This window comes from Mytilus californianus, unplaced genomic scaffold (assembly GCF_021869535.1).
Source record: "Mytilus californianus isolate M0D057914Y unplaced genomic scaffold, xbMytCali1.0.p SCAF_11, whole genome shotgun sequence".
Lineage (NCBI taxonomy): Eukaryota > Metazoa > Mollusca > Bivalvia > Mytilida > Mytilidae > Mytilus > Mytilus californianus.
Window position 1 is genome coordinate 39,225,874 of NW_026262593.1, and position 72,089 is coordinate 39,297,962.

Sequence of the window (72,089 nt, forward strand, 5' to 3'; positions counted from 1 at the left end):
TAAGTCTGGAAGTGTCACTAGATCCATGTCTGTATGAGATGGAGATTTCCATAGAGTCTTTGCATGTCAAAAAGTCTCTTTTGAAATACAGATGGGGAGATGAAGGAACATTTTCTCTTCAAGGAGGATTGAAACTGAAGTAAGACATAGTAAAGTTTATGAAAGTAATATATGTTTCAAAAATGAATATCTAACAAAATATTCCATAAAAAAATTCTGAAATCCGGTAGAACTCAAGTTGCTTCCATATTTTGTGTTCATGAAACATCATTTTATTTTTGGAATTTTGATTTGTGATTCATCATATATGGCTTCCACGTTTATTTTGCAATTGACTATTTTCTATACAAATACTGGTCTAAAGATACACTAAAAGAGATATCCTTAAAGTATACACACATCTTTTCCAGGTATCCAAAACGGTGATTCTCTTTCAGAAATAGGTTGGATGTGACTTTCAAGATTATTGTTGTGAATTTAGTATATGCATCTATACTTTTTATATAAAGATGAAATGTGAGAAATACAGGTTCATTTGAAACTATGAAATGATAACAACCCTATCTGTCATCATTAAATGTAATGGAATGGAAGAGATATAGTGAAATAAATCAACTTGTGACCAATGTATGATGAGGGGAAAACATTTTATGATCACATGCTTTTGTATACTCTGTGAAATCATTTTAAATAAGCTTTGATGTTTACCTGCACACTTTATAACAAAAGTGGTGACACATGCAGCCTTTTGTAAGATTAGTTGTACTGTTATTTTGTAGGTATAAGATTTTTGACCTGGTAGATGAAAAAGTTTACATAATGGACTTGTCTTTTCAACTGTGTTTGGAATATTCAGATCCAAATAACTGTATTGTGAATATTGTCATCTTAAATAAACAGAAATTTCACAAGCCACTTTGTGGTTGGGATAAAGGATTTCACATTGCAGGTAAGAGTTTTATATTGCAATGCAGCTGTTTGGGAATATCTTTCAGTAAAAAAGACAACACTTCATTAGGTTTCTACATCAATAGCAATGAACATTTAAATGTACTCATGTTCACACATTTTCTGTGAGTTTTTTAATACCATGGAGTAATTACTAAAAACAAAGAAAAGTATTGTTTCTTAAATATATTATTGTTTTAAGTTTTTCATAAGTAATTATCCAATGGACTTATAAGTTAGAAAATTGCACCATTTTTACGAATTTCTTAATATTTAAGGCCATACCAAATCAGTATTTCGTTAGTCGGATTCCACACATGTTGTAAAAGGTCGACATGAATTGAAAGTTAAATCTGTTGCAGGGTTTTCTTTGAATAAATGGTTGAGTGATAACAGTTTTAATGACCAAAACACATTGAAAGACTTTGTGGTGATGCGATTGATGGAAGAATTGGGAGTAAGGACATACTTAAAAGATCCACAGTGTGATAGACATGCAGAGCCTTACATTGATATTGACAGTAATGGGTGGAATATTAGTCATGGTATGTCAAAAATATATGTATACCCAATGAAAATATCACATGAACAGTTAAACTGCTTTGAATCAAGAATACTTATTTTCAAGAAAATTTCTTTGAATCTAAATGAATTAAAATTTTAATAAGAAAAAGGTGCAAAATAGTGCTATAGTTTACTGAAATCAGCAAAAACAATTTGTAGATTTGTATAACCGTAAATTTGTGCAGTTATGGATATATTTGTCTTCAGTGTCTGAATTTTTTTTTTTTTTTAGCTGAGTTGTGACACAGTATGATGTCTGGAAGTCAATATTTTAGTTTTTGGGGAAGATCTTTTAAGCTATAAAAATATGTCTTTACCAAACTTGGCTAGGTAGTGCCCCATGGAGTTGGGAAGAATCCTGTTGATTTGAAGGTCTAAAGGTCAATGTCCAGTTGAAATATTTTGAAGCACATGTACAACTTTTTCCAAAGTGGGTTTGATATGAAACACTCAAATTGATTGTTGGAATAGGTCAAAAATCAAGGTTACAGCAGCTATTGATAGACTGAAATTTGGGCAAATTTTTTTTTCCTAACTACTTGTCCAAATTTTCCAACTTTTACCTTAGTGTGATAATGCCCCATGGGATGACGAAGTTTTGATTTTGAAGTCACTAGGTCACAGCTCAAGGTCACACATAGATGCCAACCATTAGAATTTTTCTGAAATTTGTGCCAAATTTACCATAAATCGTATGCTTGTTACTGATCTCCTACTACACTAGTCTTGAACGGCAGTTTTCCTGACAAACTTTTGAATTGAATCCAGGGACCCAAACTTAATTTTACTATAATTTTAATTAGATTCTATTAGCCTGTAGACCTGATTTTTACAGGCTCGACAACAATTTTACCAGCCTTGGCTAGTGGGCCTGTAGTTAAGCGTGAAGACTGTCAGAACAGTTACTATTTAAGATATTTTTGTGATCATTTTGATGCTTCTAGGAATAAGCGCTTGATTGATGCAGGTTACTAAATGCTTATAGGTTGCTTGGAACTATCTACAGTAGAAAATAATCTATCCAATTATTGTTCCATCAGGAATAGTTAATAAATGCTGCATTTTTATGCCCCACCTAGGGGCATTATGTTTTTCGGCTGTGCGTCTGTTCGTCCGTCCCTCCGTCTGTCCCGCTTCAGGTTAAAGTTTTTGGTCAAGGTAGTTTTTAAAGGCAGTGCTTTAATGCCTTTATGCATACCTGTTAACTGACCCAGATCCTGCGGGTGTGACCTGAGATTTTCACAATTCTGAGGGGTCACCCGGAACACCCGCCGGGTGACCAAATAACCCGGGAATTCGGAAAATAACCCGTTTTCACCGGATTCCTAAGCCTTCAGACTGATAAGATATAAACTGATTTCTTTAAAATACCGGCAAATTCGTAATTCTTCCTGGACAAGAAGTTCAACTAGCTGTGTAAACTCAGCTCAAATGACCCATTTCAGTGCATGGCTTCACTTGACAGCTTTGGTGTCAAACACACTGTTAATTAACACCAATTACCTTAGCTTAAGGTCGTAATTAATTTGTGTATTTCAAAGAAACAATTAGAGTTACTTCCCCTTTTTTGTCAATTCACAATATACTCCTTAAACTTATGTTTTTTATTGTGAAAAGATTAAGTCTAAAATGAATTGAATGCAAAAACATATCAGAATAATACTTTTTTTTATTGTTCTACCTTAGAACAATTAGAAAAAAAAAAATTTGGAAATTACTTCTTTCATCTATACCTCCTTTAATTGTTTAACTTTATTTTATTATACTCTAATATCAACCTCTAATATGTTTTACTGTTTAAAAGCTGCACAAATGTATGCACATAAAACACAATTTGACAGGAATAAAGGCATTGTAACACGAATCTATCAATGGCCTCCAAGTGCAATGAAATAATAAAATGTTCAATTTTAAATTACTTAACCATGTGGACATATTTTGGAAACTTTGATATAAATTATAAGAAAAATGTCCCCTAAATACTGAAATTCAGCTTGAAAAAGTTCGTACACGTTATGACCTGAGATTTCATTCTTCTATGCAGGTCATCACTTAAAAACATTTAAAATGAACAAAATAAAAAGATTCACTTCACACAATTAGAAGAAGCTTTAATATTATATTGTATCATACACGACTCTAGTGTCTAAATGACGGTGGTAACTCAAAACACTGCAATGGTTCAAACTGCGTCAAGTCTAAATATGTAAACATATCCACGTGATTTTATGTAGAAAGTAACGTATGCAATACATCTACCATTTTCTCCTTCTTTTTATTCGTCGTCTTACTAGACAATGTTCATCTTACACATCAACACAGGTTGTATGTACGTATCTTTTCTCGCGAAATGATATTCTCTTGCTCATAAAATTTATTAATGTGTAATTATTATGAAGGCAGCAATTCTATACTGTAGACTGTAGTGTAGTACAATTATAGTGTTACTAGAAAAGAGAAGATATATTATTACACAAGGCTCAATTAGTATTTTTTTATCCATCAAGACATGTAATTTGACCTAAATTGATACACACACACTCGTGAATGCAAATTATCCGAAATACATGCCAAGATCCAGTGTTTCTTAGTCCTATATGTTCTCCCATTTATTTGTATTGTGGTCCTGTCATGTGATGTTGTCGTTTTGGTATTGTGTTTGACGTTGCCATAAAAGTGGGAGGTTTGGCATGCCACAAAACCAGGTTCAACCCACCATTTGTTTCTTAAAATGTCCTGTACCAAGTCAGGAAAATGGCCATTGTTATATTATAGTTCGTTTCTGTGTGTGTTACATTTTAATGTTTTGTTTTTGTTGTGTCGTTGTTCTCCTCTTATATTTGATGCGTTTCCCTCAGTTTTAGTTTGTAACCCGGATTTGTTTTCATCTCTATCAATTTATGAGTTTCGAACAGCGGTATACTACTGTTGCCTTTATATAGCAACAACAATACCAATAAAGGACTAGTGACATTGCTAACTTCCTAATGAGAGTAAATTAAGTACAAGCGTACTATTGAAGTATTGATTAGTAGCAAGTGCTAACTTCCTGTCTTTCTAAAGTATACACACAACATATGATAGGACCAGGTATCCTCATAGGTGACAATACACCTTATCGCTATTTGGAAATCTGTCCCGCTTGGACTTTTGATGTCATACAACAATCACTTTTCCATTGTGGTGTCAAAATTTTACGGGAACTTTAGTAATGTCCAGTAATGGCAGACAATTAGCGATAAGGTGTATTGAAAATAACTAACACTAGTTATTGATCTATCTTGGAAAAAGTTTCTTGGATTTATACTTGGAATTACTTTATACTTGGAAATAATTTTGCTTGGAGTAATAGTTCTAGAAAAAGTATTGTCATGGAAAGAGTTGACATGTTGCAACGTACATTATGCTACACAATACAGTAGCTAAGCAATCATTATGAGCAGGGGCGTTTCTAGGATATTTGAAAAAGGGGGCGTAGAATCAAATCTTACGCCAAGCGGATCGAGGCGAAAATTTTTTTTTCGACCTTTTTTTGCTTAAAAACATAAAATAATGATAAATTGCCATATTCAATACAATATTAGCAGATTACGATAGTTTTTTTGTGTTTTTTTTTAAAAAGGGAGGGCGTACGCCCATTACGCCCTCACCTGGACCCGCCCCTGATGAACTACTTTTCCTAGGATGGAAGTCATTGACTATGCTTAAACATTCAATAATAAAGAATAGTCTATTTATATTAATAAGGAAAAGTTCTTCTATGTCTTAAAAGTGCGTACCATGGCGAGGTACAGAAAAATCATATATATACGGTGATAATAACCAAGGTTCAAATTTATTTTCTTAAGTATAGGAAGACAATGTGTACCCTATTGTTAGATTTACATTGCTTTTAAGATTAGAATAGATATCTTGAGATTGACTGTATGTTACCATAGTTTACAAAAAAAATTAATATAACATATCCATATAAAGTGTATTTTATAATAATGCCACAATATCTATTATCATCATCCATGTAAAATATATGCTTGGTATATCCAATATGTAACTCCACAGATACACACATATACTATGTGCGAGTTAATTATATCAAACAGTCATACAAATTGCTCATAAACATCAAAGTGCACTGAGATTTAATACCAACATTCTTGTAGGCATACTTTACCATGAGCTGTGTTGCATATACATGGCATATAAACATGTGTTCGCCATATTCTTAAAGCTGTGGAATCCAAGGATAGCAGTTACCATCATACATATATAAAATGATAGATAGACAAAGTCATCTGTGCACGATAAGTTCAACAGGATTATTCTACATAGTTCTATTGTACCGAATCAAAAGTTTATATAAAAGAAAGAAGTCAAAGGTTTCCCATCCTCATTTGCAAAGTTGAATAAAATACAGTTGATAACTGGTATTTATTACTAAAAAGAAAATGCCCAACTATATTAAACAGTATTTGACTATAAACATAGATAAACAAGGTACTAACTGGACATAATGCACTAGTTAATAAACAAGTGAGAACAATCACCTTCATATAATGCTCAGAATATGACATTCATAAAACTTGTTCAATATCATTAGAGAACTCTAAATCTTAAATACTGAAAGCCACCTCTGATAAGTACACTGTACTATGTAAGATAATGATATAACTGGACTAAAAATACACACAACCTGTAATTAACTGCCTTTACAGCGCTTTCACGCTTTGATTGATGAAGTTGAAGCCCAATCAACTTGAAACTTAGTACACATGTTGCCTATGATATGATCTTTCTAATTTTAATGCCAAATTAGAGTTTTGACCCCAATTTCACGGTCCACTGAACATAGAAAATGATAGTGCGAGTAGGGCATCCGTGTACTATGGACACATTCTTGTTTTTTTCTATTTCATGATGTCTGATGGAGCAAATGAAGCATGTACAGAAAGGAATAGAAAAATTGGACAAAGTTTAAGTCCCGATTATTGTATTGAGTTCCAATACCTACGAAACATGCTGTTATTTTTCAGAATTTCAGTATAGTAAGCTTAAAATTCCCCCTTTTTAACACACAAATATGAAAATTAAACAAATTGCTTAGATTTTGTTAATTTACAGGATGTGATGGAACAAGTATTAATTTACCAACATTACAGTCGGGTCTTTCTTGCCATATTACAAACAGTTGTACAGCTATAGATTGCTGCATGGATATACAGAAACTTAGACTTGCCTTGAATTTTTATGTAAATTTGGATGCTTGCAATAACAAATTTACAATTGGTGTAGAAAACCTAAACAGAACAATTTCAGTTTTGAATTTGGAGTTTGGAACCATGCAGACATTTTCCTTTCTTGGACTTTTAAAAATTGAGTGAGTAATTTATTTTATGTTTAAGATTTCAAAATTGCCATATTCTTAAATTAATTCAGTTTTTAACTTCTTATGTAGAATCTGTTAATATTTGAATATCTTTTTGCCTTCAGTCTGTTACTCCTGTTTTAAAATGGATTTGATTAAAATGTTTTGCAGGATAAACAAGTAAGCAGCATGTCATGTTCATTTTCTGACAGTAAATCTTATAAGAACATCTTGTTTTCAAAACTGTTCATGTTAGTAGGAGCTTATTGTGATCATTTCCATAACAGCTTTGTGGTCTGTGATGGGAGCATGCTTAATTCAAGTGCAACAGGTGCTCTGTACAATTGAATCCATGGCTTGATCAAACTAGATTTTAAAATTGATGTGTGCTACTATTGCAAAAGTTATGGCCTGTAAAATAATGATAGGGAATGAAAGTCAGCTTGGAGTTAGATTTATTTGTCTATGCGACATGTCTTCCAAGATTATATCCTGGACATTAAGCTTATATCCAATCATTTCCATTATTGGATTTTAAAAATAAACCACTTTTGTTGTTATAGCTACCAGATCTATGAATTCCTAAGTGAAAGAACTTTTGTTGCAAACATCAACATGAGCTTGTGTTTTGAATCAAGTGGTTGCTTTCTTCATGAAGTATTGTTCAAGGATACAAAGCTACCAAAACCTTTATGTGACTATGGTAATGGATTTCTTCTAAAAGGTGATTATTGTTATTAAAAAGTCTTAAAAAATAACCCACAGAAATATCTTGACAACATTTTTATATTTGATATTCAGACAGCTGTAAATTATAATGGATCAGGACCCATATTGATTAAACTACTGGAGGATAAGGGGATATTATCATATTTTTTAGTGTGGGGTTAACATTTCTAGTAGTATTTTTTATGCTTAAAGGAACAAGGACAAATGTGAAAACTGCTGAAGTATGAATTATAATGCATTCTTAGTATAATTGAAATACACTTCTTCAAACATTAAAACATTGTTTAAATGATTTTTTAAAGATTTTTCCCTTACAAACTGGCTAGAAAAGCAGGACATAACAATTGGGAAAGAATTACCACAGTTTGCAGTAGATCTTTTATATCATCAATTAGGAATATCAGGGTATCTACAAGATCCAGCATGTTCTCAGTTAATGTATAACAGCAACAGTCTAGGATGGAATACTTCAGGTTTGTATACTGAGTGCCAATTGTAAAGTAACACATTATATCCTTTTTCTTTCTAAATGAATGAACATACAAAATAATTTTGGCTAAACATTCCTTAAACAGTGTTCTTGCATCATCTTTTGGTCAGTCCAAATTTTTTTTAACTGTTCTGTACAAACTAGACATAACAATCTCTAATGAAAAACATCCTCATCCTTATCCATTTTTTCTTGAAATTGCTTTCTTCAATTGAAATTTAATCTGAAACTATTAAGAAAATTCTTATTTAATGAAATAAGAATTACCCGGGTTAACCAACTTAATTCTTTTGTCTTTACCTTAAACTTGCATCTGTACCTCGCTGAGCAATTTTGTTTTGATCAGCAATCTTTTTTATAAAGTCTCCTCATAAAATTTAAATTGCATTAATCTGTCCCCAAAAAATGTTTGACAGAATGATAAGTTGATGGACTTCAGCAAATTTTAGTGCATTGTCAGTTATAATAGTGAACCTTCAGAATAATCTCACAATTTCAAAACGACATTAACTGACCATAACAGAAAGCAGTTATAATATGAATAAAAGGAAATAGGGGGTATACCTCAACTAGACAAAATTCGTCTAGAAGACAACATATAGTCCTCTATGATAGACAAGTGTCTATACAATATGTATGGCTCTAATTTAGTCATGTTAATTTGCACATACTTGTACAATTCTTTGTCCCCAGGGCAACCTGGTCCAGGGGACATAGAAATACCAGGCATCAGTCTGGTCTTGTAAGCTTTCTCACATATACAATTCTTGGTAGGCTATCAAAGGTTTATAACATTAATGTCTTGGAGGAGTTTGAAATCAATGTGGATCAACTTTTTTTATGGGAATTATGTCCCTTTGAAATGTAATTTGCATTGAACATTGCAATGTAAGCACTGTTACACCTACATTTCTTTATTTTATGAAATTGATATCAAAAGTTTATATCAGCAAGGTCTGTGAAGGGTTAAAGAATGTGTGTTGATCACATTTTTACAGGAGTTGTGCCCCTTGGAAATAGAAATTATATGAAAAATAACATTGTTTGCAATCTCATGCCATTCCTTGTAGGATATTTAAGAAAATCTTTAAAAAGAGACCCCCAAAAAAATTAACTTTGGAATCATTGCCCTTAGAAAGATAAAATATGTGCAAAGGCGAGGGACATTGAAATACTGTTCTTTTATTACTATATAAGTATTGCAATAAATATATTATCCCATAAACAGAAATTGTGCAATTTTGCTTATAATGAGGATGTCTTTATTGGCCAAAATTCTACTTAGTTTCCACCTTAAGACAAAGGTATCAAGATATAATTGCTCTATTTCAGCTTGTTCAGCAGATGTGACAGTAGCAGCGTTACCAGTGTATGCACGTTGTCGTTTACCAAGTTACTGTACAGGCATACAATGTTGTGTTTATGTACCTCTTCTTCAAAGAACATTTGAAACACATGTATTATTGGATGCATGTGCCTACAAACTGAGTATTGGAATAGAGAAACTTGTCATCAATGAATCTTTGTTTGACTACACTTTCAATACATGGAAAACTGTATCACTTGGAAACATGGTTAGACTTGAGTAAGTATTCTTTTAGATTTGAAAATATGAGAAATCAATTTTATTTGATTACAAATTATATCGAGTTTGGAAAGACGGAAATGGGATGGATATACATGAGAGAAAAATTTCAAGGAAAACTAGAAATTAAAGGGAAACTTCACAAAAAAATAAAAAAATGATATTATTTCCATTATGTATAAAAAAGCACAAATTCATAAATATTAACGTTTTATTCCCCTAGATAAGAGATCAGCATCGATTTTAAATTGAGATTATCAATTCTCTACATGTCGCCATCTTGACGGCTTGCCGATTAAAAAACCATGTGATATCTATAAACCACAAAGTACCAAAACAAGCAGGGACTAACGTTGTCGTAATTCAGTGTCGAAATCACTTGTCAGACGTACAGTTGTTTTAACATGACAAGGTAATGACAAAAGCAATCCCAGTTTCCCTATAAAAAAAAAAGAATTATACCAAACATGTTGTACTACCTATCGGCAAACTTTTTAAACTAACTTGAAACGGAACAATCTTTAAAAAAAGGTTTAAGAGTTGGAAAAGTCGGCCGATTGGACATCTTTTTTTCTTCCTAAATAACTATGGTCTGTCGATTTTAAACTGTATTTTTTACTAAGGTTATGAAACAAGTAAATATATAGGGGAATTACTTTAGAGCAATTACTTAAAGGCTTTTATGGATTCTCTCAAATATTAAAGTCATAATTAACTAGCGGTGTTCCGTGTAAAATTGTTTTCAAAAATCTAATTTGTTCATAAGGCTTTTATGCAATACATTTATTCAAGTCTGTCCTTCTCTAATTTGATCATCAGCGTGGCTAAGGAAATTATTGCCAGAGGTATTGTTAGGTGACATGTCCAGGTATTCAAGCGATTTCCTATCGGGCTAAAAAACTCTTTATTGCACAATTACATAATGCAGGTTCATACATTGCTTCACTGCTGAGCGTATCAGTGTACACGGCCGGTAACTTGAAACTTTCCATTTAAAAACTATCAGATGTAATATACATCATGTGTACATTTTTTGTCTTGAGTCCGACAGTGATATACTAGTCATTGCTAAACTCATACGTGTATACAATTTCACTACCACTTGTTTATGAATGACATTTCTGGTGTAAAGAAAGATATTTATGAAAATCTAAATAATTCCAGCTAAAGATTTGAGGAAATAAAATCTATTTAGATACTTCCTAGGGTAAAATTTGGAAACATGTAAGTATATACTCATTGTCGATAATTATTTCATAAAAATGTATGCACTTGTAAATCATTGGTTTATACAGATAGAAAGTTACGGAACTATAGATAGTCACAATTTAAAATATATATTGAAAATAAGAGAGAAAAGAATCATATAAATTGCATACATTTAGCATATTTCTGTACATAATAGGAACGGGTATACGAATTTTCTCAAATGTTGTAGGGGAAAAATAAACACATTTGGTATATAAATGTAAAAAATACACACATCTGGTAGAAAATAAAGTCTCACCAACTATATCATTTCATATATAATTGTCATTCTTGGGAAATTTAAAAAAGGAATTTAAAAAAGCAACTCACTTAAATCGAAAGTTACAGATGAAAAACGTAAATTTACAAATAAAAATTAGTTCCTGGATGTAATTTAAAAACTAAATTTTATGTGAGTAAAAAAAATGTATAGTCAGAATTTAAACCATTTAACTCACCTAGGACACCTTTTAAAAGATGACTGGTGATGCTTTACAATCGTGATAATTTCTGTGACATGGTACATTCTATTTAGGTAGTGATTTACCTTGACATTTTCGGGTATTACAGCGGAACTTCATGTATATTACCTGTATATGCCAAGGTACCGTCCAGTGATGTCTCACGTATATACAGGTTTATATTTAATTTATATTGGCGTTCAATACCTATTTATAATAATAAGGTTTTATGACATTCACAATTCTGCATGTTCTGTATACCAAATTCATAATTTATTTTCAGACCGAATGAGGATATGTAATTTTTGAAGGAAACAAAATTTAAAAATACTGCTTGTCGACTAAGTACTGTAGCCAATATTAAGGAGTATTCTATGAATTTACAAAAAGAATTTTGTCCCTGGATGTAATTAAACAATTTTTTTTTTTAGTTTATTGATTTAAGTTGAGGGAAAAAAAATCTAGTCAGAATTTAACTCATTCCCCCACCCAGGACCCTCTTAAATCAATAATGGTCATGCTTCACAATCGTAAGAATTTCTTTGACATGGTACATTCTGTATAGGTAGTGATTTACCTTGACATTTCCGGGTATTACAGAGCTACATGTATATTATCTGTATATGGTAAGGTGCCGTCCCATCAGATCCACGTTTTTAATGGCGTTCAATACTTTTTTATACGACCGCAAAAAATTTGCGTTTGAAGAATGCTATCATGTCGTCGTCGTCCGAAGACACATTTGGTTTCCGGACGATAACTTTAGTTTAAGTGAATAGATCTTTATGAAATTTTACCAGAAGGTTCAATACCACAAAAGTAAGATTGGGATTGATTTTGGGGGTTATGGTACCAACAGTTTAGGAATTAGGGGCCAAAAACATGCATTTTTGTAGTTTCTGGACAATAACTTGTGTGTAAGTGTATGGGTCTCTTTGAAATTGTACCACAAGGTTCCATAACACAAAGGGAAGGCTGGGATTGAGTTTCGGGGTAATTGCCCCAAACGTTCAGGAAAAAGGGGCTAAAAACAAACATTTTTCTAGTTTCCAGACAATAACTTGTGTTTAAGTGTATGCATGTCTCTGAAATTGTACTACAAGGTTCCATACTACAAAGGGAAGGCTTGGATTGAGTTTGGGGGTAATTGCCCCAAACATTTAGAAATTAGAGCCAAAAAATGGGCCAAAAACAAGCATTTTTCTAGTTTCCAGGCAATAACTTATGTTAAAGTTTATGGAACTCTCTGAAATTGTAAAAATGGGGGGGGGGGATTTTTTTTTTCATAATTTTTTGTTTTTTTTATCCCAAAAATTTTACATTTTTACATTGATTATTTCTGATTTATATATAAAAGCAACAAATACTGATATGGCAGAAGATACACACCAAACAGGGTGTGTAAATTATTATATATAACAGATTAACTATTAGTATTGTGCAACAGCACAGTATTGCGCAATAGCAAGAAATCTTCAATTGAAAATAAATACAAATCTTTTAACCAATTTCAATGGGATTAATTTAAATTATTTCATATCGGTTAAGAATTAGCTTCTCTTATTGGATAACAAGGGGCCACATGACATTCTTTATTCTTTAGTAAAAAATTCCATTGGTCTTTAACAGAAAAAAAAAACGGACCAGAAAACCGGTTGTTAACGGATTTTTACATGATAATAACCAGTGGGGCGTGGTTTCTCTGTTTAGAGTGATGTCCCTTTCATAAAACGCAATCGCGATTCATGGAACATGGCTGAACTGAAAGGCAGGTCTGCTACAGACAACTCAAATGATTGTTTTGCAGTACTTTCCGATGCTGATAGAGACAAACTACTGAGCAGCAAGAATTATAAAATTATAGAAAACTTTATTTTGTATTCATATACTGAAAAATTGCACAAAAATGAATGGCAGTGACTTATAGTTATCACTATGACTGGTCTTCACTCTTTCCTATAGAAATCCTACAATAACTCGAGTTTGCTTTGAACAATTTGAATTTATGAGAATTTTAAAAACTTGGTTTCTCAATGAAATAAACATATTAGTTTTTGAAGAAATGGTCATTATCATGATACATGGACTGCCCGTATGACAGTGGTATTGACTGCGACAGCGATAATGACCTCGCTTACGGCTCAGTCATTATCGCTGTCTTAGTCAATACCACTGTCCTGTGGGCAGTCCATATATCACGATAATGACCAGTTCTTCAATAACTATTATATAAGTCTTTAATTTATGGGGGTTCTAACCTTGTATTACTATTTTGGATATTGGGCCCCATTTTTGAATTGGTCTACATTGAGGTCCAAAGGGTCCAAAATTAAACATCAAAAACTGAATTATTGCGGCTCTATGATATGCTGAATCTTATTGTGCATTTAGATTTTTTATTTTGGGCCCTGTTTTCAAATTAGTCCATCTTTAGTCCAGGTTTGAAGGGTCCAAAATTAAACTTTGTTTGATTTAACTAAAATTAAATTTTTTGTGTTTTTTTATATGCTGAAATAACCATGTTGTTAGATTTTGGATATCCTGAGATAACAAGATTTTATGACATTCACTCTTCTGAATGTTCTGTAAACCAAATTCATATTTTATTTTCAGACCGAATGAGAATATGTTTATTTTCAAGGAAACATATTGTCAGAGTATCAAATTAATTTTGGTGTTTTTTTTTTACTTGGTATTAAATAACAGAAATTTCAAAATACTATTGCATGTCCGCTATTAAGGAGTATTCATGTCTGTTTAGAGTGGGAATAATGTGTCCTACTGAAGAAATGAATGCCAAGTCTTGCAAAGGTACAAGATATAAAGCACAAAAAAAATCCGATTCCTCCAGTCTGTCTTAAATACAAATCACAAACGTTTACTTGCACTGAATAATATATTATTAACACGTTTCAGCCGAACGTAAACATTTCTAATTACACCCACATTTACAGTTTTATTTCCTATTTATAATCGAGACTTAGAATTGAATAAATATAAAAAATATAACCCTTTCGAATCATGAAAACTTCTGTTTTTATAACCAAAGTCAACTCCTCATTTTGAAGTTGATTGTTATAGTTACAGTGGTTTTTTTTCTTAAACATTGAATATCTAACAGTTTTGAATCATAAAAGATTTCTGAAATCAAAAACAGTTTGTTCTATTGGATAAAAAAAAAGGAAGATCATAAGCTGAAGTAGCCTGAAGAATGGACAGATACAGCCACGTTCCACCAAAAGAGCTCCCTTTAATTATCTATAATTCTTATATGATTTGCATATAAGAGAATATGTTGATATGATTGGTTGAGAGGACTTCCGGTAGTTGTTCTTGATGTTGTTTATTTTTCGATAGACGACGTTGACCGAACTTCTTTTCGTAACCAATGTTAACAAGATGGCGGCGATAATGACACAATCCGGATCGACGTTAACAAAATTTATTTTCAATTCGCGTTAATAGATCTTAATAGTTAAATTAAATAATAAACACAAAACATTCGTTTGAATGATAATAAGAGTTTGTGTAGTTTATTTTTTATCAGATTGCAAATTTCATGGAGTGCATATTTTTGCGTTAACCAACAAATATATTCATGTGCCAGGCCTATTCAATGACACAAATATACAATTTACCTGTGATAGAGGTTACGAGTGTGGAAAAATAAACTCTTTATCTCCAATTATAAAGAATTATAAGGATTAAATGCCTTTTTAAAGGAATTTATTGGTGTATAAACTGTACCAAGTCACTCACAAACATATCATAAAAGTCCTCTTCGGACTTTTATTTGTTTGTGAGTGAATTGGTGGAGTTTATACACCAATAAATTCCTTTAAAAAAGCGTTTAATCCTATAAAAACTTACTTAAGTGTTAAATGATTTTGTGTGAACGAGGTTTTATACATGTTTATATATGAATGTTTTATATATGTGAATATTTACATTGAAGCAAAAGTATTAAAAATTTTCCATGGCGAACTATGTATTTTTTTTGGTTCCATTCTACATAGGCAAAGGTGACTTTAGATGGTTTCCGATATTGCTTAAAAACCTTTTGGCCAGGTAACACATACCAAGATTTCAAATATTTAGATATGAGTGATTCATACATTTTTTAACCAATAAGGTAAATCAAACGAGCTTTAGATACACCAATTTTATAAAATTTTGTTTTTTCCGTTTTGATCAGTCAAATGATATACTCTTATATTCTAATTCGCCAGCTCAAACGAATATAAATTATTAAATAAATAAAACAACACATAAATAGGATAAGTGTGCCTACAGGTGTAGCAGCCTTTAATATTATTTACATTCACAATTCTTCAAACTAAAGTCCTTCACTATAATTCAGACAAGCACACTACCAATCCAATCATATAATAGAATATACAGTAACACAATCAAAAACTATCTACAAAAGAGGAAAAATTCATATTAATATAGTGTAATATATGTATATGCCCACGTTAACAATAACCAACTCATAAAAGGGGTGGGTGGGTGGGTAAACATATAACGAACTGCTGCTACGTTAACTATAGGCAAACTTCGAATAACTTTATTTTCTCAAACGAACCCCTTAAGTAATACTTAATCATGCTTTTCACGAATCTCATGAGCGCATATACCCGTAAAAACCGCATTGCGGGTATATGCCATCCAATCAAATAGAACATAAACACACACCATGTGCTTGATGTAAACACACACACGTGTTTATAGTAAACAATCACTTGACCGTAACTACGTCATGTGACCAATACCTTTAATAAATATATTTATATTCTAATTCGCCAGCTCAAACGAATATAAATTATTTAATAAATAAAACAACACATAAATAGGATAAGTGTGCCTACAGGTGTAGCAGCCTTTCGAAAGACAAAGAAAGCCAAGCAGATCTGAGCAAAGAATAATACACATATATAGTATATCTATAAAAATTAAATTCCCAAACTTTTAGACACTGTCAGTTTTTCTTTAACATTTTCTCTTACATAGCCATCTTTTGCTTTATCTGAAGCCCATCTACCGTGCTTCTTAAATAATCTATCATGAATGCCAGCTGATGCAGCTGCAGTAGCTCCACCTGATCTCAAGCTATGTAATCCAAATTTTGACTTATCTAAACCGATAGATTCCAGAGCTGATAATATAATTTCTCTAACTCTAGTATATGACAAAGGTTTAAAACCTCTCAGTCTATAAGATCTAGATTTTTTACATAAATACATGGATCTAAATATATAATCTGAAGATGATGCATCTATATTGGATAATAACAAATATTTCTCCAACATACTAACAGGGCATGTTTGTGTATCTGTTCTAGCAATTAAAACTTGTGTGCCTTCTCTATAACGATCAGTTTTGCTTTTCTGTATGAGCAAAGAGACATGTGTATCAGCAAATTTTAAATCAGATCTTTTTAAATTTACCATTTCAGAAAATCTTAAAAACCCTGCGTAACTAATAAGACACATACAACAAATTCTAATTTCTATAAGATTGTTACATTCTTTACCATATTTATTAACAATTTTCTTTAAAATATCTGGCGTAATTGGTTCTTTTTTATTTACAATAATATGTCCAATCTTTCTATGAGCTCCTTCTTTAACCGATATACACAACTGTGAATTACACGGATTAGAAAAGCCAGCTAGTTTGTGAGCCCAGCTTATTGAATAATATGCTTCTTCAACCTTAGCATACGAGTTAAATGTCTTTGATATGTGTATTAAGTACAATGAAACATAAAAATCTGAAGCTGGTAAAGGTTTAACATAAGAATAGTTATTACACCACTTACAGAAATTGTTAAATGCATAAGAGTATTTTCTTTTGGTATTCTCGGCTTTCGAATGGAGACAGAACTCAGGTAGGCAGTTAGATAAAGATGATAAATCTTGGTCAACTGGCTTAGGCAAGGATTTCCAGACTCCACATGAAAAAATATCTGAAAAACGTGCATATCAAATAGAAATATAATCTACTATACTACTACTAGCTTACAATATATTTAAATGACCTTGCCATATTTATTTTTCACACTGGCCATGTCAGGTGAGACCTTGCCTATTTAATTTGGCCTTGTCATCAGCATACGACCTTGCCATTAGATTGGCCTTGTCTTTACCATACGACCTTGCTCAACAGCCTTGTCGTAAATTCTTACATGAACTGAGCGTTCAATCTAATAGCTAAAACACTAGAAACGAATTCAGAAGATCCCAACAAGGACTTATTATTCATACCATGAATAAAAATGTTCTGATTTGGTTGAAATTCTAAAACATCAGTTACATAGGGTTGCAAATGCGAACCTTTTTTGAAAATCATTGTCCAATATGACGAGGAAGGCCACTTTGGAACTATCAAAGTGCCTCTAGCCTTACATAAAATCAAATGTTTGATTGCTCTACAGACAACGGAAATTGGAGGAACAATCCAATTTACTTCATTTTTCCAATTTTGCGTGAACGCATCAACTGCTTCAACACCTGGATTCCAGAATTTGGAATTAAATCTTGGTAATTTTTTATTCAAATTACTCGCAAACCTGTCCACAGTATGCGGACCCCACATATTATCTACTAATTTAAAAAATTCTTTATTTGTTCCCCAGTCTTCTATATCAATCATTTTAGAAATATAATCAGCTTTTGTATTCTTAGATCTCGGGATCCAAACAACATCTAAAGTTATATTCAATTCAGAACACAACTTAAAAATATTAATAGCTATCTCTTGTAAATGTACTTTTGCACTTCCTTTCTGAACAATGGAAACACAGTTATTATTATCTGTATGCCATTTAACACATTTATTTCTTAAACGGTTCTTAAACGACATCAAAGCCAACAAAATAGCTTGAAGTTCTCTCCATGTAGAACTCTTTAGGGACTCTTGTAAAGTCCACATCTGATGAAAAATATTAGAGTCAATATCTATCGAGTAAGCACCAGCAGCTACGTTACTGGCATCAGAATATACAAGCACGTGAGGAAAAGAATAACCTGCTAAATGTTTTCTGTTCAATCTTTTAATGTTATTCAGCCAAAATGTGAGCTCATTAAATACACAATCAGGACATTCCAATATTAACTTTAAATCCCACTTTACTCTGTATTCAATTGCCCAGTGTAAATAACGGGTCATTAAACTAGTTATGTTACCCATGACTGGACACATAGAAATTACCTTTCCCGTTACCTGAGCCAATTTACGTGCTGTGAAATTAGGAAAGTTATTCAAAATATCAACCAATGATGTAAGTGTATTATCAATCCGTCTATCTGATATACTAATTGAAAAATCAGACGAATCCCAAACTAAACCTAACCACTCTAAACATTGTACTGGCTCAAAAATAGATTTATCCATGTTAATTAAAAACCCTGCTTCTAACAAGGAGGTTTTCACGAAAGATGAACATTCGGAAGCTTCTTGTTTATTTTTACCCATTCCAAGTCCATCATCTAAGTAAAGTACAATATCTACGCCATTTTCTCGCCAATATTTTACGATTGGTCGTAGACATTTTGTGAATAGATATGGAGCAGATGATAGACCAAAGGCTAACACTGTAAAACAGTAAAATTTTTCGTTCCAGCAAAATCCTAAATATGTTTGTTGTTTAGTACATACGTCATAATGAAAATATCCAGACTTAAGATCAAATTTAAATTGATAGCAATCTTTTGTGAAATAATTTAAAGCCACTTTCCAGTCCTCAAATTTTATTCTTTCTTTTTTAATAAAAACATTCAGTTCACTTAAATCTAAAATCAGACGTTTTTTGCCCGAACTTTGAACTGCAACACTTAGCGGATTTACAACAAACGGTTGAAATGGCGTTTCAATAACACATCCGATATTCAGTAATTCTGAAATTGCTTCATTTACAAATTTAGAATGGACATTTGCAGATTTGTTATTCTTAAATGACATAGATGTAGGAGTCTGCAAAAATGGAATAACGTAACCATGTTGGATAGTATTGATAACAAATTCATTTGCACCTATATGTTTCCAGAATTGTATATGCTTGCGTAAACTATATTTTACCCCTTTTGCAACAGATGAAATATCAATATTATCAAAATATTTAGCATGTGACAGAAACAGTTCAAACTGTCCGTAAAGATTGCTTTCATCTAAAAAAGTAGTATCAAAATACTTATCATTAACTCTGTTGCCTTGATGTCCCTGGGACAGCTGGTTTTGTACTGAAAAGGGGGCACTGAGTTCGCCAGTGACCAATCTGGTTGCAGTTGTAACAGATGTCATGAGATGAGGGTTCCCTCCGTCTGCTGGTCCGAAAGGGCGGCTGTTGATAATTGTTTTGTCGAACGTTGTGTTGATTGGGCATTGGAGCAGGAGGAGCAGAAACAGTAGCTGTAACGGTTCTATAAGGATGAGGTCTTTTCTTTTCCTTGATACTCCTAATGGCACGGCTTTCTGCAGAACGAATGCGTTTCTCATCTTCTGAGTCGGAGGCAAGGTCGTCACTCTCATATTCGCGGACGGTTTTCCAGCCTGCGGGGGATTTGTCTGCAATGCGGATGAGTTTATTACGCTTCTTAACTTTGAGGATAGCACCAGATACCAATTTAAGACATGCTGCATCTTCATCAGGAATACGCTTCTGAAGCTTAACAAGGTCGGCCATAATTTCACAATTGAAATTGAACTGTATCTGATTACCCTCACCTTTAAGTTTAACTGACACTTCTTGCTTGAGTTTGGTAGCGAAGTTCTCATTGCCAACGGCCAAGTCTTTGTGAAGAGTAGCGATCTTCCCGTCAAGATAGGTTTTAAACAGCGAGAATGTATCCACCAAGTCGTTATTACCAGTATGATGTGCAGAACTACCATCAGGCAACGAATGTACACTAGGACCAGGCAAAGATTCATGGTCAGAATCTAGAAGTTTCTCGGAGTCAGACATACCACAATAACGAACTGCTGCTACGCTAACTATAGGCAAACTTCGAATAACTTTATTTTCTCAAACGAACCCCTTAAGTAATACTTAATCATGCTTTTCACGAATCTCATGAGCGCATATACCCGTAAAAACCGCATTGCGGGTATATGCCATCCAATCAAATAGAACATAAACACACACCATGTGCTTGATGTAAACACACACACGTGTTTATAGTAAACAATCACTTGACCGTAACTACGTCATGTGACCAATACCTTTAATAAATATATTTATTATAACACTTGATTATTAGTTTCCCCAAGATTGTTTCTTCGTTTTTAAACTGATCAAATAAAAAAATCATTTCGATTTTAATAACTTCTCCTTTAGATTTAATTTGAACATTATTTATCATTTTAATAACATCGGATTTATTCATCCTACATGATATGAAATACATGTTCAATATCATAATTTGGCTAACAACGGACCTAACCCTAAATATAATTTAATATACCACGGCGATCTATTTGTATTTGCCACCACCTTTAATATGTATTTTAACTTTGTGTATTAAACTCGACCTTCTGTCTTATAATCCATTCGAAAGGACATTCACACCTGGCACGGTGTGCCCTGGAGACACGGCTAAATACCGATCTGCACATTATCTTGATTTTATATCAAGCCTTCCATGGGTATTGCCAGGGAATAATACACATTGTATTAACATAGTCCTAGCGTAGAAATGTTTGCTTGAATTAAGGGTCAAAACATACCGTGACTTATTGTCCTTACAGTTAAAGTTATATTCTTAAATTTTTTTCACCATATTCGTTGGAAAAGAAAATTTAAAAGAAGATTTATTTTTTGCGCTGTCAACATGTCAAAAATCGAAATATATACGGTAAACATAGAAAATTTTATCTCATGAATGTAAAAAGTTGCATGTCTGTTCGTTTTATTTTCTTACTATCGGATGGTAATTAGCTATCAAAATTAGTCATCGGCGCGTTAATGATTACGTTAAAATATGATTAAAGACCAAGACTTTAAATGATAGTACTTTAAATCCCGGCATGCAATACCAGGAGTTAATGCCACGTACTACAGGAAGTAGTCAATAAAACAATTATTAATTATTGATTTTCTTCTTTATTACTGCACAGATAGCTATAAAACTTTGTGAATATGTATTTTATGTTATAATGAACATATTTAAACTAAAAAATCACAAATTTTCCCTTTAACAATAATTTAATTTTGGATGTAACGCGTCTTCCGATTGGCTGACGTTGTTTTGTTTATCAGCTCATAGACATAATTTTGTCATGTGACCTTGACGTCATCAACGTTTTTTCATGATTTACTCCGGTTTAAAATGGAATTAAGAATTAAATTATAAGAAATGACTGTAATATTTTTTCTGTCTATTCGAAATAACATAAAAAATGTGGTGCACACTTTAAAATAACCCGCTACGCGGGTTACTCAGTGTGCACCACATTTTTGATGTTATTTCTTCATAGACAGAAAAAATATTACAGTCATTTCTTAAATATATTCCCTGATTATAAAGGGATGCTTATCTTTTTTGAATTTAAAGAATAAAAACAATAGTTTCATTTTAATTATTTAAAGAAGGGCAGTCATGTACAAAATTTTGTGACTTAAGAAATTATTTCATCAATCTGATGTGAAGCTACAATCTATATCAATTATATGTCTGACATGCTTACTATTCTGTTACTTTGATGACAAATATTTTGATAACAATAAGTTTAGTCAGAACAAATTTCATTTGTCTGAAAAATTCAGATTCAGATTAGAAGAAATAACAGTTGAGAAGATTTTCCTGTTTGATGTTAAGATCAGTGTATGTTTTGAGACGTATGGAGACTGTAGATACAAATTTGACATTTTGGACAGTGTAAGGATACCAAAACTACTTTGTTCATGGTCGGATGACTTTGTCATTCCAGGTCAGTAAATACTTTGAAATATATTTTTATAGCTGTATTTGAGTTAATTTTCTCACAACTCTGTGATAGCCCTTTGTTTGCAGTAGCAAGTATTTTGAGGTTGCCATGTGATCTCAAAATGACACAAGATTCTAACATATAAAATATGTATAATGTATTATATTATATGTTTGTCCATCTTTAGGCACTTAATATTTCGATGGTCATATTATACTGTTTTGTGCATAGTGCTAATTTATATGATTTGGATGACTGCATTTATAACAAAAGCTGAATTTTATTGAAGAATTCACAAGGATGTATGAGTCAAAAGATTCTGTTTCTTATATGTCTTTTGTACTGTGAGTTGTTGTCTCATTAACATTTCCTTTATTCACATAGTAAGGATTAGAAATATTGCCCACCATCTTGAGTTTTAAACAGAAAATTTTTTAGATACATTTGTATTTCAGGATTCAAAATAAGTAATTGGATGAGTAATAAAGGACTACTTAGCTCCTTAACACAGTTACCCTCAGTCCTTGCATCACAGCTCATGGAAGATCTGAATTTAGCTGGTTATCTGTTGAATCCAGCATGTGACCAGTCGAGTAGTAAATACAAAACTGAAAGTGGCAATGGATGGAATTCAGGTAAAAAACAATAAACAAAAAGATTAGAATATGCAATATGTATAAATAGAGGAAGAAACCAATCAGAATATCCTGGTTGTGTCTGTTTTTAAGCAAAAGACAGTTGTCTCAGAAAACCATGGTCAGCTACAATCTGTAAAAAATAGATATAATATAACTTCTGTGTGCACACATTTGAAAGATAAGTATATATCAAAGAATGATGTGGCCTTATTATAGACTATCAATGTTTCTTCAAACAGGAGGGAGCTTCTTATCTACAATCTCATCAAGGGCGATAGCCCTGAAATAAGATGTAGCTAGAAACATCCTCTAGTTGGAAAGACCATTGATGATCTGTTTTTTCCCTATTTTCCCAGGCAACATAAATGACATAGGCTTATGTCGTCATACATTCTCTTTTGAATGGACTGAGAAAATCCAATTTTACTAGAGTAGTGTGATGTGGTATATTATCACAAAAAAAGATCAAGGGAAATTTTGAGAAAAAAGCGATAAATATCAGTATATGTCAATTTTGATATTGCCTTAATATAATGGTCCATCGATGTCAACAAAGGTAGATTTTTTAAAAATTTTATTTCATTATATATCTGCTTATGTTATAATTTGAATTTCTTAAAAACAAGTCGAAATACTTGCTATGATGTGTTATGAATTGTAAAGTAATGTCTTGAGCATTATTTCAACATTATTTTTTTTAGAATGCACATCAGAGGTGAACCTTCCTGACCTACCAGAATCCGTGACATGCTACTTAGATGACACTTGTACTGGGTTAAGCTGTTGTGCACACATTGGATTTATCAATAGAAATATCAATTTTTTTCTTACAATAGATCCTTGCAGTTATACATTTAACATTGGCATAGAAAAGTATCAATATGAATTTTTTCTAATGGATTTTGAATTTGGCATTCAAAAACATTTTCATATTGGACAAGTGATTGAAATAAGGTAAGTGAGCATATGTTATCAATAAATAAATGACAAGATTGTGAAAGATAATATTTTTGCCAAATTTCAGTTTTTTTAAATCTAACCAACCTGAATTGTTGGTAAAAACAATTATCCTACAGTTAAAATTTGACATCAGCAAGTCAGTTGTGTTTGTAGTGCATGTGCAAAAAGAAATGATCGTACCCGCTCTCTAAAACTCGGGTTTATATTACAATCCACTTGTCCTTCTGTCCATCTTTTCCACCATTCGTTCTTCCAAACATTTCTCCAAAATACTGAACAGAATGACCTCATATATGGACAGCAGCTCAAAAGTAATGAGCTCATTAGTTGTGATGTGTGAGCAAGGAGTAGGGGTATACTTAGCACGACAACAGACACATTCTTATACATGTACTGACATAAATGTCTTGTGTCTGAATTTATAGTACAGTATCAGTTGTTTTCAGATAAAGGTTGTGATACTGATTATTGAGTTGAAAATTATAATTAACACTTAGTGGTAACAAAAAATATGGTTGAAAAGTTAAGTTGTTAAACTATTCTTTTCTCAACAGAGAATATGAATAACAAGAATCTGTAGTGTGTAATTTTATGCAAACGATAAAATGCAAGTTTATTTTTAACTTTCATGATATGCTTTCTGAAATAAAATTAAAAAAAAACAGGCTTGACTGTTTAATTGTATTTTTCAGTTACAAAATTACAGACTTCAATGGTTTATCAGCATACTATATAGATCTGGATTTTAAAGTTTGCTTTAATGATGGAGGACCTTGTGCTTTTCAAACAACAATATTTTCCAAAACTGAATTACCAAAAGTACACTGTGGCCTGACAAAGGGGTTTAGGAATACAAGTAAGTGAATATATATTCAGAGGCCAGCAGTTCTATCAGGATAATGTTCTTTTGGTTGATTTTTTGGCTGAGCTTCCAGTTTCAAATGGTTAACAAATATTTAGAATAAAAAGTGATTGGCTCCTGTGTTTTTACAGTAAGTGTTTATGTTTTTACAATACCAGAAATTGTTAATTGACTCTTTAAAGGAGTTATTGCCCTTAAATGACAGTTTTTACTTTTTTTGTGTTTTTAACAAAAATTAAAGAAGATAGAAACTTTAAACAGAAAAAATTATCAGCAACAAAGAGATTTTTGTCATGAACTATATTTTAATCTACAATGTTCTAGAGTGTCCATTGTTGAAGGTGCACAAAGACATAGGTGAGAAACACATTCTCTTAAATTGCCAACCTGTTACTGTTGCATTTTTGACATTAATAAAAACTTCACAATAATTTCTGAAATTACAGTATTGTATCACTGAGCCAACTGCATATCCTTTTGTTTCCAGACTGGTCAATATCAGAATGGTACAGTCATATGCAGATAGACACATCAGAAAAATTGTCTACAAATGCAATATTGATGCTAATGGATACACTTGGTATAGCACCTTTTCTGAAGGAGAAACAATGCAGTCGACATGATCCTAGCTCTGTTTTTGCTGCCCAGTACCAGGGTTGGAGCACAGGTAATACTGAGTTTAATAATGACTTGAATTAATAGGGTGAAATATTTTTAGAAGTTCATTACAATCATTTTAACATTAATTCTATCATAAAACATGTCATAAATGAAATTATTGCTACATTATTTCATGTGTAACATTATTACATTTTTGGTTGTATTTCACAAATCACGTATCAACTTAGAGCATGTGAATGTGAAAAGAAAAGGATTCTTATTGCGAACCCAATGAAAGTTTTCCACAGTGCCATCTCTATCTTGACCAGGTATTTAAACTTTTGCAAGTTCACCTGTCCTATTGAAAAGATACAATAGCTATTGTTCTCTGTGTAGTTTATTCTCTGAGACCTTTAAATTTCTTCGAAGAGAAATCTATCATTCATTGATTAAATAACCTGAGTAAAAAAAATTTCTTATATATAGACAAAAATACTGTTTTTATACTCATTAACTGCATGTGATGATGTAGTTATTCAATATTAATAATGTATTTTCATTCAGTTTAATATAAACATTGATTCAATCATAAAAATTTGATTTCTGACAAAACTTTCAACATTGTTCTTTTTAAAAAAAAATTTGTTTGACATGAATAAGAACTTGAAAATAATGATGTTTCAAATTAAGATCTTCTTAAATGTATTCTATAACTAAACAAAAAAAAATCAAATTTCAATAGGAACATTGATAAAACTTTTGTTAGAAATCAACTTTTTATGATTGAATCAATGTTTATATTAAACTGAATGAAAATATATTATTAATATTGAATAAATACATCAGCACACGCAATTAATGAGTATAAAAAAAGTATTTTTGTCTATATATAAGAATTTTTTTTTACACAGGTAATTTAATCAATGAATGATAGATTTCTCTTAGAAGAAATTTAAAGGTCCCAGTGAATAAACTACACAGAGAAAAATAGCTATTGTATTCATTCAATAGGACAGGTGAACTTGCAAAATTTTAAATACCTGGTCAAGATAGAGATGGCACTGTGGAAAACTTTCATTGGGTTCGCAATAATGTTTAAATGTAGTGACATCTTGAGATTTTTCACTTAGATATTTTTTTTACAGATTGTAGATCAACATCCATTTCACTGCCTCATCTTGACACATCTGTTATAACATGTTACTTAGATGATAGTTGTAACAATGTCCAGTGCTGTCTTGATGTGGACTTAATTGACAGATCTTTATATTTCTTTGTAAACTTTGATCCCTGCAACTATGTTTTAAAGTTTGGGATTGAGAGATAAGAGATGGATATTTTGCTGAATAGTTATCACTGGGGTGAATGGGAAGAAATGGACCTGTATGGAGTACTGAAAATAAAGTAAAGTTCATTCAATAGGACAGGTGAACTTGCAAAATTTTAAATACCTGGTCAAGATAGAGATGGCACTGTGGAAAACTTTCATTGGGTTCGCAATAATGTTTAAATGTAGTGACATCTTGAGATTTTTCACTTAGATATTTTTTTTACAGATTGTAGATCAACATCCATTTCACTGCCTCATCTTGACACATCTGTTATAACATGTTACTTAGATGATAGTTGTAACAATGTCCAGTGCTGTCTTGATGTGGACTTAATTGACAGATCTTTATATTTCTTTGTAAACTTTGATCCCTGCAACTATGTTTTAAAGTTTGGGATTGAGAGATTAGAGATGGATATTTTGCTGAATAGTTATCACTGGGGTGAATGGGAAGAAATGGACCTGTATGGAGTACTGAAAATAAAGTAAAGTTTATTTTCTTTTAATAATTAACTTTTATCTTCTGAGGTCTTTAATTTAAATGAAATTTGTTGAGTTCAAAAACTAACTTTGGACTAGCTTTAGGCAGTCTCTCTTCTTCTATCAAAGGTTGTGACTTTGATCCATACCAAGGTCTTTCCAAAGCTATAGAATTGTTGTTTTTTTAATTCATCAGTAGCACAAAGCATTAAGAAAAAAGCTGAAGATTGGAGATAAAAAAAAATGTGTCTAGAAATGCATTTTGATCTGTTGAAATGTCTTTGTTTGAACTGTTACCTAATTTATGTAAAAGTCAAAGACTAACACACAAAGATATAAAATAAACAATTACTGACAAGGTTCCGAACTGGGTATATGCACATGAACATGAGTGGTGAACCCATTATTTTTCAATCTCATCCCTTCTCTTTTATTTTTATTATACTTATGATTACGTAGTACTTTTGTTCTGTTGCAAAAGACACTGAAACATTTGATAAACCAACAAGCTAGTCCTGTTGTGCTGAAGCATTTGTGGATATTATCCCTGCTCTAAATGTTATAGTTCTAAAATTGGTAGTTGTTCCTTCTCTGACAGCTAAGCAGGCAGCATGAAGGAGTAGAAGACAGGAGTCAGAATTATGTTCTTGATAAGAATGTCAAAATAATATAATAATAATAATAAATTCTTTATTTAAAGAGGGTAAACTCAGTTAGTTACAGTTAGTCATGATGTCCTGGTCATGAATATTTATCTTATATTTGCTCACTCTAACTTGTAACTTAATACACATATTCATTATGACATGAAATTTTAAATGATATGATGCAAAGTTATGTTTTTCAAACAGTCACTGAACATAAAATTTGATCGTGTGTAATATTAATGTTTCTGGTTAAGGTTATTCACGTGTACAGTATGATGATATATACCAAACTACGATTTTGACCATGAATTCACAATTTACTGGAAAAGGAAATTGATAGTGCGAGCAGGAACTGTTTCATTAGGACACATATTCTTGTTTATCTCATATTTAAATTGCAGTCTATATATATTCTAATTATACCCCACGCAACGAGTTGCGGAGGGTATAATGTTTTTGACCCGTTCGTCAGTCCGTCAGTCCATCAGTCCTGTTTCTTGTCATCGCAACTCCTCTCAAACCACACAACAGAATTTCACGAAATCTTTTTAGATAATAAGGACATACTATGTAGTTGTGCATATCGACAGGAAATTACGATTCAATTCTTTTTCTAGGAGTTGCGCCCCTTTGAACTTATTTACTTTAATGTACTACTGCAACAGTTTGTCATCGCAACTCCTCTCAAACCACACAACAGAATTTCATGAAACCTTTTCAGATAATAAGGACATACTACGTAGATGTGCATATCGACAGGAAATTACGATTCAATTTTTTTTCCAGGAGTTACACCCCTTTGAACTTATTTGCCCAATATACTACTGCAACCTTTTGTCATCGCAACTCCTCTCAAACCACACAACAGAATTTCATGAAACCTTTTCAGATAATAAGGACATACTACGTAGAAGTGCATATCGACAGGAAATTACGATTCAATTTTTTTTCCAGGAGTTACACCCCTTTGAACTTATTTGCCCAATATACTACTGCAACCTTTTGTCATCGCAACTCCTCTCAAATCACACAACAGAATTTCATGAAACTGTGTAGATAATAAGGACATACTATGTAGATGTGCATATTGACAGGAAATTATGATTCAATTTTTTTTTCTGATACAATTTTTTTTTCTTACACTTATTTTATTTCTCCAATGACAATGTGGGGACGTGGGGTATGTGAGCGCGCTCACTAAGGTTCTTTCATTTATTTTGTAGGTATTTGATAGATGACTTTTATGCGGAACAACAATATGCCATTTCTATGGTCATTGGGTTATGTTGGGAATATAATGGGCCTTGTCAAGAATTACAGATTCTTGATAGAAGTAGAGTGCCTAAAACATTGTGTAACTGGGATAAAGGATTTAAAATACCAGGTAAAAATCTTTGAAGAAATATAATACAAAAATATATATTTGTGAATGAATATAGAAAATCTTCTTGTTTGTTAATACCCATTTTAAAGCTTTGATTTTTTTTCTCTCAGGAGAATAAATCATAAAAATACAAGATAAAAAAGATAAACAAATTTACCATTTTGTGCCACACTGCAAATTATACCAGTATTTCAGCAAATAGTTACGAAAGTCAAGAACAAAACATTACAAAAGAATCAGAATACCGTCTAGTTAAAATGAAAGCCTCTTTTTAAAGAGTCAGATTTGCACATAGATGCAAGTTGAACAATACAGACTTTTCATGATGAAAATGTAGGCTTAAAAACATTGTGATTTTTATGTGCAACATAATGACTGTGTGCGGCATTTGACCAAACTATGAAGGCATGATGGGGAGTTCAGGCTCATTGGAGCATCAGGTTCCTTCATTCAAAAAGTAAAACAATAAAACTTGTTGTTTTGCTTAAACATTTTCTTTTAATTAGAGACAGCTTTTTTAAATGCTTTGTTGACAATAAGATTATAGTCATTTTTTTATGGGGATATACTGGTTTACCTATGTCTGTCCACCCATCCCATGAAGTTTTTGTCCCTTATTGTCTCGCCTTGACAGAGTCAAAAAGCGAGACATAGATATGCTGTTTTCGGCGGCGGTGTCAACAATGTATTAGTTTGTGATTAGGTCTAGTTCATGGTGAACCACTAGTGGTAGGTCAATAATATTTGGTATGCAGTTGTATAAGCATTGGCACATCTCATTACCATGGAGTTTATTTGCCCCCCACCCCCCCTCAGTCATGGTTTATTGACTTTGAAACTTTGCTTAGTTTACATGTAGTAGTTTGTGATTAGGTCAGTTTATGGGGAACCACTAGTGGTAGGTCAATGATATTTGGTATGCAATTGTATAAGCATTGGCATATCTCATTTCCATGGAAGTTATTTGGCCCCGCCCCTTCAGTCATGTTCTATTGACTTTAAAACTTTTGCTTACTTTTCATGTATTAGTTTGTGATTAGGTCAGTTTATGGGGAACCACTAGTGGTAGGTCAATGATATTTGGTATGCAATTGTATAAGCATTGGCATATCTCATTTCCATGGAGGTTATTTGGCCCCGCACCTTCAGTCATGTTCAATTGACTTTAAAACTTTTGCTTACTTTTCATGTATTAGTTTGTGATTAGGTCAGTTTATGGGGAACCACTAGCGGTAGGTCAATGATATTTGGTATGCAGTTGTATAAGTATTGGCATATCTTATTTCCATGGAGATTATTGGGCGCCGCCCCTTCTGTCATGGTCTTTGGACTTTGAAACTTTTGCTTAGTTTTCATGTATAAGTTTGTGATTAGGTAGTTCATGGAGAACCACTAGTGGTAGGTCAATGATATTTGGTATGCAGTTGTATAAGCATCGGCATATCTCATTTCCATGGAGATTATTTGGCCCCACCCTTCAGTCATGGTCTATTGACTTTGAAACTTTTGCTTAGTTTTCATGTATTAGTTTGAGATTAGGTCAGTTTATGGGGAACCACTAGTGGTAGGTCAATGATATTTGGTATGCAGTTGTATAAACATTGGCATATCTTATTTCCATTGAGAGTATTTGGCCCTGCCCCTTCAGTCATGGTCTATTGACTTTGAAACTTTTGCTTAGTTTACAAGTTAATGTTTGTGTTTAGGTTTCTTTAAAGGGAACGACTTATGAAAAGTCAATGGTATTTGGTATGCAGTTGTATTAGCATTGGCACATCTCATTTCCATGGAGATTGTTTAGCCCTGTACCTTTAGTCATGGTTCATTGACTTTGAATATTTGCATAGCTTACATGTTAAAGTATTGGTATTTTAATTTCAACATTTGCATTATCAAAATAACAAATAGGCGAGACATATCTCTGTGTTAACAGTTTATTTTATAGAGAACTACAAATCAGAGCTTCGTGAAATTTCGTATCAAGCTTCACAGGACGATGCTATACTGATTGATGCCTTTTCATCTTGATTACTTGTCAATTTCCTTTTTACTCAATACTTATATATTCTAACACATAATGGCCATGTATGAATTTTTGTCTAATTTTTCGCAGAAACAACAAATCAGAGATTTCTAAAATTTATTATCAAGCATAAGATATGTGATCATGCTTTACCATATGACAAGTTTTCACATCCATTGCTCATCAACTTCATGTTTGCTAAATACTTATAGTGGGAGTATCATAATTGCTCACAGTTTATTATGTTTACTTTTGTTTTCTGCTTAACTTGTTTACTTTAGGACTAAGAGAATGTTTTGTTGATAGTAGTTAATTTCTATTTTCATGATTTTCTCCAGATTTTTCCATTTCTGAATATATGTTGGAAAAAGGACTGACTCAGCTTAATCAGATGACAGCATCAGATGTAGTTGAAACTCTTGGAGTATCATCTTATTTAAAGTCTCCATCTTGTGACAGATCTGCAACACCTTTTACAGTTCACAATAATGGATGGTCAAATGGTAGTTTACTTTTTAATTGAAGATTTCATGAAAAAAATAGTGATCATGATTTAAAAGACTAATTTTTTTAATTTTTGATTTGTAATACTTCATGCAATATGTTCAGAATAAACTCATAATATATTTTTAAGGTACAAAATATTTCTTTTGAAAATTAATTCAATATTAGGTATTTTATGTTTTGTTTGATTGGCATTGATGGTGTAGGTTATTTGACCAAACAATGCACTTGATACAATCTTACTAGCATTGTATAAGATAATAGTGTATCATTGGTAGATCCATAAGCACAACCTTTTTGTAATGCTTGGAAAAAAGGTAAAACATTGAGATATCAGAAATATTTTATCATTTTAACTGGAGTGGTACATGTATAAAACCATTAAGGTACTGTTACAAACGGGACATTCAAAACTCACAAGCCGAAGAAAAAATAACAATGCCACTTTAAAAAACCTTAGGTTAGTATGTGGACTGTTTAATTTGTTATAATTTTAAGATCCATTCCGTCTTCATACTGTGGATTCATATATTTTTGTCAGCACCACATATCATTTTGTGAGGAAAAAGATGTGTTTACAAAATTACCAAAGATGTAAAGTAAATTCAAAAAGAGGGAAGTCCATAAAACTGGTAAAGAAAATTTGTTTTTTGATTGTTTACAAAAAAATAGTACCCAACATTTGATAAAGAATCCCCATGTACACATTAGCTTATGTATTATATTATTTATTTTTTTTTATGCATGTATTGAAAAGATACCAATGTATGAATTCTTCCAGATTGTTCATCAAAAGCAACTGTTGTGTTAGAAGAACCAATCTCTAACCATACATCCTGCTACATTCCTGACAAATGCACAGCTGTATATTGTTGTACAGATACCCCACTGCTAAACATCACAGTGAACACTGTTGTTGATCTAGATATTTGTAACTATAAACTCACTGTAACACTGGAGGAAGTGACACTGGAATATACCTTAGTTGATTATGAATATGGATCTAGGAAGAAATTTTCACTGTATGGATTTCTTGATTTGAGGTATATTATTTCTGTGATCAGACCTTGCTCTTCTTTTAAGGACTCTTGGGCATTTGGTCAGACAAATTTGACAGACCAAAATTCAGTGGGACCAAAATTTTATGTGTCCCAATGCGTACTAAAAAAATTGAAAATATTAGGTTCAATAGATAAATAAATGACCTAAGATTAATGTGACTATGAAGCATTGAACTATTAGTATTAAAATATATATAAAACCTTCCTCTGAATACACTTTAAGTTGTTTATTATCAATTTAATCCAAATTTGGCTTAGATTAGTCCTCTTCAGTTTCAAATTTGCTTATAATTATGATTCTACCCACAAAACCAAGATGAATGCTATTACTTTAAAGACAAAATTTTAAATGAATCATATTCTTTGCTGTGACTGTGTTCGTCTTCTCCAAATGTAAGTAATTTCGTCCTAGGTTATCTGCTTTGAAAAAAAAATCTTAATAATTGATACCAGGGTTGGCCACTGCTGTTGTGTTTAATTTATCGAAATTCTTAATTTATCATTTGGATTAATTTGTGATTTTGGAATTCATATGCTGATTTTGGAAAAAGATACTTTATTTTACCAAATTTTCAGCTTTGATGTGGCTTTTTCTTTCCGTTGATTGCCATCTCTTGGACCCTATGTTTATGGTTTTTAAGATGCATCATTACAGATTGAAGAATGAGCATAAGTAGACTTAAAAAATAAACAAGGAAAGTGCAGTTAAAACAGAAACATTTTGTTTTTCTATGAAAATTAGTAACTAACTTTTCTATACAAACAGATAATTGTGAATTTTGCATCCATATCAGTTTCTTGATATTAGCTTCTATATCTATGTATTTGTGGTTTTTTTTCAGTTTTATAATAGAGGATTTGACCAGTGATGGTGTAGTTGTATTCAGTGTAAATGTGTCTGTATGTTTAGAATCAGCTGCTACTTGTGAACTTGAACAAACATTAATGAAAGATGTTAGACTTCCTAAACCTGCCTGTAACTTGAATGCTGGATTTAAAATGCCAAGTGAGATTATGTTCCATAAGGGCTATTCCATTAAAATATATGTGGGAGGGTAGGAAGGGAAGTTTAATTATTGAATGTGGGTCATGGGTCTTTTTTCAGTATGCCTCTATTACCATTATGCAAAATTATCTAAAAAATGGTTCTTGGTTGTAGGGATATTTTGAAAGTCCCTTCCTACCCTCCCACATACATTTTAATGGAAAAGCCCTAAACAAATTATGTTATAATTTTTCACATTTTGTAACAATTTAACTTTTTTGCCTCATGTGTTTATACAAAAGTAATATCTCTTACAAAATTCAAGTTTTGCTAAATTAATCCATTACTGTTGATAACATTTGAGTTAACTGTAAGAAACGGCTTTGGTATTTAAGAGTGTCAATTTTCAAACAATTAAAGGTAATGTTTAAGAGTTATGCATCTTTGATTTTCTTTTCTATAGAACGTTATGTAATACTTCTTTTCTGTATTGTTATAGATTTCTCACTGACAGAGGTCCTATCAGAAAAGGGAGTAACTTTTAATGGCTTACAACTTTCTACATACATAACATCAGTGCTGCTTCATGACCTTGGTGTTGCCCCCTTCTTATTGGAAAGTCAGTGTGATGTCAGTAACTTACCTTATTTCCCAAGAAAGAATGGATGGAATATAGGTTAGTATATTGCTATAAATGAATTTTAATTTAAAATTACAAACCTTAAAATTTTTCTTCAACTATTCATTTAACTGGTTTTTTTTTATGCCCCTATCGTAGGCGACAGGGGCATTCAGTGTTACCCTTGACCTTCCATCTTTCCATCTGTCCTTTCCTCCCATTTTTTTTTCTTTGAAGCTTGAGCGGGGGCATTTGTGTCCTCAGACACATTCTTCTTTTAAAATCCTGATGCATTTCCATGCAATTAATATGCTGGCATTCACATCTGAATTTATTGTGTTTATCTGCAGAAGTCATTCAAGATTTACCTGGGAATAATGAATGCAACAAAACTTAATTTTAAAAAGTCTTTTTTTCTATTACTGTGACTTGACTGTAAGTGTTGCTCTCCACCTATTGCAGTTTATTCAAAATTCTGACCAAATTGCAATTTATTTTATCAAACCAAACTATTCAACTGCAGACCTGCCAACTATCCCAATTTTGGCGGTATCATCCCGATTTTCATGCCTCAACTCGAATCACAATATTGGGATCGTAAAACAAGTCAAAATCCCAATTTTCAGAAAATCTACACGAAAAAATTGTTGGTTACAGATTTTGAAGTTTTTCTGAGCATATTCTATAAATCTATAATTTTACCTGTCGACATATTTATGACAAGTTTATGACCCCAGCTAATCACTATAGGTAGTAATTTTTGAATTGCTAAAAAAAATGTCCAAATTTAAGTTTTTGAATTATTTCTAATAAAATGGTGTTTTTCTATGCATGCTACAAAGCTTTTTTTTGAATTAATTTTTAAAATACTTGGTGAAATATACTTGAAGCTTAAATATATTCTCAAGAAGTTTTAAAGGGAGATAAGATCAATATTTCAAAAGATCAATGCTTTTTAGATTATCTCCCTTGGAAACTTATTAACAACATATTGTAATTTCACATATATTTTACTGAATATAAGATGTTTTGATTCAAATGATGTCTGATTCTTATGAATATAGAAGACTTTCAGAAAGAAAAATAGTATAAAAGCTTAGTTTGGACATTTTTATAGCAATTCAAAAATTACTACCTATCACCTTTTGCATGACAATTACAATAAAATTTATATAGAAATTGTTAGACTGATTTTTCATAATATCAATGAAGTGGAATTAAAGTCTTATAGGAATGGAAGTATGCTATATTTATCACCTTGCACTTTTACCACTTGACTGTTTTTCTTCAGCAGTTTGATAAAATTTCTGACCAGTTGAACAGTTTGGTTTGATAAAATAAATTGCAATTTGGTCAGAATTTTATATAAACTGCAATAGGTGGACAGCAACACTTATGGTCAAGTCACAGTAGTTTTGAACATGACAAATGCACTGGCATTGTCCTGGAATTTTATTATAGTAATAATTTATAATGTTTTTGAAAAACTTTATGAGAATGATTCTTAAGGTTTTTTTTGTTTGAAGGCTGTCAGAAAGAAATAACAATGGTAGAGCTTGACGAGTCTACTGCATGTCACCTTTATGACTACTGTACTGGAATAACTTGCTGTACAACTGTAGAAATGATTGGCAGATCTATTAATACATATCTTACACTGGATCCCTGTAACAAAAGGATGAGTATAGGGATAGAAAAGTTCACTGTTAACATCAGTCTCTTTGATTATGACTATGGCAAACAGGAACATATCAAACTATTTGGACTTGTGGGACTAGTGTAAGTTTGCCTAACTAATAACTAGTTTAAAGTGAGTTTTTGCACTGTTTCTTTGCTTTTGGTTTTGGCAAGTTTATTCAGGGACTTTTGGTCATGAATTAATACACCATACATTTATTTTTACATTGTGGAAGTAATTTCTAATCTAAAATCCTTTCTTACCAAATTTGTTTAAATTGAAAAAGAATATGTGGGGTATGCATCATTGAGACAGCAACCTAAGGATACAATAACCCAAAGATTTCTGAAGGTCAACCTACTGTCATGCATTTAAATTATACTGATATTGATATAAAAGTAGGAAATTCAGATGCATCATAATGATTTGCGTTTGCAACTTTTAAAGATCGGGTGAACAAATAAAGCCTGTCAGTATTGGCATTCATGAAAACATGATATACAGTCAAACCTGTATTAAGCAGTCACTCATGGGAGGTATCAAAAGTGACCACTCAAGGGAGGTGACCTTTTAAATGAAGTTTCCTAAAAAATTCTGATTTCGACATCGCATGTGGCCTGGATTGGTGCAAACATTTTTAGTGTTTTCAATGGGTGGAGTTACCGTGTGTGAGCAGACAATTAAAAACTGGCGGATTTCTGCGCTCTAAATTTGAAGAAAACATTCTAAATTATAAATATTCATGGAGAAATAAGTTGATGATACAGTTTTAAATGGCAAATGAAAGGAGTGGGACACGAGAAATTCACAAATTCACTTATTGCACGATCTAAGTTGCAAACGGGCTCCAATACTCATTTTGACCTCGCAATACTGAACATATTTTTCGTCATGATTATGTTTTGGTTGTTAAAAACTTGAAAATGGCCGTTGTTAAAAGTTGAAGTGACAATTTCGTGCATGAGGGTCAGTTCATCACAAATTTATGAAAGGAAAAGGTGATCTATTTATTAATAGACCACTTATAAAGGGATTCCAGATAATCCAAAAAAAAAATTCAAGTCAGAAATGAGTTTTGTAAGCAATAATATGATTATCGTTAGCTTTAGGAACTGTATTATATATATCACTAGATATTTTTGTAATAAAGGATTTTTCTTTAAAATTTGACATGCAGTGGTGATAAGTACAGTTCCTATGAATAAAATAGCAGACGAAATATTCATGGAAGAGACAATTTTGGAAGTAAATGGGAGTGGGTGGGTTTACAGGACGGGCGGAATTACCGGACTCTACTGTAATCATAATTAACTTTTTCAGCCTAATGATAAAAGATTATCCAACAGAAAGACAGTTTGAAGTGACATTAGATTTGAGTATTTGTTTTGAGTCCAGTTCACCTTGTATGATATCTTTCCCAATTTTGAAAAATACCATTCTTCCTAAATCTTTATGTGAGTGGAAAAGTGATTTCATTGATCCAAGTGAGTATTTACCACATATTTTATTGTACCAAGGGAAAAATATTTAGTCAAAAAGCAGCTACTAAAGCAGTTTTTAATATGTTTTGCTTTCATGCAAATGTTTTAGGAGTGTTTGTAATTTATGAAAGTTTTATTTTACTGTATCAAAATGAAAATAATAATTAAAGATGAAATTTAATGGCCATCAATATAATCTTATTGTCCATTTCCCTTTATTATCTTTTAATTTTCCAATTGTACAGTGTGTGAGTTTGTGTATGTGTTTTCAAGTTTATGTCTTAATATTGAGTAAATTGGAAATGGGGACATATATATTTTTTTTTTTGGGGGGGGGGGGGGTAGACTTTTGTAATTCTTACAATTATTCATGTTGCTTGTATGTCACCTTTATGTCTTTAACCTCGTTTGAGATCTTATAATTAATATTTGGATATGAATCAAGGTTTACCCAACAAGAGATTTGGCTACAAGATGAAATGTGCATAAAATATCTCTTTTCGTAATAGCTTGGCTCATATCTATTTTGAGCAAAAACTATGTGTAAAATAGCCATTTCATGTCAAAGAAGTCGAGTTTTGTTTATGACACCAGGGGCCAAATAATGGATCTTATTTTACCTCCTCTATTGAAATTTGACCTTCTTCAAAAACCATGCATGAACTAAAAAAATTCACAAAGCATGAACTTTTTTGGGCATGTTGTAGGCTGGATGCATGTAATATTGTGGCATAAGTTTATTTATTTTAGTCTGTTTTCCTACTAATCAATAACTGGTAAAATAGTATTGTTATAAATCATGTTTATGTTTTTTATGTAGATTTTTCCTACAAAACTTTTTTGAATGGAAAGGGTTTATCCTTAAACAGTGAACTTAGTTTGAACGATATGACAGATTTGATGGACACGCTTGGCATCACAGACTTTTTACAGAAGGAGCAATGTACAACAGTTGGATGGCTAAATGGTAAAATATAAAATTGTCTTGCAATAACCATAAGCCACAAAATCTGGCTTGATAAATTCTTCAGATGGATAAATGACTGTGTTTACAATTTTTCAATATGAATATATAATCCCTATCATTATCCTAGCCACCAAAATCAGACTGGATATTAATGGTAAAGTGATAAACAGTTGGTTACTTAAACCACTGGAAAATGTGTATAGAGACCTCTTTATGTCAGTTTTCTCAATATTTCTAAAAAGAGGGACCATAAGGTTAATTATCTATTTTTTCCCCTCTCAACTGGCATGGATGCATGTCACTCTGTCTTCTCACTGTTTTCTTGTACCTTTTATACATTTGACTTTCTGTTTTTTTTCTAAAAATTTCTTGTAGTGGTTGGCCAATAAATTAAAATTTAGAGAAAATAATATGAAATTCTGCTTTAGAAATTGAATTGGCCTTATTTTATAGTAATGTTTCTCAAATGTTTGACAATCAAATAAGTATCTGATGATGTATAATAAAAGTGCAACTCCCATTGTAATTTGTTATATTGATAGGGAAGCAGTCAGATCATTCGATTTTCAACTTTCAACATTCGTTTTCAACATTCAACATTCATTTTCAACATTCGATTTTCAACTTTCAACATTCGTTTTCAACATTCGATTTTCAACTTTCAACATTCGTTTTCAACATTCAACATTAGTTTTCAACATTCGTTTTCAACATTCAACAGTCGTTTTTAATATTCGTTTTCAACATTCAACATTCGTTTTCAACATTCGATTTTCAACTTTCAACATTCGTTTTCAACATTCAACATTCGTTTTCAACTTTCAACATTCGTTTTCGACATTCAACATTCGTTTTCAACATTCGATTTTCAACATTCAACATTCGTTTTCAACATTCAACATTCGATTTCAACATTCAACATTCGTTCAACAATGTTGAATATTGAACCAACTTGACATCCGTAATACCACAATGTAATTTTCTTTCTACCGAGATACCACTACATAAAAAATGTCTACGATAAATGGCAATACCAAACTTGGACAGAAGCTTGTTTATGATCATAAGATAGTATGCAGAAGTAAATTTTGTAAAAAAAAATCCTGTTTATCCGTATTTTACTTATAAATTGACTTAGTTTTTCTGCCAGTTAACATTACATTCACTCTGTGGTTAAAGTTTTTGAAATTTTAATAACTTTCTTAAAATATCCCTGATTTGTACCAAACTTCTTGGACATAAGCTTGTGTCTGATCAAAAGCTAGTAATTTACTTAATGTTTCAAAGTTAAATAGCTTATCAATATTTATTGCGATTAATGAATATGAACATTTTATTTAATTGCTTTTGTATTTTACAGAGTGCAATCAATCCATGGCAGTTTTACCAAGTAACATTGAACCAGTAGGATGCCACATCGGGGATACATGTAATGCAGTACACTGTTGCATAACACTGGAGAAAATTGGCAGATCATTTGGAACTTTCATTAACATAGAGCCCTGTCTCTTCAAACTGACTGTTGCAATTGAACAACTACAGTTCAGTAAATTGTTGTTTGACTATGAATGGGGATACCCTGTCCAGGTCTGGCTGTTTGGATTCATTAGAATGGAGTATGTATTCCTTGTTTTCATACTGTTGAGTATTTTATGGGTAAAAAGAGTTGTCAATATTCAATAATTACATTACATGTATGTTTCATAAGAATCCATACTTTTGATTGGCTGAAAGCAATTGCTATACATTCCAATATCAAATTGTGTTTCTCTTTAATTAAAATTCACCAATTATGACAGCATGTGCTTCTCATGACAGCTTCACAACAATGCATAGGAAAGCAAACTAAATATTTGCTATAACTCATAATTTCAGGGTTGTAGCATAGAAATGTAATTATAAGAATTGAATGCTTTTTTCTAATTTTATAGGGTTGTAAATGCATAGATTGTGTGTGTAAAGCAAAACTCTATCCGGATGAAATATCATCTGGGGGAAAGAATGTTAGAGAAGTTGTTGATATTTTTTTATCCGGAGGAAAATATTTCACTGTGATATATTATCTATTGCCGTGAAATTCTATCTGGGAAATTAAAATATTGAATAGTTAATTAAAAAAACTTAATCTTTGCAAATGCTATGTACTAATAATAGTGTATTTGAATATAAGCTAAATTAGTAAATAAAAAACCAAATAAATGTATTATAATGGGAAATAATTTCACAGATTATAATTGAAAATAATATCCTGAAATTTTAAAGTAAATATCATTCTTTTAAAAGACAAATATCATGAAACATATGAAACAAAACCAGAAGTAATTTCACAGATCCTAATTGTGAAATAATATCACAATCAATTTAATATATAAAATAAGGTAAGTGAAATACAGGTAAAAGTGAGTTGTTTTCAGATCTCAGTACAAATAAAAAAGTAAGTAGAAATATAGTTTTTTTTTAAATCATGTTTTAAGTCATCTTTTTATATAAATTGATATAAAAAATTAAGAATAAAGGAAAAATTTCACTATGAAATAGATTCTTGTCTCTGGAATATAATATCTGTAAAATATAAATGGCTCATAATTACCTCCCTTTGATTGATAAATTATGCAAATATGTTCTACCTTGGTGAAACATTTATAATTATGGTCAGGTATATATTGATTGCGAGTACGTTACATAGTAGACAGTGGGACTATATTTCACAAGGTTCTGTGAAATTTGGAACGGAAAATATATACTGGTAAATACTATCCTCATAAGACAGATAGAATATCACTCCTCTGGATAAAATCTACCTGTGAAATACCATGTCTGGAAAAAAATTTCGGTGACAAATTATCCCCAGGATAAAATATCACAGAGGAAGAAATAAACCGTTACACATTTTTAGTTTGAAGCACTTCCACACTTTATACAAATTTGCTTCGATCAGTGCTTTTACCCCCCAATAAAATAACAAAAAAAGAAGCATTCAATAGAACTTATTGCTATTTGAAAATCTGCGCCGCTTGACCCGAGAATCTGCACCTCTTGAACTGTTGACGTCATACAACAATCACTTTTCCATTGTGGCGTCAGATGTTTTCTATTATGACATCAAAATTTTACGGGAACCTTTGTGATGTCCAGTAATGGAGGACAAATAGCTATAAGGTGTATATTCTTAAGCAGAGACCTTCTGTATGGTTTCTTATATATATTTGGGCAGTTTATGATACTTTTGATGAACGTAATATGAAGCATATTTGATTTTTGGCTGGCTGAAATATATTGATGCTTTTGTATTAAATATAAACTACAGCTTTTGAGAATTTGCCAAAATTGACACCACAAGGCTGACAAGACAAAAAATAAGTTAATATTCAGTTAAATTTACTAAGTTGGAATTTTTGATCAAGTAAAATTGATACAATTGTTTTGGTCCCACTATGTGATATACCTCTATCTATGAAGGCTTGAGATAATTGTACAATGACTATCAACAGTTTTTTAAGATTCCTGTTTACACAGGCTACATTCTAAACAATACCATGTAAAAAACTTTATTAAGTGTGAGAAGACATTCAATGAATCCCTATATAAATTCCTGTTCTGGAGATTTATATAAATAGTTTCTGTGAGAAAATCTTTTTTATAACAATTGTTTTTTTTTTTCACAGATTAAGTTTGGTTGATTTAACAGCAGAAGAACATTATCTCATTGATTTGACTTTAAGTGTATGCATGGAAGCTGACAGTTCTATACCTTGTGAATTATCTATCCGGATTTTCAACAAATATAAACTGCCTAAACAGAAATGTAACTGGAATACAGGTTTCTTTATTGAAGGTGAGCTCAATTAAATTTTTATACCCCTGCCAGCAACTCATAAACAGCAGAACTCTAGTGATGAAACTTGACCCAGTTGTAGAACACGTCTTGAGATATGCATGAAGGAATATAATCCCCATCCTACTTGTCAAAGGGGAGATAATTTAAATTACTTCATTATTTCATTATGTTTAATAGTCTTGTAAGCACAAATCCTCCTAAATTGCCGGACAGATTGATGGAAGTTTACATATATGTATAAAGGAATAGAATTTCAGTGCAACACACTTAAAGGGAGATAAAATTTGAGGGGCTAGGGTATTCTTTTGTGAGATCACTCACAGGTTTCTTTATGCAATAATTTGTATGTAGAATTTTGTACATGTGTAATTAACAGTCACAACTTTGTAAGAAAACATAAAAAGAAATATAAACACATGTTGGGGGTTAATGGGTGGGAAATTTGGACTGCCATTTGAAAATGAGGGTATATTGGAAAGGGGCAGAAATTTGGCCTTGCAACAGACCACTAGGCTTTGGATTCAAGGTCCTATTCCAACGGGACATGGCTTAGAATTTATGCCAGGAGAAGGCAAATGATGACCATATTTCTATACTAGAGTCAACACATGCTCTCAAGGACATCTTAAGTAAAGTCACCTAAATCAAACTACCTAAGCACATGAATTAATGAAGGCTGTACAAACAGAAGATCAAACTTTTCTATTTTGATTTCAATATTTTATTTCAGACTTTTCATTGCAAAATTGGTTACTTGAGGAAGGTTTTTCCAGTGTCCCTTCATTGCCACCTTACACAGTTATTCAGTTACTGTCTGATCTGAATGTTGCTGCCTACCAGCTAGATCTACCTTGCCAAATGGAAGAAGGAATTTATGAGAATGGATGGAAAAACCGTAAGTATATCTGTATAAAGTCTTTGTGATGGAAATTGGTTTTAACTATTAAAATGTAACCAAAAAAAGTATTCTTGTAATTTTTTTGCTGTTGCATTCAATCCACGAAAATTGGTATACTCTTAAAAAAATAAATGAATCCACAGTACTAACAAGAAAGTACTCAGAAACAACATTAAGAAGAATGAAAAGTGTAATATCTAAGCCTTATGTCACATTGATCTTTCCTTACTGTAACTTAAAGACCTTGTTCCTAGAACATATTTTTCATTTCAGAATGTCAGAGAGAAATATCTTTACCTGAACTACCGAACAACATTGTCTGTCAGATTTTTGAATCTTGTACAAAAATAGAATGCTGTGTAGAGATACCACTGCTAAACAAGACCACGTTTAACTTTTTCTTAGATGTAGATACTTGTCGCTCTAGTTTAACTGTTGGAATAGAACAGATGTATCATAAGTATAGTCTGTTGGATTATACCTTTGGAGAGACAGAACATTTCAATCTGTTTGGAGTGTTGAGACTTATGTACGTATAATTCACTGTAAGAATGTTCAATTCTGAAAGCATATTTGAAATTTAGTGCTCATGGATGTAATTTTTTTTACTGTACTTCTCTTATATAAAATATTATAGTACAGTCGATTCTGGTTATTTGCATAGCCTATTTGTCGGACAAAATTATGCAAATTATGAGGAGTATGCTTATATCCGAAATGCCAAATTACTGAGTCAAATAACATCGATAGAACAGATCAGTAAAGGAAATCCCTGAAGAAAGATGAACGTCTATAATCCACTTACAACATATTGAATGTTGATTTATTCTAATAAAAGTTATATGTCTAGTGTCATACATGTTATTTTATTTTGTATTCTTTCAATAAAGATAATCAACACATTTTTTTTTAGTTTATTTGCGTAGCGACGTTTCCTTTACAGGGATACGAAAATAAAACAAATTGTTCTAAAAATAGATTTGTTTCTATGACCCGTATGTACAATGTACATTGTTACGCTTTGATTAAAATAAACTGTTTAACAATACTACACAGTTTATAATCATTTTACCAATAGATGTGTAATGAACTGCTTTTAATATGCAGTATGTACAGCTTGCACAGTGAAGTAACACTGTTTATTTAACCTCGTTAGTTTCGTATATGCAAAGCAGTAATGGGGCCCTGCACGGGTAATTTGCTGGACACGAGTGTTGAAAGTGAGAAAATATAATAATTAGAAGTAAATGCTCTTTTCATAAAATATTAAAAAATAAATGATTGATGTATAAAATTCTTTAACCATATATAAATGCCCTGTAATATTTAACATTAATGCAGATCACCCCAAGCCCAATTACGAGAGTTCACATTGGATAATGATCGATAATTAGCAGGAGCAGAGACATATTATATGTCTCTGGCAGGAGTTATTGTTTTTAAAATTCACCCCAAATGTAATCTATGGACAATGATTGAAATCCAATCAATTATTAACACCTTTTGAGATAGAATGGTCAGTGTTTTTACAACAGTTACCTGTTTGACATTTTTGTCGAGCCTGCGACTTTTGTCGCAGAAAGCTCGACATAGGGATAGTGATCCTGCGGCGGCGGCGTTAGCTAACTTCTTAAAAGCTTTATAATTCAGAAGGTGGAAGACCTGGATGCTTCATACTTTGTATATAGATGCCTCATGTTACGAAGTTTTTGTCAGTCACATGTCCAATGTCCTTGACCTCATTTTCATGGTTCAGTGACTATTTGAAAAAAAAGTGCAGATTTTTTGGAATGTTAAATTCTCTCTTATTATAAGTAATAGGATAACTATATTTGGTATGTGCATACCTTGCAAGGTCCTCATGCCCGTCAGACAGTTTTGACTTGACCTCGACCTCATTTCATTGATCAGTGAACAAGGTTAAGTTTTGGTGGTCAAGTCCATATCTGAGATACTATAAGCAATAGGTCTACTATATTTGGTGTATGTAATGATTGTAAGGTGTACATGTCCAACTGGCAGGTGTCATCTGACCTTGACCTCATTTTCCTGGTTCAGTGGTCATAGTTTAGTTTTTGTGTTTTGGTCTGTTTTTCTAATACTGTATGCAATAGGTCAACTGTATTTGGTGTATGGAAATATTTTATGATGTTCATGTCAGTCTGGCAAGTTTTATTTGACCTTGACCTCATTTTCACGGTTCATTGCTCAATGTTAAGTTTTTGTGTTTTGGTCTGTTTTTCTAATACTGTATGCAGTAGGTCAACTATATTTGGTGTATGGAAATATTTTACGATGTACATGTCAGTCTGGCATGTTTTATTTGACCTTGACCTCATTTTCAAGATTCATTACTAAATGTTGAGTTTTTGTGTTTTGGTCTGTTTTCCTAATACTGTATGCAGTAGGTCAACTATATTTGGTGTATGGAAATATTTAATGATGTACATGTCAGTCTGGCAGGTTTTATTTGACCTTGACCTCATTTTCATGGTTCATTGCTTATGTTAAGTTTTTGTGTTTTGGTCTGTTTTTCTTACACTTTAAGCAATAGGTCAACTATATTTGGTGTATGGAATGATTGTAAGGTGTATATGTCTGTCTGGCAGGTATCATCTGACCTTCACCTCATTTTCATGGTTGATTGGTCAATGTTCAGTTTTCATGGTTAAATTTTTTTCTTAGATACCTTAAGCAATAGGTCAACTATATTTGGAATGATTTTAATGTGAACATGTCTGTCTGGCAGGGTTCAAATGACCTTGACTTCATTTTCATGGTTCATTGATCAATATAGAATTTCCATGGTTTGGTTGTTTCTTTTATACTATAAGCAATAGGTCATCTATATTCTGTGTATGGAGGGATTGTATTAAAGGTGTACATGTATTTCTTGCTTGGTTTATCTGACCTTGACCTCATTTTCTTGGATCATAAATGTTAATGTGATACTTGTAGTAAAACTTTATATGTAGGACTATCAACATAAAATCAATGTTCAGTAAAGTAGGCGAGACATTTCAGCGTGTGCACTCTTGTTATGACATCGAGGCTTAAAATAGAACATGGGAAACTTTACCTGTGTAGACAACGAGGTTTATTTTTAAATCAAATTCCATCATATAAACACAAAATTTCCAGATATTGGTTGTAAACTAAGTTTTTTAGGGTTTTTTTTTTCAAACATCATCTTAAAATTTTCATATGAGGAATAGTCTACTGACAGAGAGCTCAAAATTTCCAAACAGTAGGACACTGGTGCAAACAGTCTTTCAGGTATCATTCCATTTTCAAAATATTTCAAAACTTCCTATATCTTTATTGATTAAATTTTGTTTTTCCAATCAATGCTTTAGCATTTGTTGACTTGAATTTTTCAGGTATAGCTTGGAAGATCTGAGACAGCAGGAAATGTTCATTCTTCAGTTAAAATTTAGCTTTTGTCTGGAAACAAATGGTCCATGTGAACTGGTCATACCAATTCTAGAAGACATGGTGTTTCCCAAACCTGTGTGCCAGTCTGATACATCTTTTCAAAGCAAAGGTAAACATGTGTAGAATGGACTGATCTTTTAGCTCAAATATTCCTTCCATAGTATGGTATGCAGTTCTTTTAAATATGCTGTCAATAAGAAAAATAACTTTATCATTGTGCAACAAATTATTGTGCATATTTGGGGTATATTTGTGTGTATTTACATCCCAACTCATTGCTATCATACTAAAGAAAATTCCACATGCTTGACCCAAAATGTTTTGAAATATGATTTAAACAAGATAGTTCTGTTAAGCAAATGAAAACATGACACCAAAACATGACTTTATAGGTGCCATTAGTTAGTTTCATGATTGCAACAAATATGGAAAAAACATAGGCATGTTCAAATGAAATCTAACCACCAAATAGAGAGCTATTACTGTTGTAGAAATTGTGAGCTAATAATATTTTGTTTTGATTCTTTCCTTGTAGGATTTTCCTTAGAGCAGTGGTATAGAGAAAGAACATTATCGTCTGACACCATCCTGCCTGGACACTATGTTTCAGAACTACTAGAGCAAACAGGATTGACGAGTTATCTGATTGGTGAAGCATGTAACATCAACTTAAATGATGTAGATAGCAATGGTTGGAAAAAAGGTATGGCAGTTTTGTTCAGTCACAGCTCAAAATCATTTTGATGAACTTTTTTCACAAGATCACATTTGATGAAACTATAATGTGAATTCTTGAGATAGCAAGTAGCTAGAAAATGTTTATGATTTCACATAGTAATTTGTTTTTGTCATTTAAGGGGACACGTTTAATTGTAGTCCAACTCATCTTTGGACTTTAAGCATTAACACAAAACATATCAGTCCTGATCAATGAAAACTAACAGTTTTGATTATCTTTACAACAAAGTTCCATTGGTAGTATGTTTTCACCTGTCCATGCATCCATCAATTATCACAGCTGTATTTTGTTAAATAATGCCTTCATTTCTTGGATCTCCTCAAGTTGTGTATGAACATGTACTCTTATTCAAAACTTCAGTCAGTTTTGTCTGAGCAAATTGTAAAGGGGAAGAAGTTGAATCCAAGGAAAACTTAGTGGCCCATAAAAACATAGAGCCGTGAATAATAGTCTTGCCAGTGGAGACTTAAAGGGGGTGCTTTGGGCTTAAAAATTTTTTTTTTTTTTAAATGAAAGAAACATCAGGTCAACAGAGGTGGTGATCACATGTGCTCCTGAATGGTGAGCTGATATTGCTTCCCATGTGGCACTGGTCTTGTTGCTCATAGTTGCCTCCAAACGAGTGATAACTTTCATTCATAACTATTTTGAATAGTCTGTATTACACCTCAACATGAATTTTAATTTCTGGGCTATTTATTAGTCCCCTACCGACGAAGTCGAAGGGGACTTTAGGTTTGCACTCTGTCTGTCTGTCTGTTTGTCTGTCCACCCATCAGTCCGGCAAATCAGTTTTCCACACTTTTTTTCATTATGCTTGAAGATATTGATTTGATATTTGGTGTATTGTTTTATCATGACAAGTTACAGATCAAGTTCGAATTTTGTTCCAGTCTGATGATTTTTTGCAGAGTTATGGTCCTTTGACTTAGAAAATTCACTAAAATAATCAGTTTTCCACACTTTTTTTTTATCATTCTTGAAGATATTGATTTGATAATTGATATATAGTTTTATCATGACAAGTTACAGTTCAAGTTTGAATTTTGTTCCGGTTTGATGATTTTGTGCAGAGTTATGGTCCTTGGACTTAGAAAATTCACTATAATAATCAGTTTTCAACACTTTTTTTTCGTCATGCTTGAAGATATTGACTTGATATTTGTTATATAGTTTACACCATGACAAGTTATAGATCAAGTCAGAATTTTGTTCCAATACAATGAATTTTTAACCGGTAGGGGACTATGTATTGCCGTGCAATACTCACAGAATGCTTGTTTTATTTATTTTACAGATTGTAGTGAAGATACTATTGTTCAAAATATAACAGCATATCCACTTGTTTGTCATTTGAAAAGCAGCTGTACAGAAATATCTTGCTGTCTCAATGTAGAGTTCCTAGAAAAAAACATTGAAGTTCATCTAAAACTTGACAATGATTTGCAGCTCCTTGAGATTGGAATAGGCAAACACCAGCTATTGTTGTCTTTGTTAGGATTCGACTTTGGTATGTATGAAAAAGTATATTTATTAAAAGGCCTCGAAAATTACGAAAAATGTCAAAACATTTTTTTAAAAAGAGTAGCTTACATAACATTTTTAACCAAGTTTATTTAAATTTTCAGTTCTTGACAATCTGCAGTTGTGTAATTTAACTGGTGTTCACTATTTAGAAATATATATCAGATGACCCAGGATTCTATACATCAGTTGACAAGCTAAATCATTGTTGATGTTTCAAAATGCTGCTGTTTTGTGTAATAACTAAATATTACAGAACAGATGTTTACTACAACATCAATTTTTATTTCAGGAATTGACCATGAATTTAGACTGCTAAATGTTTTCAGATTAAGGTAACTATTTATCAAAGTATTCATTTTAATTTTTGCATATTAACAGTAATTTTTACATGGATAAGAGGTTTAATAAAAATCTTTCAGAATGTGATTACTTACAATAGCTTATAAAGTTCTTTACAGTACATAGATGACCTACAAGTAGTACTTGTTTGTACAAGATGACCTTTCACTCCCCTTTTGTCTTTTTCTCTTGAATCCATTTCTTTTTGCCTTTTTCTTCCCCCATTTGACAGTAATTCCTATAAACTCTCCACTGTTCACTCTTTTCATATGGAAGAAAGAAAAAAGTTTCATGTAGAATCAGTATTTTAGAAGTAATGAACTTTGGATAATTAAGGGAAAATCACTTTGTGAACTCAAATTTTTAACTTTTCTGCAAGACAACTGAAACTGTAAATGTTGCCATGATTTATCATCATTTATTTTGTAAATAATTGTATACTTTGTTTTGAATCGTCTGTGTAATAAAAAAAAAAAAGTAGATTTAAGATACAAAACATCATCTAAAGAAAAAAATTCAGCATCTTTTTCAACAATTTTCTGGCATGAGTTTCATCTGATCAGTTTTTTCTCTTAAACACCTGATGATTCTTCAGATTTACTCTTGATAAAATCAAAATAGAATAGACAAGCTGCAAAATAATTGGTTTACATATAGATGGTTCATGCTGTCAACATTTTATTTATATTTAGATACAATATATATGATTTGACAAGTCAGAATGTATACTTGGTTACACTAGAGATATCTGTTTGCTGGGAAAGTAACAAACCATGTGTATGGTCTACCTATATACTGCAAAGTACACGACTTCCAAAGCAACAACGAAATCTACAGAATGATTTCCGGATTACTAGTAAGTATGATACATCTCATTGGATAGTGATAGAAAATCTTTAGACATTGAGGAATTATCTGCACTTTAGTGCTCTGCTTAAAAATAATCTGTATCATAGCAAAAAATTTTCAAGTGAATTCATTTTTATGCCCCACCTAGGGGCATTATGTTTTTTGGTCTGTGCGTCCGTCCGTTCGTCCGTCTCCCGCTTCAGGTTAATGTTTTTGGTCGCTTCAGGTTAAAGTATTTGGTCAAGGTAGTTTTTTAAGAAGTTGAAGTCCAATCAACTTGAAACTGAGTACACATGTTCCCTATGAAATGATCTTTCTAATTTTAATGCCAAATTAGAGTTTTGACCCCAATTTCACGGTCCACTGAACATAGAAAATGATAGTGCGAGTGCGGCATCCGTGTACTATGGACACATTCTTGTCTTTATTTTGATTTTCCATTCATTCCAAATCAGAACTTGTAGTTTTATTGTTTTGTATAAGAACTTTGATAAACTCTACTACCTTTACATTGGAGAGTGCAGTACATTATATAAATTTTGGATCACTTTTTATTTAGGGCAAACTTGCATGTAAATTAGAATCAAACTTTTCTTTTCCTCTGGTTCACTTTTTATGCCCCCGCCACAAGGTGAAGTGGGCATTAAGTGTTACCCTTGACCGTCCTTCCGTCCGTCCCATTTTCGTTTGAAAAGCAAGCTTGAGCAGGGGCATGCGTGTCCTCAAACACATTTTTCTTTTGTTTTTGTATATGATTGATTGATTGATGGTGTTTACTGCCACTTTCAGCACGATTGTGCTATTTTGTGGCAGTCAGTTTTTATTGGTGGAGGAAGTTTTGTATGTGTGTTGTTGACTTAAAAAAAAATAACAGAACCAATAAAGTCTGAATGAAATGAAAAACAGCAAGCCTTTATGAAAATGTGTTAAGAATTAAAATGTTGAGAGGAAGTCAGATAAGACATATTCTAGTTTTAAACAAGACAGTCATGTTCTCAATCTTGTTTAGGTTGAAATTATGAAAAAATAAAATATACTCATAATATTGATTGATTGATTGGTGTTTAACGTCACTTTCAGCACTATTGTGCTATTTCGTGGTTTTTTTTTTATACGCCTGTCAAAATTTTGGTGTGACGTATTATGGTATACAAATGTCCGGCGTCCGACTGTCTGTCTGTCCGTCTCACCGTAACTTGAGAACGACTTATCCAAATTTCATGAAACTTAACATAGTTGTTTCTTATGATATTCAAACGATCTGTATACATTTTGGTGAAAATAAGATTAAAACTTTTTGAGTTACGGGACTTTGTAACTAAAACAGGGGGGGTGTTTTTTTTCACATTTCGTGCCGTATCTCAAAAACGATTTATGATTATTGCTTAAAACTTTACACACTTCTTAGTTATATTAATCTAAAGATCTGTATACTTTTTGGTGATGATTCATAATTTTATTTCAGAGTTATTGAGTTTTTTTGTAAGAAAAGGGGGGGGGGGGAGGTTTCACATGTCGCGCTGTTTCTCAAAAACGATTTATGATTATTGCATAAAACCTCACACACAAGACGACGGGCGTATCATGCGCTCGTGGCGCAGTTGTTTATTAATATCTGAGATAACCATGACCTTCGGTAGAAAAATGACAATCCTAGTTAATTAAGATTGAAGTTGAACGGTGCGTGCCGAATTGGAACTCACAAACTCAGTGTTGACAGGCTAGTGATACAGTAGTTTTACTACTTAGTCCACTTTGCCGCCATAGCTCCCTATATACTCATAATAGATTTACATTTTAAATGATTCATCCTTTTTAGATTTTGACCTGTCAGACTGGGCTACAGAGAGAAGTATTAATTCTACACAACTGAGTAATCTTGATCTGTTGAGACTATACAATGATTTGGACATTGGATGGTATCTAACAAATATTTGTGAAAACAACACAACTCAGACAGAGAGCTGGATGTCTGGTATGTACTATTTTTTTATTCCCAGTTTTTCATGTTTTTATGTCCCCTGAATTTTTTTTGCTACTAAACAGAAAGACTTCTTCTTTTGTCAGCAACTTGACAGTGATGAATTGTAATGTGTGTGCTTAAAGGATCTGGCATACACCTATTTCCTGTTTTCCAATACTTTGGACTTTTCAATATGTTAAATGAAAACAAATATTTTCATCACTTTTCTCAGGAATTATTTATTGATCAGAAGGACTTAACATTTGGTCAGCAATTTGGCAGTAGTGAGTTTTAAGGTGGGTACACTTAAAGGATCTTCTAGACACCTACTTTCTGCTTGCTGATACTTTAGATATAAATTCAATGAATATTCACAGTCACAAAGCCTATAACTGTTTTCTTTTCAGAATGTATGGAATCTATAGAATTACCAGAACTTCCACCCACAACAAAATGTCATCTGTATGAGTCGTGTACCAACAACAGTTGCTGTGTAGAGGTTCCTGTCCTGCAAAGGTCTTTCAACATATTCTTATATCTGGATACCTGTAACCTGAAGTTGTTTGTTGGGATAGAAAAACTGCAGTATGTTCAGATGTTGTTTAACTACCAATGGGGAGCAAACAGTTCCTTTTGGTTAAATGGAATCCTTAGACTGAAGTAAGTGAATTGTAGTACAAATACTTAAATATGTTAGATTTTGTTTCTGCATAAAATTTCGAACTTACATTAACACCAGTTTTGTATTGGAAAAACCTGAAGAAAGTGTCACTAAGTAAATGTGGAATTTATGTGTGCACAAGTTATATATATTTGTTAAGGAGTAACATGTATGACATTTTTTGTTTGTTTTGTTTAGTAATGTATTGTTAACATCTACTGTTAATTTTGTCATTTTTGTTATGAAAATAAGTCAATTACTCAATTTCTACTTCAAAAAAGTTATAGCATACTAAGGGGACAATCAAATTCATAACCCAAATAATGACCATTAACATAATCACCATAAAAAACAGAAAGCAGCAAAATACATCACAGAAATTATTTTTCTGGTTTGTGCATCCATTTGTGGCATTAAACACCAACAATCAATCAATTCAATGTATAAATGATGGGACAGCCCCAACTTGATTCAAATCTTAATAAAATTTATATTTTTTTGTTATTCGTGTAATTTCTTTTTCAAATACTCTCTTCAGCTATCAGGTACATAATTTACGCTATGCTAAGAAGTATAGATTATCAGTGTCACTTGAAGTATGCATGTCATCAAGGGAACCATGTTTACACCATATAACAATACTTGACAATGTTGACATGCCCAAAGAAGAATGTGATTGGAGACAGAACTACACAATACCTAGTAAGTATTACTTCATTATACCCCACGCAACACACGTCTGTCCGTCCGTCTGTCCGTCCGTCAGTCCTGTTTCTTGTCATCGCAACTCCTCTCAAACCACACAACAGAATTTAACGAAACCTTTTTAGATAATAAGGACATACTATGTAATTGTTGCATATCGACAGGAAATTACGATTTAATTTTTTTTCTAGGAGTTACGCCCCTTTGAACTTATTTACTTTAATGTACTGCTGCAACAGTTTGTCATCTCAACTCCTCTGACACCACACAACAAAATTTCATGAAACTTTGTAGATAATAAGGACATACTACGTAGATGTGCATATCGACAGGAAATTACGATTCAATTTTTTTTCCAGGAGTTACGCCCTTTGAACTTATTTGCCCAATATACTACTGCAACCTTTTGTCATCGCAACTCCTCTCAAACCACACAATAGAATTTCATGAAACCTTTTCAGATAATAAGGACATACTACGTAGATGTGCATATCGACAGGAAATTACGATTCAATTTTTTTTCTAGGAGTTACGCCCCTTTGAACTTATTTGCTTCAATATACCTCTGCAACAGTTTGTCATCAAACTCCTCTGAACCCACACAACAGAATTTCATGAAACTTTGTAGATAATAAGGACATACTATGTAGATGTGCATATTGACAGGAAATTATGATTCAATTTTTTTTTCTTATACAATTTTTTTTTCTTACAGTTATTTTATTTCTCCAGTGACAATGTGGGGACGTGGGGTATGTGAGCGCGCTCACTAAGGTTCTTTAATTATTTAACTATTGTAATGACAAAAAAAGACGAAGTATATTTACACACAAGTTGAGTGTTTCCAAATATTATGCAAGACAACAGTAAAATATGTCAAATTCTTTTTAATTTCTAGCAAAGTGATAATGTTATTCATCAAAAAGGCAGGTGAGTGATAAATGCTCCTTGGAGCCCTTAGTTATCCAAGTATGGTTACTGTTACATACCTGAAGACGTAAAATGTATACAGATATTGTAAGTGATAATAGCTTAACTTTTTCAAAGATTAGAAGTGAACTTCTTCAATTTTTAGATTTTGCATACAGTAATTGGCGGAATAAGAGGCTGAACCTTCACGATATTTCTGACCAAGACCTGATTTTACAGTTGAATGAGGAAACTGGGATAGGATTTTACTTAGAAGAGAACAAATGCTCAGACAGCTTAGATAACTATATCTTAGAGTCGAGTAGGTTATTTCTGTACACTTTTTTAATGACTGATGTAATAAGACATTGTTTTTCAGTCCATCATATTTTGTACTATATCTCGAGTGTGCTCCTACCAAATCTCATTAAAATAATTCAATGTATTCTTAGAACCAATAAAATAACATGGCATTGGATTTTGAAAATTCTCTGAATAAGTTGAATGTACTTACTGTGACTTGACTGTAAGTGTTGCTCTCCACTTATTGCAACTTATTCAAAATTCTGACCAAATTGCAATTTCTTTTATAAAACCAAACTGTTCAACTGGTCAGAAATTTGAACAAACTGCTGCAGAAAACTAGTCAAGTCGTGAAAGTGCAAGTGATAATATAAAGCATACTTACAATCCTATAAGACTTTAATTTCACTTCAATGTTATTATGAAAAATCAGTCTAACAGTTTGTATAGAAATTTTATTGTTATTGTCATGCTAAAGGGGATAGGTAGTAATTTTGAATTGCTATTTTCAAAATTACTACCTAACTAAGCTTTCATACAATTTTTCTTTCAAAAAGTCTTCTATATTCATCAGAATCAGACATCATTTGAATTAAAACATTTTATATTCAGTAAAATATATGTGAAATTACAATACGTTGTCAGGAAGTTTCCATGGGAGATAATCAAGTTTTCTTTCGAAAAGTCTTCTATATTCAAAAGAATAATGTTTTAGGTTATCTCCCATGGAAACTTATTAACAACGTATTGTAATTTCACATATATTTTACTGAATGTAAGATGTTTTATTTCAAATGATGTCTGATTCTTATGAATATAGAAGACTTTTCGAAAGAAAAATTGCACAAAAGCTTAGTTTGGACATTTTTATAGCAATTCAAAATTACTACCTATCACCTTTAGCATGACAATAACAATAAAATTAATCCACATCACTTTGAAAACGGCCCCACCCATTTCCCTCCCCCCTGTGTATGTGTATAGTGTGTATGTGTATATATGCTGTTGGAATCTAGACCAGTCTCAGATCAGATGCATGTTAATGTCTAACTCTGATCGGAATCCAGTCAGGAAACCTGTGAATCCAGATGGTTACTAGTGTAAAACAAAGACATGTTTGGGAAAAGAACCACAGTTTAATGCTTAAATTTCATATTAATAAAACACAAACAACAGTACAGTTTGAAAACAATACACAAATTAATTAATTAATAATCTGTGGTATTCCACTCAAGGGAATATTACATTTATAATATGAAACCAAAACTGTGTGTTCTTGTAATATAATCTACTCTACACATTTATAGAATATACAGTTAAATTAAATCAATTATATATCTATAATTAGTTGATGAAGCAACCTAAACATCTCAATAAAAATTAAAAATAAAATAGGGTGGGTGAGGATGGGATTTTAAATTCGCTAATGCCAAATTGCAATGCGTCTGCTTCATGCAGTTGTATTATCTAGAATGCCTAAATGAGGCGCGCAGTAATTAAAACAAAAGGATGATAATTAATTAATTATCTCTGCCGATTGGATAATTTGAAATAAGGGCCTTGTTCTGATTGGTTCCCTTCCCACATCTCACAAAGCAATAATAGAGAGCGAGATGTCAAGAGTGGCCAGTAGGGAATTCCTTATATCATTGGTTGTTATTAATAGATATAAGCTGAAATAAAATACCCAATCGGCAATAAGGACAGGTAATGCATGTGCGATGATACATGTCAACATGCTGTGTATTAATAATCCATTTTTCTTGTTAATAAAAATATCACATTAATCCACATCACTTTGAAAACGGCCCCACCCATTTCCCTCCCCCCTGTGTATGTGTATAGTGTGTATGTGTATATATGCTGTTGGAATCTAGACCAGTCTCAGATCAGATGCATGTTAATGTCTAACTCTGATCGGAATCCAGTCAGGAAACCTGTGAATCCAGATGGTTACTAGTGTAAAACAAAGACATGTTTGGGAAAAGAACCACAGTTTAATGCTTAAATTTCATATTAATAAAACACAAACAACAGTACAGTTTGAAAACAATACACAAATTAATTAATTAATAATCTGTGGTATTCCAAACTTCCCAAACATGTGTGGTGTAACCAGTAGAAGGTAGGTTAAATGGTTTATTATTTCCCCAGGGCAACTGCAAATTTGTTCATGACTTCCTGTCTGTGTGCAAAAGAAGGGTCCAAGTATGATTTGTATGCATTAGATTTCCAATCACCCTGTGATTGTATGAGATCAGCTGGAACCCCACATTCTAAGGCAAAGGAGGCCCCTCCTCTGCGAAAACTATGTCCCGAATATTTGCTGCTGTCATAACCCAACCTAGATAAGTTCTGTTTTAGCATTTTTACAAAGGCTGTATATGTAAGAGGGGTAACCTTGCCTCGTACTAAATACAGGAAGACAGGTGAGGGGGCTGACACTGCTGGCACCTGTTTAAAATTTAAAAGAAGCGCCTTAGAGGGACATAAATGAGAATTCTTCACTCTAGGAAGGGGAATTTCTAATATACGCTCTGAAAATTGAATTGTTTTGGTTTTGCGTACTTTTAAACAGACACCATCTGAGTGAAAATGGATTTCCTCACGAGTAAAATGTCGCAAAGGATCAAAAGCTGAAATTGAAGGGGCAAACAAATTTGACTTCCTTAAAAAGGAGAAAAAAGCCACTAAGCAGGCTGCCCAAAAACACAAGTCCTTACTACTGCTGACTGACAGTAAAGTAAATATCTCATTCAAAATTTTTGGTGTAATAGGCAATTTTCTATGTATGGCAGCACCTAACACACGTTTAGCACCCTTGAGTACTGACTCCATAAAAAAGGAATCTATCGGAGATGCAACTCCTGATTCTAAATGTAGCAACCGCACAATTGACAAATAATTTGTTATGGAATTAAATTGTAACCTTGAAGATAAATAGGCTACATATCTGGCTAAATTCATAGGACTTAATGGAACAAGGGTAATATTTAATCTTCTACAAAATTCTGCGTATGACTTGAAATAGTTTAAATATGTCTTTTTGGTAGATTCAGCATAAGTATGACATCTAAAGTTAGCAACAATACTATATAGTGATCTCACCTCCCTCGATACCAGTGAGCCTAAATAAAAGAAAACGAAGGGCATTACTAGACATGTGCCTAACAAGATCCTGTAAATACAGTGGCGGTCGAACATAATCACGCAAAAATTGTTCACAGAAAGGTAGATCATGCATCCGTGAAATACAGTCTGCTAGTATATTCGTTTTGCCTGGAACATGCTTAGCTATCAAGTGAAAATTATACGTTGCTGATAACCAAAAGAGCTCACGCAAAAAGGACATCAAAATAGCATTTTTTGATGTACCTTTATTAATGCAACTTACAGTTACCGCATTATCGCAATGAACTATAATACGCTGACCACGCCAATATGGGGCCCATCGCTTTACTGCTAACGCCACTGAGAAAGCCTCTAATTCATTTATGTGAAGTTTCAAAGCAAAGGGGTGATCTTCTGCCCAATTTACATAAAACCAATCATTTTGATAGACACCCCCTCCACCTGATTTACAAGCATCAGTAGCTACAGAGGTGATAGGAACCTTTGAAAGTAAAATTGACTTCCCATTAAAAGTTGAAATAAAGTTATGCCACCACTTTATATCTTGCAATATTTCGCCTGTCAGACGCAATTTATGCCAATCTAGCTTTAATCGCATGATGCCGTTTATAATTCTACGGAGAAAAACTCTCCCGCCTCGAACCACAGCAGACGCCCAATTAAGCTTTCCCGCTAAAGATTGCAATTGCTTTTTTGAAGCACGCTTACGCAATAAAAATTCAGCTAATTCTGATTTCAAATCATGCAATTTTGCAATAGGAAGTCTAGTTTCTAAAGTAGTAGAATCTATCTCAACCCCTAAAAATACAATCTGTTGGCAGGGGTCTGTTACTTTAGACCAGCTGATACAAAAACCTAACTTCCTGAGCAGCGCAATTAAAATTGCTAACGCCTGAGCGCAGCGCTTCTTTGTCTTCTCGCAAATAAAAAAATCATCTAAATATGCCACAATGGTGAAGCCTCTACGTGACATCATTCTGCGAATTGCCTGAGATAATCTATGAAAAATACCAGGTGCTAATTTTGATCCAAACGGAAGTTTTTTATCTATGAAAGTATAATCATGACCATCAGGAAAAGTCCATGTAAGCCCAGTGACCTCTCTACTTTGTTCACTTATTTTGACAGATCTGTAAGCGGCCTTTAGGTCCACTTTTGACATATAAAAATTTTTTGAAACTAACTTGCATGCATCATCTACTGTTTGAAATTTTTGTTTATCAAATTCTCCTGCAAAATCATTTACTGCAAAACCTATTGGTCTGCTACAATCATGAATAAAATTTCTATACAAACTGTTAGACTGAATTTTCATAATAACATTGAAGTGGAATTAAAGTCTTATGGGATTGTAAGTATGCTTTATTTTATCACCTTGCACTTTCACGACTTGACTGTGGTTTTCTACAGCAGTTTGTTCAAATTTCTGACCAGTTGAACAGTTTGGTTTTATAAAACAAATTGCAATTTGGTCAGAATTTTTGAATAAATTGCAATAGGTGGAGAGCAACACTAACAGTCAAGTCACAGTAAAACAATATTTCTTTACCTATTTCTTAAATACTACTGCATGGAATGACTTCATATTTGGTCTGCAGCTCAGTTTTATATTTTTTCAGATTGTTTAAGGTTTAGAACCACTTTTTACATTCTTCAAAACGTTTTTTTTGCAACATAACAGGCATGACTATCTTGGTGTAATAGATTATATAATAATTTTTATTTCTTTTCAGATTGTTCAACATTTATTAGTATGGTACCATTAAATGGACCTGTCAACTGTTATATCAATGAACAGTGTAATTCTGTGGACTGTTGTGTCTATGATAAGAAGACCCTGAGAAGCTACAATGTATTCATTCATATAGATTCCTGTAATGATAATATAGATGTTGGTATCGAAGGTTATAAATTTTCAAAGTCTCTTCTTGATTTTATTTGGAGTAAGTATTTTTTTTCACTATAGTTTACAAAAATTATTCAGTCTGTATGCTCAGCTTCTCTACATTTATATCTTGAATTTTGCTGTACATGTATTTATAAATTCTGTCTTCTATAAACAATCTTCTTTGCCAATGCAATATGCGGTATACTTTTTTTTTTTTCTAAAGCTAAATTTTGAGAGAGAAAAAAAAAATCTTTACGACAAAAAAAATTATCATGAAGTTTTATTATCAAGGTACATGATACAAGCTTCTTGGAACTTCTAGTTAAAATGTTGTCACTTTCATATGGGTATACATTTCTTTCTTTTTTTTTTTAGAAAAACAGTATGATGTTTACCTTGGAGGAATATTACAACTAAGGTGAGTTGTCTTTGCCTTATTATGCAAAATTTACTCCAAAATTAATTTCTTTTGTATATGTCTATTTTGAATCTTGTCCTGACTTCATTAAATTTCAAGTACAGATAACTCTAATCAGAAAACACATGTTTGTTTATGGTTTAGTAGCAGGATTTGTGATAAAACTTTTGAACATGCCATGAAATTTCTGACGAGTTTTGTAGAAAAAGTATTTCTGTGTCAGAGTTAATTGCAAATTTATTTGTCTTTTTGTTTGGTATAAGCTTCAAATGAAAGTAAATCATTGCATGGAACAGAAATCAGATTTTTAGTTGATAGCTAATAATAGGGAAACATGTTTTAACCTAGCTTATTTTGGACTGAAGTTTTTGTTTCATTAGACAGTTTGAAAAGATTGACTAAGCAAATACTTTTCATTGAAAGGATTCAGTTGTAAACAGCCTTTGGTTTAAACATTTCACTGTAAATATAAATGTTAGTATCTATTATTATTTGTAGTTTCCAACTTGAAGACTTGCCTGGAAGGAGCAGCTATATTATAAACGTGAAAATAAGCATATGTTGGGATTCTAAAACAGCTTGTGATTACAGTACTACAGTCCTCGAAAATGTTATACTGGAGAAAAAAGTTTGTGAATGGAAGATGTTGTTCCTGAATCAAGGTATCCATACAGGTTATTCCTATGCATCTCTGTAATGTTAGATAAGATAGGCATTGTGTAGTTAGCAAGGATTTGAATATTTTATAACAAAACCATATTTTGTTTATGTTCTTCACATGCTTCACTTGAAATATGTCATGATGTTGTTTCTTTGTACAGAATTTTCATTGAGGAAATGGGAAACTGAGAGTGGATACCCAGCAAATTCAACTTTACATGGACAAGCTTTGACAGATTTACTTGAAGAAATTGGTGTTTCTAAGTATTATGCAAATAACCAGTGTAATAGTAGCAGTCCTCAGTACTTACCACGGTCAACAGATGGATGGAACAGTAGTAAGAGATATTCATATTCTGCTAATAGCTATAACAGTACTAAAACATAATGAACTTCTTCCTTATTGTTGATTTGAAATTAAAAGCAGTTTTCTAAGATTGTTCAAAATAAATTAGATTCATTAGAGCAAGCAGTCACTGTCAAGTCATATTCATTTGAACATAATATATGTACATAATATATGTACATAATATATGTACATATTATATATAAAAGTGCAAAACCAATAATATATTTCATTGTATCATTTTCATGAAAAAGACTTTTTTTTTTGGATATAATTTTGACATTTAATGCTTAAAATGTTATTTTAAGTGTCAACACAAAAATTGTCATAAAACTGAATTGATTGAAAAATGGGGATCAAAACAGATTATAATTATACTTTATTTCATAGTAAGTTTAAAAATCAACACATACTTCAGTAGTTTGCATTAGTAGGAAGAAAACGTATTTGATATACTTAATTAATGTACATTTAAGCATGTCCTCATAGTATCAACACAGTCACAAGTTTGCCAGATAACATTGTTTGCAGTCTGTCAGATACATGTACCAGTGTAGATTGTTGTATGGATGTTGAAGTACTGGACAAATCATTCCACATTTCCTTGGATATTGATCCATGTTACCATAGACTGACAGTTGGTATCGAAAAGATGCAGTTTAACAGAAGTCTGCAAGACTGTAGTTGGGGTAAGAGATATACTAATTATCTCCAAAGCAATTTTTTATTTTCATAATTTGGTATAATGTAGTTTTTGACTTGTCAGTCAGTCTGTTAGTCATTTTGGTTTCTAGATACTGACTCAAATACTTTTTGTCAATTTGCAACCTTACTTGAATAACTGGTCATTTATAATGAGAGGTAGATCCCTATTGATTTTGAGGTCAATTTCTCCAATGTCGAAGTTATTAAAAAAAAAAAATTTGCTGGAAGTTTTTTCTGGATGCTAAATTAAATACTATTTCTGGGGTTGTAAACCTGATCTTGGATATATGGTCACATATATTAAAAAAAAAATAGATATTGCCATTCATTGATAAAATACATCAAATGAGACAATTATATATGCACATCTAAGACAAACTAGTTATGTGAGTTCTCAATCTAATCCCGTTTAAATTGATCAGTGGAATAAGGCTGATAACACAATGTTCAGACAGGATACTAGAAGGTCAATTAACTGCTGTTTACTTCTTTATGTTAATATATTATCTTTTTAAAATCATGGCATTTCATTAATATTATTTCAAACCTTCTATGACTTTAGAAAAAAAATAATTATGTTTTAGTTTAAACAATATTTTATTCAGATAACAAGCAAACATTGCTTTTATTAATCTGTCTCCTAGTAAGCAAATACATTTCTTATATGGTCATAATAATGTAAGTATGGCATGTTCTGAATTAGTCAGTTTGTAAGAAAAAAAATGTAAGATATTGAAGTTTCATTAAAAAAAAAAAAAAATACTGAATAAACGTGATAAATAGTATAGAGTGTTGTGTGCAGAATGAAATGCTTAGGTTTTATAAAGTTTTAGTGTGCTATTATAAATGCTTTATGAAATGAATAACTTTCTTCCATATATTATTTAACTAATTAATTTTATGTTCTATCTTTTCAGGTACAACTTTAACTGTATCTTTGATGGGAATCATTAATATGTAGTAGGTTTTTTTCTAATATTTTTTAAAACTCAAAAGCAAAATCAATTTTCAAAGTGTTTTGAACTTTTTATTTCCAAATGAAAGAAAATGTCACAATGACAGTTATTGCAGTGGACAATAAGAATTGAAATCACTTTTCTTACATTTTATTTATACATTGAGTAATTGAAAATATATTTCTTTCAAAGTTTTACAATAGATGATTTGCCAGATGACAAGATGTTTATCGTCAGTATGAATGTGTCAGTTTGTTTTGATGCTAACAGTACTTGTGATGAAGAAATTGTGAATATTCTAAATGATGCTCTGTTACCAAAACAACAATGTGAATTCCCTGAAGACTTTATTGTAAGAGGTGAGACACATGAATTATGTATTAAAACTTGTTAATTGAATTGGAAGATTCTGTGTTTAATGTGAATAAAAGAAAGGGATCATGGGACGAATAAATTGTTCTTTTTTCACCCTTGTAACTTGTCTTCATATAATTCTGATCTTTTCTCTTAGATGATTTTCAGAGCAAAAAATCATGGCACACATTTTTACACTCATTTTTGCATTCATGACATGCAGGGTTTTCCTTGGATTAATTTTCGTGTTCGCCACCTCTTTCCTCAAAACAATATATTTTTCGCCACTTTCAATTTTTTTCGCCAACTCACATAAACATATTTTTCGTTTAAAATGTTCCTTCTTTCTTACATAAAAAAATCAGAATGCTGCACTGTTTTGTTTATTATAATTCTACATATCTGTTTATTAATTTACATTGTAATAAATAAACACTCAATAATAGCAAACATTTACTTTTTAAAAGATATGTAAAATTGCAACATAAGATCATAAAATCATCATTTTTGACTTCTAGGAACACAGGATTAATCTTCAATAAGTTTATCCGATACTTCCTGTCTAGTTGAAGGATAAAGACTAAAGTCCGAGATTTTTCTTACTTTTGAATATATTTCAACAGTTTTCTCTTCCGGACCATTCTTAAAAGAAAAAGTCAAGACATAAAACTGCTTCATACACGTGCGTCACTAAAATGCTAAAACGATTGTTAAGGTGGTACCTAACACTACAGGGAGATAACTCTGTAAAAATCAGCTAAACGTTTTAATTACGTTGTATTGTTAAGGAAATATTAAGCTTCCCAATGATCAAAATTAGTGTTTGTCAAATTGCTATATAACCAAAGAAATTTTTCTGATAAAGTGGTTGGTTCAAATTTTTTGAAATTTTTATATTTTTGTCAAAGGGTCAAGGTAAACATTTTGTCAAAATTTTATGAAAATTAAACGAGCCAAATTAATATTAGTCAAGGTGTTGGGTACCACCTTAAGTACCCACTTCAAAACAATTATTTCTATCAAAGTTAAAGGATAAAGTTTAAAGTCAGAGATTTTTTTACTTTTGAACATTTTTCGTCATAACAACAGTTTTCTTTCCCATACCATCGTTAAAAGACTATGCTTCAGACACGTGAGTCGCTAAAATGATTGGGAAGTAAAACAATTATTTCTATCGAAGTTGTAAATAAAATGATAAGGTGACATGTGATGCCATTTAACCACACCAATTCATTAATACCTTTATTAATTAGTCCATTGTTGCCGATAGCTATAAAATGCTATCAGCTGATAATTATTATACCCCTGCTTTAAAAAAGTGGGGGTATACTGTTTTACCTCTGTCTGTCCGTCCGTCCGCTATACCGTGTGATGCATTTTCAGATTCATCACTCAACAACTTCCTGTTTACCGAACACTTACATCATTTTAGAAATGAGTAGCCAAGTTGAAAATTTTTGTCACATTTTTCTCAGGAACTACAATACAAGGATTTCTGAAATTTGGTTTCATAGTTTATATAAGTCAGCTATACCATGTGATGCTTTTTCTGATTCATCACTCAACAACTTCCTGTTTACCGAAATATTTGGGCGTGGTATCATCAATGAGCAGTAGCTCGCAGTTTCACTTGTTGAATTTCTGTCAAAATCTAAACGAGTTCAGCATTGTCTGATCAGGGAAAAAATCTATGAAACCTGAAAAAAAGTAAACAAGATGGACGAAGTCGAACCGTTATATTTCTTTTGCCAAATTCTTTCGCCAATATTGAATTTTAATCGCCACAATTTTTATTTTTTTGCAAAATGCGAAAATGGCAACCACCAGTGGAAACCCTGATGACATGACTTTTCATTGCCAGTGGTTGACAAATATGTCTTTTATAGCCGTTCTTCATGATTCAAAGTCACAGTAAGGCTGCCTTCAACATGTAGCAAAAACTCACCTAAGTACAAGTTTCAAGATTTTTTCAATATACTTGATGAAATTCCTTGATGTTACTTTTTATCATATTGCAGACTTTTCTCTAACCAAATGGATGTCGGATAGAGATATAATTCTAACAGATGTGTTAAAAGAGTATATGATTTATCAGATTCTTGAAGAGCTTGATGTTTCATCTTTTTTGAATGAATATTCATGTGATAGATTGAATTCACCATGGGGACCAACAAGTGATGGTTGGGTAAAAGGTAAGGATATAATGTACCTTTGGAAGGTTAAAAAGAGCAGCATGTGAATTATAAAATACATCCTACACAACTCTCTATACTAGCAATAGTCAATCAATCATACATCTTTATAGAATATATAGAAATTTGTATATGCTTAGACCAAAAATTTACAGCATGGAAGAATGATTTACTATTGAATAAATTAACAACAGAATCAACTGTTTTCTCTTTTGGAAAAAGGGGGAGCAGTTATATGTCTTGCAGACACAGAAAATATCACAAAAGGGGGAGGGGTATCATATGAGGATACTTGCAGGCAGAAAACAAAATTATAAATCATTTAGAATTTGTGATCAAAGGCTATTGTTTTTGTGTTTATTTTTTGTGATATTGGGTAACTGTTGTATTGATGTATACCCCACATCTTGTATTCATTATTATTTATTTTAAACAATTTAAAGATATGTCTTAAGAATGTCCAGAAAAAAATGTTAGATACATAAATAAATTGCAGAAACATGTATATATATGTTAGGTTGTTGCCTCATTAATGTTTTTCCACATTTCCTTTTATTCATATCTATCAACATTTTACATCTGTAGATGATTAAAGCTATATATAAGCTTCATGTAGCAGGAATATAATACATAAAGCAAGAAAAACTTTTTGCATCTTTTTGCCTGTCACATATTTTTCTTGAAGATGGGATCAAATTACTTGGCATAAATACCTCTTTTTGTATTTCAGAATGCCCTAAGTATTTAACACTTCCATACTTGAATGGTGCAGAGAGTACATGTATTATCATGGATACATGTACAGGAATAAAGTGTTGTGTGGAAGCACTATCTCTTGGAAGATCATTTGACTTCTCTTTTGAACTTGATGCGTGCAACTTCCAGTTAATCATTCGTATTGAGAAGTTTGTTTACAATGAAACCCTTGTAAATTATGTCTATGGTAAGAATATTCAGTAAATACAGTAAAATAACAGATGCAGCATTTTAGCTTTGTGTAAAAAAAAAATTCTTTAAATTTGCAATAAATGATGACATGGAAGACAAAATTGGAATAACCAATTAAAATGTTAATTATTTTGATTTCTAAATCAAATGAAATTGTACCAATTGATTTTTATGATGCTTTTACTTTTTCCAGGAACACAGCATCAACTTTATTTGAAAGGAGTTTTCTTAGTCCAGTAAGTTTTTTATAAACACATTCTCCTTTGTGTTTAATATAGCATTTTGAGACTACATTGGCAGGTGGATAATCTCTTTCACAATTTATCAGGGACTTTTGGGGTTTAACAGAGAAGTAAAAATGAAAATGTATGTATGTACATGAGCTTCATGAAGGTTAGCTACACTATAAAACCAATTTTCACACCTGACACACATTTCCATTCTGTTTACTGAATACAACTGGTGGTATTTAAGCTACACTTTTGGACTTATTTTCAAACCAATCTCTTAGATATTGACTTAAAATAAAAAGTCTATAGTTTAAGAACATATGTTGAATTGTAGATGTCATTTGTGGTTTTAAACTGCTGTCTCTGGTCTTAAACCAACATATCTCCTTTTAGCCATGATCAAAGTCAGGTTTAGACCATATACTGATCTTCTATCTTTTAAGGTCAAATTCCATTCATTGTTTATTAGACTTCTTTGCACAACATAGGAAAGCTGATCACTTGTGATGAAAAAAAGTCATGATTTTCAATGTCTAGGAAACTTTGTCATTTTGCAATTGAATTATATTTTCAAGGGATGGTTAATGCAGGGTTAATATAATATTTTTATAAAAAAAATTCTAAAATATGCATTTTTTAGAAGTTAAGTATCATTCAACTGTTTGCTTCATTGTTTTTTGCTTTGACAATTCATAACATGCCAGTATAATATAGAAGTAAATATTTCACACATACACTTATTGTATGATAAGTACATTTTCATCTACATTTAGGTATATCATTGATGAGTTACCAGCTTCAGATGAGTATATAGTGTCTCTAAGTCTTGGTGTATGCTTGGAACCTACAGAACCCCATTGTATGATAAAAAGAGTTGTAGCAGATAAAACAAGCTTACCTAAGCCATCTTGTGATTGGGACCAAGGATATGCAATTAAGAGTAAATAACTTATGATTATGATGTTGACTTTTAATTTGACCTGTACCTGTAATTTGAAAATATTGATTTTGATAATTATAAGGTTGTAACAAATCTGTTTAACGAAGGAATTTTTGTATGGGGTTCTCCTTGACACAAGAGCCCTATGGGGTACTGTTTTGGTGTCAATCATCTGGTGTCATAAACTTTTTCATAAATATTCTCCTAAACTACTTGGGCAATTGGAACAAAGCATGGGCTGCACCATTCTTAATGGGTATACTTTGAAATTTATGTATGAGGTCTCTGCTGTTAAACTGACATGGTGGCTATTGATAAAAATAATACAATATGGTAAGATAAACAAAATTCAATTAAACAAACTAAAAATCCTGTATTTGACAAATTTTTAGCAAATGATGCATTTGTATAAATGCCAATGAGGTAACTACCCACCAGAGATCAAAGGACATGGATATAAGCAACTAAATGTCACCATCAGGCTTTCAACAATGAGCAAACCCATACCTTATAGTAAGTTATCAAAGGCCCAGGCATGACAATGTGAAAAAAAGTTCAAACAAAAAAATCAAGTCAGATTTATTGAAACCTATTGTCTTAATAGTGGCTATTGTTGCTGAAAACAGAACATATACTAGTAGATAGATAAAAAAGGATAAAGATATTTAAAAAAAATTCTGAACAATCCTGAAACAGACTAATTGCTTTAAAACTAAAAAGAAAAGATAAGTGATCCCCTTTAATATTTATGGCAAATGACCCCTTAGTATATATTGCTATATTTTTTGTAGACTTTTCACTTGAAAATTGGGCACATGTAAGAGGCTTAGATTTTGATAATCTCACAGAGCTGGCAATTTTAAAAGTTTTGAGAGACCTTGGAATATCCAAGTTCCTGAGGAATCCTTCATGTGACAGAAATGGCTCATCTTTTCAGCCTGAAATGAATGGTTGGAAAAAAGGTAAAATAAATACTTGAGCAATAAAAATATGCACAATGTTTGTTGTTTATCATGTTCATATGCAGCCTATTAAAAAAGTCGACATAATGTGTTTTCGTATTAATTTTGAGTACAATTCAGTACATCCCCAGTACAACAGATTACAAATAGTATATGATTAAAGTATATACAAGTTAGATTAAGTGAGGTGTCAGCTTTTTAAACCTTCAAAGTTGGAGATATTCCCATCTGGAAAATGTGTTATTGATGTTAAAATATGCATGAAACGTTTTAATAAACTGATTTCAAATTATATTTTCAGATTGTCCTATAACAACAACACTTCCTAATCTTCATCCAGGAATGACTTGTGTACTGTTATCATCCTGTACTACAGTAGACTGTTGTTTTGATGTCAATATAATAAATCACTCATTCAATGTTAAATTACAGCTAGATCCTTGTAATAAAAATCTCGTGGTTGGCATTGAAGACTTTGCAATTGCCATCTCTCTTTATGATTTTGAATGGGGTAAGTTACCATAATTCAAATTATTTTAATGTATAAAACACAAACTGAAGATCATGGTACAACTATTTTCTAGAACTATTGGTGGAGATGTAACAGTGGTTTGATTCCGCCAGTGTACTTTATTTGGAGGATGAAAATTCCTAGTGTTTTTTATCCATCAACAAAAATTCACTAGGTTTTTTCATCTGGGTCCAGTATATAAATAACACATAGCTGAGAGGGTGATAGAGCAGATTGTTACCCCGAGAAAACATTGTCAACTGAGGCGAAGCCAAGGTTGACAATGTCTTTTCGAGGGGTAACAATCTGCTCTATCACCCTCTCAGATATGTGTTATTTAATTTATTATACTGAATGTTCTGTTATTACTGTCTATTAAATTTCAAATTCAAAGTAATAAACTATGACGTCTTGTACATAACAACCATCCGTATTTAATAAAGCGCACACTTGATCAAGCGTCTCCGTGAAGGGTTATAGAGTATTTACCATAGGATAGAGTAAATTGTCTCCCTCGTATTAACCAATCAAAATCTGGCATTTTGACATGAAGTATAATAATGTAAAATATCCACCACCCATCTTAAGATTCTAAAGAGGATTTTTTGAAGGGGAAAGATATAAAAAATGGGGCTTTATATTTTTTGGGGGTATTTGAATTAACTAAAACTTGCATAGTTGATTTATGTAAAAAAAAAAAATGGACAAAGTAAACTAGTGTTTTTCATCCAAGGAATGTTCACACAAATGTTTTTGAACAAGGAATGATTACACTAGTGCTTTGGTACCAGGAATGATTACACAAGAGATTTTGATCCAGGAATGCTTACACTAGTTATTATACCCCACGCAACGAGTTGCGGAGGGTATAATGTTTTTGACACGTCCGTCTGTCCGTCCGTCCATCAGTCCGTCAGTCCTATTTCTTGTCATCGCAACTCCTCTCAAACCACACAACAGAATTTCACGAAACCTTTTTAGATAATAAGGACATACTATGTAGTTGTGCATATCGACAGGAAATTACGATTCAATTCTTTTTCTAGGAGTTATGCTCCTTTGAACTTATTTACTTTAATGTACTACTGCAACAGTTTGTCATCGCAACTCCTCTCAAACCACACAACAGAATTTCATGAAACCTTTTCAGATAATAAGGACATGCTAAGTAGATGTGCATATCGACAGGAAATTACGATTCAATTTTTTTTCCAGGAGTTACGCCCCTTTGAACTTATTTGCCTAATATACTACTGCAACCTTTTGTCATCGCAACTCCTCTCAAACCACACAACAGAATTTCATGAAACCTTTTCAGATAATAAGGACATACTACGTAGATGTGCATATCGACAAGAAATTACGATTCAATTTTTTTCCAGGAGTTACGCCCCTTTGAACTTATTTGCCCAATATACTACTGCAACCTTTTGTCATCGCAACTCCTCTCAAACCACACAACAGAATTTCATGAAACTGTGTAGATAATAAGGACATACTATGTAGATGGCATATTGACAGAAATTATGATTCAATTTTTTTTTCTTGGACTTATTTTATTTCTCCAATGACAATGTGGGGACGTGGGGTATGTGAGCGCGCTCACTAAGGTTCTTTCATTTTGAACCGGGATTGATTACACTAGTGGTTTAGATCCAAACATTGATGAAGTGTTTAGTACTAATTTTGAACACATGATAACACAATAATGCTTTATTCACAATTTAGATTTAAATAAATTGTTACTAATTGTAATATTCCTATATACTTGATTGCCGAAGTTTTTCTATGCATTTGCGTTTTGGTCGACTTGGAGATAAAATCATTTTCACTTGAATCTTCATGATATTTTAATCATCCATTTCAGAAGTTAGTGCGAATACCCCGTCAAATTATATTATATGTTGTACGACTTTTAATACTTTTAATACTATATCATAAAATGCTAGATTGATGAACTGGTTCCTTGAAAATTTTATTAATTGTAACCCATTAATTTATGTAAACAATAAACTGGTCTTATATAAACAAAAAAACGATATCAAGATCAACGCTTTCACACTATTTACATCCATTATATTCTCTAGTGAAAAACAGGTACCCGGAATATATACACGGTGGAATGAATTTACGCTTACAGAGACAGCATGTTAACTTAAACATTAATTCAGTAGTTATTGAAAATACATTTAAAGCATGTGGAAAAGGTGGGCAATTTGTTCTCAAATCCAATGTCAACACCAAACCACCCAAATTCAAAAATACAGATTGCAAACATTTTAATTCAGTTGAAGGATTGAAAGAAGTATCATTTAAATGTATTATTTGACAGTAGAATTGATCTAGATATAAGCTTAAAAACATTTGTAGGTCATGATTTTTATATTTTTTGTCTTGGTGGGTTTTCTAAGCAAACAATTTACTGCCAATTGAGTATATTCTTGAAATGTCATTTATCATGTTTATTGAATAAGCTGAGGGGAAGAAAATTCCTTTCGTAAATTTTCAAAAGGAATAATGTCACTTGTTTGAAAAACATTCTTTCACCTCTGAAAAATCCAATTTTGAGGGAAGAAACATAATTCTGCAAGCTTTCTCCTCCTTTTCGACAGTCTGGGAAAAAAAAGAAATTAGTTCGTAGTGGCCTTTTGAAAACATTTGTCTGAATTTTTTTGTTTTCAGTGCTTTTTGTATGTGAAATTTGGATTTGGATTGTACATGATTACAATTTTACTATCACAAATTACTATTGCAGGGAGAATTGTTTTTCTTGACAATCTTTATTAATTATTTTTTTTTAAATTCAAATTGCATGGTTTAGCTAATGTACAGAATTGGAGGAATTTCTGATCAATTATTAAGACAACATTAAATATTTAAAAAAAAAAGTGTTCATGCTTTGATAATTTTTAAATTAAAATGTAAACTGAAATTTTATAAGGAAATTTAATAAAGAGTCAATAAGAAATCATACATTTCAGAAAACATTTCTTCCACACTTTAAACTTAAAAAGTATTGATGATTTCATGAAAAGTTCCACTTTTATAGTATTTCTTATGTTCTATACATTCATTATGCAGAATTTTATTGACATAGATTCAAAAGTTAATCAATAATTTGTTCATCTGTAAATAATGAAATTGATATTCAT

General features: G+C 32.0%; 5 protein-coding genes and 4 long non-coding RNA genes across 9 annotated transcripts in view; 7 read left to right on the forward strand and 2 right to left on the reverse strand.

The window, feature by feature from the left end:
• Nucleotides 1-1,310: 1,310 nt before the first annotated feature.
• On the forward strand, nucleotides 1,311-9,682 carry LOC127720903 (uncharacterized). The gene is made up of 5 exons (XM_052227643.1): nucleotides 1,311-1,493; nucleotides 6,631-6,886; nucleotides 7,438-7,598; nucleotides 7,906-8,076; nucleotides 9,426-9,682. The coding sequence occupies exons 1-5, from the start codon at nucleotides 1,382-1,384 to the stop codon at nucleotides 9,680-9,682; spliced, it is 957 nt and encodes a 318-aa protein (XP_052083603.1). The 5' UTR covers nucleotides 1,311-1,381.
• Nucleotides 9,683-15,661: 5,979 nt separating this feature from the next.
• Nucleotides 15,662-17,719, reverse strand: LOC127720059 (uncharacterized). The gene is made up of 2 exons (XR_007990604.1): nucleotides 17,209-17,719; nucleotides 15,662-15,807 (listed from the first exon to the last, which is right to left on the reverse strand). It is a non-coding gene; the product is annotated as an uncharacterized LOC127720059 (long non-coding RNA).
• A 1,555-nt stretch (nucleotides 17,720-19,274) lies between these two features.
• LOC127720051 (uncharacterized) lies at nucleotides 19,275-20,360 on the reverse strand. The gene has a single exon (XM_052226456.1). It carries the CDS (start codon nucleotides 20,347-20,349, stop codon nucleotides 19,585-19,587), a length of 765 nt encoding a protein of 254 aa, XP_052082416.1. The 5' UTR covers nucleotides 20,350-20,360; the 3' UTR covers nucleotides 19,275-19,584.
• Nucleotides 20,361-22,155: 1,795 nt separating this feature from the next.
• Nucleotides 22,156-23,896, forward strand: LOC127720062 (uncharacterized). Its single transcript, XR_007990607.1, has 3 exons — nucleotides 22,156-22,313; nucleotides 22,766-22,945; nucleotides 23,650-23,896. It is a non-coding gene; the product is annotated as an uncharacterized LOC127720062 (long non-coding RNA).
• Nucleotides 23,897-24,606: 710 nt separating this feature from the next.
• LOC127720904 (uncharacterized) lies at nucleotides 24,607-38,051 on the forward strand. The gene is made up of 11 exons (XM_052227644.1): nucleotides 24,607-24,764; nucleotides 25,258-25,437; nucleotides 26,927-27,185; nucleotides 29,051-29,211; nucleotides 31,573-31,737; nucleotides 32,520-32,781; nucleotides 33,642-33,805; nucleotides 34,284-34,460; nucleotides 35,930-36,182; nucleotides 37,402-37,565; nucleotides 38,008-38,051. Exons 2-11 carry the CDS (start codon nucleotides 25,287-25,289, stop codon nucleotides 38,049-38,051), a joined length of 1,800 nt encoding a protein of 599 aa, XP_052083604.1. The 5' UTR covers nucleotides 24,607-24,764; nucleotides 25,258-25,286.
• Nucleotides 38,052-38,398: 347 nt separating this feature from the next.
• LOC127720064 (uncharacterized) lies at nucleotides 38,399-42,358 on the forward strand. Its single transcript, XR_007990609.1, has 3 exons — nucleotides 38,399-38,529; nucleotides 39,890-40,145; nucleotides 42,195-42,358. It is a non-coding gene; the product is annotated as an uncharacterized LOC127720064 (long non-coding RNA).
• A 747-nt stretch (nucleotides 42,359-43,105) lies between these two features.
• On the forward strand, nucleotides 43,106-49,132 carry LOC127720905 (uncharacterized). Its single transcript, XM_052227645.1, has 5 exons — nucleotides 43,106-43,262; nucleotides 43,539-43,794; nucleotides 46,646-46,809; nucleotides 47,236-47,403; nucleotides 49,068-49,132. The coding sequence occupies exons 1-5, from the start codon at nucleotides 43,226-43,228 to the stop codon at nucleotides 49,130-49,132; spliced, it is 690 nt and encodes a 229-aa protein (XP_052083605.1). The 5' UTR covers nucleotides 43,106-43,225.
• Nucleotides 49,133-49,260: 128 nt separating this feature from the next.
• LOC127720058 (uncharacterized) lies at nucleotides 49,261-53,474 on the forward strand. The gene is made up of 5 exons (XR_007990603.1): nucleotides 49,261-49,298; nucleotides 49,998-50,161; nucleotides 51,974-52,129; nucleotides 52,525-52,777; nucleotides 53,317-53,474. It is a non-coding gene; the product is annotated as an uncharacterized LOC127720058 (long non-coding RNA).
• A 6,088-nt stretch (nucleotides 53,475-59,562) lies between these two features.
• LOC127720906 (uncharacterized) overlaps nucleotides 59,563-72,089 on the forward strand; it is a 12,633-nt gene continuing 106 nt past the window's right edge. Inside the window, exons 1-13 of the mRNA XM_052227646.1 lie at nucleotides 59,563-59,770; nucleotides 60,091-60,133; nucleotides 60,632-60,795; nucleotides 60,955-61,131; nucleotides 61,616-61,828; nucleotides 62,762-62,804; nucleotides 62,993-63,159; nucleotides 65,173-65,346; nucleotides 66,077-66,289; nucleotides 66,488-66,530; nucleotides 67,298-67,464; nucleotides 68,256-68,426; nucleotides 68,728-68,937. Of these exons, the coding sequence (XP_052083606.1) occupies nucleotides 59,581-59,770; nucleotides 60,091-60,133; nucleotides 60,632-60,795; nucleotides 60,955-61,131; nucleotides 61,616-61,828; nucleotides 62,762-62,804; nucleotides 62,993-63,159; nucleotides 65,173-65,346; nucleotides 66,077-66,289; nucleotides 66,488-66,530; nucleotides 67,298-67,464; nucleotides 68,256-68,426; nucleotides 68,728-68,937 (1,975 nt within the window). The 5' untranslated portion in view covers nucleotides 59,563-59,580. The remainder of the gene's footprint in view (nucleotides 59,771-60,090; nucleotides 60,134-60,631; nucleotides 60,796-60,954; nucleotides 61,132-61,615; nucleotides 61,829-62,761; nucleotides 62,805-62,992; nucleotides 63,160-65,172; nucleotides 65,347-66,076; nucleotides 66,290-66,487; nucleotides 66,531-67,297; nucleotides 67,465-68,255; nucleotides 68,427-68,727; nucleotides 68,938-72,089) is intronic.

Excerpts from the sequence above, each read along its gene's own strand:
- LOC127720904 (XM_052227644.1), top strand. The coding sequence starts at position 25,287 with ATGCAGATAGACACATCAGAAAAATTGTCTACAAATGCAATATTGATG. Across the intron at positions 31,738-32,519 it reads CAATAATGGATGGTCAAATG|ATTGTTCATCAAAAGCAACT; the intron begins GTAGTTTACTTT and ends GAATTCTTCCAG. Across the intron at positions 34,461-35,929 it reads AAAGAATGGATGGAATATAG|GCTGTCAGAAAGAAATAACA; the intron begins GTTAGTATATTG and ends TTTTGTTTGAAG.
- LOC127720051 (XM_052226456.1), bottom strand. The coding sequence starts at position 20,349 with ATGTCTGACTCCGAGAAACTTCTAGATTCTGACCATGAATCTTTGCCT.
- LOC127720903 (XM_052227643.1), top strand. The coding sequence starts at position 1,382 with ATGCGATTGATGGAAGAATTGGGAGTAAGGACATACTTAAAAGATCCA. Across the intron at positions 7,599-7,905 it reads TAATGGATTTCTTCTAAAAG|ATTTTTCCCTTACAAACTGG; the intron begins GTGATTATTGTT and ends GATTTTTTAAAG. Across the intron at positions 8,077-9,425 it reads TCTAGGATGGAATACTTCAG|CTTGTTCAGCAGATGTGACA; the intron begins GTTTGTATACTG and ends GCTCTATTTCAG.
- LOC127720905 (XM_052227645.1), top strand. The coding sequence starts at position 43,226 with ATGGAAGAAGGAATTTATGAGAATGGATGGAAAAACC. Across the intron at positions 43,263-43,538 it reads TGAGAATGGATGGAAAAACC|AATGTCAGAGAGAAATATCT; the intron begins GTAAGTATATCT and ends TTTTCATTTCAG. Across the intron at positions 47,404-49,067 it reads TAGCAATGGTTGGAAAAAAG|TTCTTGACAATCTGCAGTTG; the intron begins GTATGGCAGTTT and ends TTAAATTTTCAG.